The following is a 72,089-nucleotide window of genomic DNA, read 5'->3' on the forward strand; positions in this document are numbered from 1 at the left end:
CCATGTGTAACGTTTATACGAGCCAGTTTCCCTTAGTAAGTCCTCCATGAAGGCATCCTTTTCCTCAGGGAGACAGCCCTCGAGCCTTTGCCATAATCACACACACGATAAAAATGTTGCCTTAAAGGCACTTTAAATAAAAATATATCAAGTAAGATTCCCAGAAGAGAAGAAAAAAATTAACACATGTGAAAGATAGAACATCTCCTAGGGTTGAGAGATCGAACTAGACTCCCAATGAATTGGAATATGAGATTAAAGTCATAGTAGAGATAAAATTAGATACACATAGTACCAAAAAAAAAAAAAAAAAAAAAAAAAAAAAAAAAAAAAAAGAAAATAACTATGTACAATATATATAAATACAGGAGTGCATGAGTAGCGTTTACGTTTGAAAATTTAAATCCTTTAGGTTATGTACGGCACAAGGACGCAGTTTTTCATCCTCCATTAGTAGTTTAATAGCTGGTAAAAACTAAAAACGTGCACTCACAATAGCGAAATCACGCTTTGTCTAACCTTTTCGCTCCTACAGTTTAAATACTTTCGTTTACCTTAACTTGTTTACATCCTGGTGAGGAAACGTGAGGGGAATAAGAGAATTCAGGAAAAGCTCACAAGATAAAATAATTATTAGTAAAAATAAATAGAACCCAATAACATCTGTGACAGTTGCTTCTATTGACACATTTTTTGCTTTGATATGTTGCAAAATGCATGTTAACTGCAAGGAAGTATCTTCTGTCAAATGGAACACAATATATACTGACAGGTAAATTTCAAACTGTTTTTAAATGTATGTATGGAATACTTTTGCAACAAAATCTGCAATCTTCTAATTGTGATTTCTTTAATAATGTCATGAGAATGTTGAATACATTTGCAAATATTTATTTTAACAAAATTTCATAAGTTTTAGAAGTGGTATGGGTTCTTTTTCAGATGAACGAAAACTAAAATAATTTGAAAAGCATTAAGTATTTTTATTATATCAATTGTAAACTCCAGTTTTATTATTTTTCTTATAGTATTTGAAACTCCAAAGACTGCCATTGTTCCAAAGAGTAGATATAAGTATATATGTTATGGCAAGGAAGAGATATTAAGAAGCCACTAAAAATATGAATGTAAAGCTATGATTTTTGTTATTTTATATAAGTATAGTTTTATTTCCATTGCTTAACTTGATGTATGTTTGAAATAACAAAGAAAAATAATTAAAAAAATCTGTAACTTTGAGATCCTATATTATTTTCAAACGATAAAATGTTCTCTTTATATATTTGGTAAATGCATTTACAGACACATACACATTTCGAGAACATTTGGGCTAACGCCCCATTGTGCTAAATATATTTATAAAAATGCTTTATTCAGTACAGTGTTGCCACTGCTTTCTTTGAAACTGCCGAGTTTTTTAAATCAAAAATTCGTTAAAGTTTTACAAAATATGAAACGGACAATAAAAGAAATTCCGAATTCGGGTTAGGGAGGAGACTATATTGCTCAAAATTTGATGACCGCTGTTTTTTCACAGTGCAAGAAAGATACACGCATTCATGTAGATTCTTCATTATTTAGTTTCTTTAAATCTAATACAGGACGATAATATTTGGTGGACAACAATTTGAAAAGTGATTCAGCGCTTTGCATGATTCAACGCAAAATGCCGTTTTGAGACTAATTCTCCTTCTGGGTTATTTTTATTATATGATGCTTAACACAGAGCAGGTTTTAATGCATTTAGGGATTTATCGTATACATTATTCAAAGCTCAGCTCTTCTGTGCAGTATGAAAAAAAAGCTTATTGATTAAAGAAATTGTATGACATGATCATCGTAACTCTCCTAAAATGTAGAAATTAAACATAAGTATACCCTCGAAACAAGTGATGTTAAGAAATATCAGCAGTACTTCTAAATACTATAAACCATAATTATTGCATTTTCAAATGTATTACATTTCAACAACAGAAATAATTTTTTGTTAATTGCAAACGGCTGTTTTATTACTTTTCGTTTGGTATTGTGCTTCCAAAACCTGCAAAATTCATCTTTTTAAAAATTGCAATTATATATACTGTTTGTTAAAGTTTCAATAACCCGTATCACTAGGATCAATAGTTTGAATAATCTATTTTTTGATAACCCATATCAATATTGGGAGATATTTTTCTCTCGGTCACGTGTTATCTGTTTTTTTAATGTTATGTTTTATTTTTAAAACAGTGTATTTTTGGATAGCGATAATAGAATTCTTATTTTACTAACATTGCGTTGGCATGCTCGGTTATTTCACACATTCTTAGTGATTGGGATAATTCCTATTTGAACAGAACCTTTTCACTACCGTTGAGCGACAACGCAACTAAAGTGTCCTCGATTTAGAAAAACGATTAGTGGCTACAGCAAAAAAAGAACATGTTTTAGTACGTTTCTGTTATCTGGGAGCCACTTAGCTCCAAACATAAACGTTGGCTTGAAATCTAGCTAGATGGCGGTAACCGTAACGAAGCTTCATGAAAAGAATAGCTAGAAAATTATATGGTCACCTTCCAAAATTCAAAACACAACTACAATAAAATATTTAGCGTATAATGTGCTCAATGCGAAGGCTTTTGGAGATGCCGAATTTGAGGAATTCTTTAATTTTGTTGTTTAAAAAGTCAGAGAATGGCATACTGTGCACATTAAATATTATGTATATTATATTATATGAGATATTATTCTTATTGCGAGTTTACTGATCAAGAAAGTATCTAATTTACATCTTTTTTAACAACTACCGCCACATGAACTTCGATGAGGTAGGAAGATGTATATTTGTAATGGTATATTTGGCCATTTTACCTATGTCATCCCCTAGCAGGATCAATAAAGTTTTTTCGGGTGCTAACATTAAATATGCCTGTATTCAGCAGCTCCCAAAGGATCCACTTAAGTAATTGGAAATCTAACGGAAAAAATTCCTGGATTAATGCTGATTGTTCATTCTTCCCATTTATTTGTAACATAATTTCTGCTCAGCTGTTGATGACGAGATAAAAATAGACTACCACGTTTAGCAATTCGGCACATAAAATTTGGTGATTGGCGTTCCGTTAATAGAAAAGCAGCTATAATGATCAAACTCCCTGCATATCTACTTTAGCCCAACCAGCACGCACATGCCTCTTTGCCCTCTGCCACGCGACACCGAGTCAGAACACACATTACAAAAAAGGGATGTCATGAAGAAGGCTTATTATGTTACGCTGAAAGCCAGAAGAAGCATTACGCTATTGGCTTTACGGGAATTATATCTACTCACTTTGAAAATAAAGTCTTGTACATATGATTTATGGAACTGCCTACATCATATACTTGTTAATATGCGATATATAATGAAAGTCTTACAGCACATATTCTTTTAATTTTGTTCTTGATGTAGCTCGAATGTTAGATTTCAGATTATTTATTTGCAATGCTTCCAATTAATTCATTCCAAAACTACTCTGGTGGACAAAATTAAGAGATGGAAAACATTTTCCATATTCTTCCTAAAATACTATACAAAGCATTACACAGTGGGTTGCCATACAATATCACTGCGGGGCTGGTGTCGCTGAGATGAATTTAAACATTCCTGCGGCCTTCCCTAAATCAGCAGAATGCATTAAAATTAGAAACCAGCTCCTCAGCTCATTCAGCTCTGCAACAAAGTAGTGAGTTTCCTTGTCTCTCTTGAGTAGTCTTGTTTTTTTATGTTTTTAGGTGAGATCAGTACACATCTTCGCTTAGACGAAGGCATGAGATAGAGAATCGTAGGTAGACTTGAGGCAAGGCTGCCCTAAGTTCAGGTTGTAAGAGAACTGGATGTAACACCAAGTATTTTCTCTAATTTGTGGAATCAGTTTAAAAACAACGGGACAGTGTCTAGAAGACGAGGACAAAGTCTCTCGAGAGCCAGCGACCAATGACGGCCGGTATTTGGTACTTTCAGACAAGCGTAAGAAAACATATACAGCCAAACAACTGTCTCGTGACCTTGTTACTGCCATAGGAACATCAGTTTCACAGAAGACAGTTACAAGAAGGCTCCATGAGATAGGACTGTATGCCAGAAAATCCGCTATTTGCATCCCACACCGTCCTTGCCACAAAGAGATCAAGATAGCATTTACAATGGTAAATGTAACACCAGCACTTGAACACAACTTTAATTGGATAATGCGCTGTTTACGGATGACTTCATATTCAGTCTACAATTTGATTTTAAGCGATTATTGATATGGAGGGAACCTGGGACAAGATACCATCTCAGGAACATCATTGGAAAGTACCAATACTATAGCGGAGGAGTGATGGTCTCGGCAGGGATAGTGCAAGATACCTGCACACCGCTCTATGTGTTCGACATTGGTTTCGTGAATGCCCAGAGGTACAGGGAGGAGATTCTAGAGACCTACATGCACCTTTTCAGGGCTGCTGTTGGCCATGAGTTCACTTTTATGAACGATAATACACGACACATAGGGCCCCCTGGTTGATGACTATCTGGAAAGCGAGGATATTCTTTGAATGGATTAGCCAGTCAAATCTCCTGACCTTAATCCTATTGAACATGCTTGAGATGCTCTTGTGGTGCTGCTGCAATACTTCAATCCCACCCAAAACCATTCAGGAATTAAAAAGTACTCTGGTGAAGAAGTGGGGGCGACTTCCACAGGCACTCCTGAACGTTCTTTTCAACAGCATGGCTACTGGTTGGGCATGCTCTTTGCATGTCAGAGGTGACCACACAGTATACTAACTCCATTTTTACCGCCATCTTTCAACCTCAAGTTCGGACCACATTGGACTTTTAGCCATAGCTCAGACTAATGAGTGGCATTTTCATTGTCATTTTGTACACATTATTGCCATCCAATAAACTGAATTTACACCTAGTTTCATTTATTTCTATCGAGAACTTCTTGAGATATTTGGAAAAAAGTGTTCCATCTCTTAATTTTGTTCACCAGTTTAGATTGAGTATTGATTGAAACAGATTTTTCACTCAAGAACTTGATACACAGTTTAAATGCTGTCAATCTCATTAGAATTAGATTATAAAATTTGGAGATCACTGCACCATTATTAAGCTGTAATAATTGCCGAAAGTTAAAAATTTAGTTTTATTAGGGGCTATTAGTGTCAAAACGGGATCTTGCGTTGAAACACTAATGAGCTAATTCTCCTATGAAGGATCATTATTGTTTCGTTATCTTTTCAATTGTTCATTTTTAGGTAATTTTCTTTATATGGCTTTAAAATTTTTGCATCACAATTTTATGCATATCCACTACTATTAGTCATTGGTTGTACAACAATTTTTCCATTGCCGCTTTCTCGTTTACAAGTACTTTGAAAAAATGTTCTAAAACTTTATACACTTTCAAATTATTTAAAAAATTTTAATTTTTCTATTGCTTTTAAATATTACGACTTTGTAAACTGCAATTTATGTAACTTCAAATTTTAACTCTTAGTTTTCTTTTATGGCATTCTTAATTTTACTTTGAAATATAGGAATTATAATAGGAGTATTTCCATTTCATTCTTATGATTATGTTTAATTAAATCATTGCAGCCTAGGCGTAGGATTCTAAATAGTCCTTCCTTACATTTGCTTATTTGCCTTTATGTTGTTTATATACATAAAAATCTGAAAAATTGGCGTATTTTTCATTTACAGATACATACACATTTCGAGAGCATTTGAGCTAACGCCACTTTAGGCTGAAAATATTAAAAACAGCATATCTTTAGAATTTCCAATAGACAGTCTTGCTCGCGAGAGATAAAATTGTTTTTACTTCCTACAGTGTTGTCACCGCTCGTTTTGAAATTGTTGAGTTTTTAATAAAAAAATCGTTAAAGTTTACAAAGTATGAAATAGATAATAAAAAATTCGAAATTCAAGATTCGGGTTTCTAGCTTCCCACATTCGGACGAGGGCTACGTTATTCAAAACTGGATGGCTCTAGGTACCGTCGTTTCTTCACAATGCGAGAAACATACATGCATCCATGTCGATGCTTCGTTATTTAATTTCTTTAAATGTAATTCTGGGCGATAATATTTGTTGGCAATAATTTGAAAAAGTGGTTCAGACATTGTGATTCAACGCAAAATCCCGTTTTGAGATTAATTTCCCTTCTCGGTTAACGCCATTTGGGCTAATATTTTTAAGTAAAATGTGTATGTGTCTGTAAATAAAAAATATTAAAAAAATAAAACGTTTGAGGAATTTGAAAACTTTCAGATTTTATTTATCTTTTTCTTTTCTTTCTTTTTTTTTTTTTTTAAGCCTAAACGGGCGTTAGTTTTGTAGGACTATTAGTTTCAAAAAAGCATTTTGCACCCGTTTTGCTGTTCAAATTATTGCCACCAAATTTTACCGCCCTGTGTTATATTTAAAGATATTAAATAATGAAGAATCCGAAGGTATGTATACTTCTCGCATTGTGTGAAACAACAGTATCTTGACCCAAAAAATTTTGAGTAACGTAGTCCTGCATCCGAATACGGTCACCTGGAAGCCCGAATTCGGAATTTGTTTTATTGTCTACTCCATATTCTGTAATTTTAACAAATTTCTTATTTAAAAACTCAACGATTTCACGGCAACACTCTAAGAAGTAAAACATTTTTAACTCCAGCAAGCGAGACTGTCTATCAGAAATTCTAAAGATATCCTGTTTTTAAATATTTTGTGATTTTGCAATTGAATCGACTTTTGTGTGGTGTAAGCGCCAAGAATATGATATTTAATAAAGTAAGTACACAAACGTTAATAATAAAAAGGCAAAAGTTTTGTTAAACCGTCTTAGTAAAAAACTGACAAAAAAAAATGTATGACATCTTGAATTCTAAACTTAATACAGCTATGCTGCTTTTAAAATGTTCGTAATTTCGAAGTTGAATTTTATATGGCGTAAGTGCGAGACAATTATGCTTAATAACAAAGCTAAAAAGACAACAAAAAAAAGAGGACTGGATAGAGCAGTAACAGCAGACTGGTAAACTGAGAGAGTAAACCCTACTTAAAGTGGTTCGGAGCGCATAATGGCAAACCGCACATTGAGTTGATCAATGTTAACGAATTTCGCTTAGTGCGCATGCTCAGTGGCGTATGAGGAGGAAATCAGGAGGAAATAAATACTGTCGCATAAGCAACCCCGCACAAGTCTGTTCGTCCTGTAGATCTTATCGACTGTTTACAATTTTATGGAAATTTTTTTCTGTTTATTGCATTTGCTTCAGTTTCATTTCAGTTTGGTTTATTTTGTGCATAAACATTACATTTAATATCAGTTATTTATAATAATGTCTTTGACTTTAATTCAGTGATTTAAACTGGATTTATTCCTTAATTTGTTAAAATATGTACAAATGAAATACTCGACCGCTTTTATTCCTCAGAAGTATAATCAATAAATATTCAGCTAATATATTTTGCAATGTTTCCTGTTTTGCAATCCTTCTTAAACGAAAATTTGCTAATTTACAATCGGTATTTAGACTCTAATGAAAGAGCTTAAAAACTAACAAGTTTTAAAAACCCGAACTGTTGACGCCCAGATAACAGAAAATTAACAATATACCGTATTTATCCTCTTTTAAAACTGCGCCAAACTCCCCTCTGGGCATCCACAGAGTGCGGAATTCGTTTAACATTGTCAACTAAATGTGCAGTTTGCCCTTACGCGTATGGAGCTATTGGATATTATTATTGAAGAGATCATGGAGCTCCGGTGGAGGCTCCAAACCTTCTTGTGTGGAAATAGGTCTAAATTTACTATCCTGCCTTACATTATTGACAGTTATCCACCGACGATTAGTAGATATGTATTTTCTTTAAATTTACAAATCTAAATGTACTGTACCACAATAAATAAGATCTACGAGTTGACTAAATTATCATCAAGGTAAAATTAACAACTTCATAAATGTCTAATTGAAATGCGTGATGACCATGTACGTTTACATTAACCGCTGAAATCAGGGGTGGCCAACAAGTCGACCGCGAGTCTAATTTTGATCGATCGTCGACCGCTCGCAATGACTGGAGTGGAATTTCGTGTACAATGGATTTTGAAGCGACAGTTTGTAGAAGACAAAACCTTTAAGCAATAGTATAATGCAATCTGCGATTTTTCCGAGGTTATAAATTCCTAGAATTCTGACAGCCAGACACTGACCTCCGCCCATTCAGCACAATACATTTCGACTTATGTTTTAAACTTGTCACCGGACGCAATACCTGAACGGAAATGTTAGGGCTCGACTCATCGAACAACACAGTGAGTAAGCTCAAATGTTTGGTAGCGTCATACGGTAGCTTTTCTTTTGTATTAACAGCATTATTATTAATCGATATCATTTACCCTCAGTGACCACTTTGGGTTTCAATTTTTCTTTTGTTTAAAATGTAAGTACTTTGTTTTAAAGCAAATTGATTTTCTTACATATCTATTTGATAAGGGAGCATTCTCGGCAACAGATCTCTGAACTGCTATCATTACACCGAGAGAAAAATAAGGGGCAGTTTTACAAATATATTTAGGAATAACATTAATTCAATTTAAATTAAGATTTTAGTATTTAAACCGTAATAAATATATTGTAAATTTAACATACTTCTTGCAAATTTGAATGTATCTTTATTAGATTTTAATACACTTGTATTGCTGTGTCTGATCATGCAGTATTATCATTTCTCTCAAAATAACGGAGATAATAGCCGCAGTTCATGAGCTTTTAATTTTCTAGAAAAATATTTAATTCAATATTTATTCTTTAAATTGTCATATTTCTTTGCATTCTAGTATACCCATGATGACCATGAGAAGTAAACTGAAGAAATCGAAAACTTATCACTTCAATGAAGAATGGGAACTCGATTACTTTTTTACAATGTTGAATGATGAATGTTTAATATGCCTTACCTCAGTAGCCATTGCTAAAAAGGGAAATTTGTAGAGACATGTTTTTAGCTTAACATAACAAGTATCAAACATTGTTTTCTCGGTTCAGAATTTGGTGAATAAAGTTAGGGATCATTAAACTAAATTAACAAATCAATAAAGCGTTTCTAAAGTCTCAAGCAGTAACTGCTGCATCATTCAAAATAAGCTACCTGAAAAAAAAATGTAAGCCATTCTTAGACGGTGAATTTGTGAAGGCAATTTTCTTTAGAAATGTCAGATTCACATTTTAACGATTTTAAGAGCAAGAGTGAAATTGTTGCTGCAATTCAAGATCTACAATTGTCTCGATCCCAGTGAAATTGAAAGGATGAGTGGGAATGTAAAAGAGCAGTTACATAATTATATCAATAGGTGTTCTTATTTTCCCCTTCAGTATGATGAATCGACAGATATAAGGCACAATTGCTTGTTTTCGTTCGTATGTAAAATACTTATTTTACATCTAAAGAAGAGTTGTAAAGTCTACTGCCGAAAAGCTAACTGAGGGATTTAGAGCTGCGACGATGCTAGTAAAGTTTGCGGATGATGAAAATTAAGGATTATTTCTACGCATCTTAGGTATACTTTTTCATTATGATCACGGCTATCCATTATTTCACGTATGTTACTGGTTCATATGGATGTGAGATTTATGTAATTTGAGTTTTCACATGTTCGATTTTATCCTTCGGTTATTTTTTGGACATAATTCGAAACAACTTAGCCGTTTTACAAGGGGTAGGGTTCTCGTTAACCCAGGTACCCTGGTGCTACACCGTTCCACTGGAGGAGAGTTGTTGGGTATGATTTCTCTGAAGGAAAGGACTAGAGGTGTAGACACATTCAAAACCTTTTAAAAAGTTGCTCAACGATTTAAAAGTACCTTTTTTAAATTAGTTTCAATAACAAAGGATGGCGCAGCTGCAATGATAGGTAGCATAAATGGATTTATAGCCCTATGTCATAAGAAAGATGAATTCCCTGCCTTTATCACTTCATAATTCACCAGCAAGTGTCAGCAAGAGACTAAACACAAAAGTGGTAATGGACATAGCATTTAGGATTGTTAATTCCTTTCGAGGAAGTTCCCTCAAACGGCGTCTCGTCCAACTGCAGCTGAATAAAGGCCAACCTGAATTATTACTACATACCGATGTCAGATGGATAAGCAAAGGTAAATTTCTGCAACGATTTCTTGATTTATTGCCTGAAATTAGAGATTTTCTTCACGAACAAGATGGAAACTGAACATTTAAATGATGAAACTTGGCTTAGTGACTTAGCATTTCTGATTTAACTTAAACATTAAGTCATTTAAATTCAGAATTACAAGGTAAAAATAAAACTAATTGATGTGATCAGCTCCATAAAACAAAATTTATTTTGCTAATAGAAGACCTGCAACAAAATAGTCTGAATAATTTTCCAAATATGGCAGATAACCTACAAAAATATTAATTATAAGATCGACAAATGTGTCTCGGAAATCCAAAAAGTAATTCAAGATTCCGAGATAAGAATCAAGGATTTTGAAAAACTTAAAGAAATTGGGGAATTCATATCTTTTTCTTTTAAAAAGATTTAAGTGTGAAACGCATTAACCAAATAAAAGTCCGAAAATTTGAAGATTTTTAGAAATATGTCAACCGCGAAAAATATCCCAGTATCAGCAAACGTAGCGAATTTTTGTTTTGAATCTACATACCTATGGGAATCGGCATTTTCATACTTGAAACTAACGAAAGTTAAACAACGTTCTGTGCTGACCGATTCACATACTGAAGCCTCATCATTGTTATCTTTGTCAGAATATACACCTAATTACGATTCTTTGGTTTAGGAACATGCAAACACGGTGTTTCCATTGATGTTAAGGCAACAAAATAAATTCAAAATCTCTATCTGTAGCTATTTTGAGTTAATAAATACTGTTAATTATCCATGTTCTTTTTTCTTCCTTTGACATGAATTTTTGGAATCTTTAAATCATAGTTGTTTTTATGTAGAAACCTTACATCTATATTTCAATGCGATGTATGCTCAGCGAGCTATTGATAGATTAGCAAAAATTAAGCCATGCTAATCTCTATTGATAAATTCTCCTGTCCCCCCCCAAAAAAAATGCGAAAGTGAAATATTGAAATCAAATTATGTCATACTGTGAATTTTTAAAACTTTTTCATATGAACGAACAAATAGTACAACATACATGGCAGTAGATAGAAAAAGAAATTGCATTTTAAGTTAGTAAAAATCTATCTTGAAAAAAATGTAATATCGAATTTTTTTAGGTACCACATGTACGAAATGCTGCTATTAAAAGTTGGGCATGGAAATTAATTTTCTTCGTGAGCCTATATCTCGAAAACTTAAGTGATTTACAAAATATTTTTGAAAATATTTTACTTATCTACCCATACCTTGCTGGAATGTACCTTATACTGAAACACTGCATAAACATTGTATTTTACACCCTTCTCCCCCTTTAGACTACACCTATGACAAAAAGTCGATTGCGACATACTTTTAAGATAAAAGTAGACTTTATATACAAAATGTTGTCCACCCCTGTCGTACAAAATATAAATAGTACAAGACCATCGTCCTTTGTTTTCTAAATTTGTAAATGCTATGCACGCATTTGTTGATTTGTATTTGATTTATATTTGTTGATTTGTATTTGATTATATATATTTATGCACGCATTTGTTGATTTGTATTTGATTTATATCAAGTTACTTCTTGCAATTATTGTATACGTTTTTCATTATTGTAATGTTCATTATTTCATTGATGCTTTATTTGCAAGTACGCCTTCCTGTCCAGAGACTGTACTGCCCGGGACGTGCAGTTCATGGGAAGGGGCAGTATTACGAATTTTGTATTTCGTTAAGAAATGTTTTATTTCCCCGTACAATACAGCACCAGACACAATTAAGAGAGAGCTACGGCGGAAATTAAAAATACAGGAGCATGTCAATTTAGCATTGAATAAAAGATTCTTGTAATTTGTATTTAATTTGAATAAATGTAATTGACTACTATGTTAGCTATAACAGTAATTCTCTTTTGCTTTTCCGAAATTTCGAAAAGCAGAAATTTAAGAGAAATTTCTCGGGATAGATTCAAGTCTATAAAAAGCCAGAAAGAGAACATCTCAGCTCAGTTTAGTTAGCTGTTATTGTTGATCTGATTAGCTTTCTCTACGCTGTGTATTGCTTTCTACTTAACATTTCCGTATTTTGAAATAAAGCTACTGATTATATTGCTTGATAATGTACGAATATCTCTGAGGGAAAATTCAGCGTTCTGCTATATTTCTTTTGATAAGAATAAATTTTATTAACCTTTTATTGGACTTGTGAAATCAATCCATTACGAACCCGTACACATGCAACAATATAAATGTTGAAGTTTAGGTTTCTGTTACTAGATTTATGTAGATTTCGTTTCGGAAGTACTTTTGATGACATTTTTTAACTATTTATTGTCTTTCAACTACATATTGATGTAAAGGAAAGTTATAGTTTTTGCTATGAAAGCAAATAATTGAATATTGGAACACAGGGTAAAATAACTTATACTTAGAAACCTTTCTTAACTTTTCACAGCACAATTTTCAATCAGTGTTTAAATGATAAATTTTTAGTTATTAATTCAATAGTTCTGCAGCAATAAAAACACCTAATTTATTAAAAAAATTAAGACATTTTGCCAAAAATATAAACACGTGACATGGAAATTATAGTTTATTGCTTTAGATATTAGAAATTATGAAAAATATAAATCTTATTAGAAACATTTCATTAATTACATTTTGTACATGTCAACAAATTGAGAAAAAGGTCTTATGACTGGATTTTACGATTCCGATTTTTTAAAGATTTTTGAGATTCTGATTTTTCTGAAGATTAAGTTCCTGCTAATTCTTCCTCCCAAATTTGTTTTATTACAGAATAGTATAGCTCCTCGAATAGTTCATATACTGTGTTGAGTTTATACAGACGGTCCCGTGGACGCGAAAGGCCGATCGACGCTCTGAAAATTAAAATAATATCATTAGCAGACTTTAGAAATCAATTTACCAGTTAGTCGTATAACTACAAGGTCGATAGATTTAGATCTTCCAAAAGGGAATAACTAGATTCTTTAAAATTTAGGTTCATTATTGACCATTTTGCAAAATTATAAAAATTCTAATTTAAAAAGGCATTTTAAAGTTTGGAAAGGTTTGCTTCTATCCATTACCCATCATATAGGATAAACTTGGACGAAGAAGCCTTTTAATAACGTATAAGGCTGCGGTGGTAATTTTACAGGTACAGGTATTCAAACTTTCTGTATATTAACTGAAATGTGAAGATTAAGGGGATAAGTTCCGTAAATTTATGATTTATATAGGTTTAGATTAGCTTTAATCTAGAACACTACCTTGAAATATTAGCGAATCATTTACATTGTAACAAAGACTTAATTCACTATTCTACCAAGTTTAAACAAATGGCGGCTTCACTGCATTTAAATTGTTGATAATTCTACAATTATTACATGCCGATTGATTAAAGGCATGAAAGCTTTAACATAATTCAATCACTTAACGCAAAAAATGCACAATTTACCAGCATATAAGAATACAAAACTGAGCTCACCGAGGGAGGCAAAAGAGTGGGTATATAGTATATATATATTTCAGTGTGACCGATTGCAACCAAAAAGGGAGGTGCACGACTATGTCCCATATAACAAAATTTGAAACTTTCTGCGTTGAAAGTTTTTCTTAGCTACTCGTTTTGGAGCTATGCGAGATATACACACGTACGTAAAATATCTCTTCTGAATACATTTTAAAATCATTTTTGTGAGAAGTCGTTTATGCTGTCCGTATGTACAGATGTCGCGCAAGAAGTCTCAAATGGATTCGAGAACCGCCAAAATATGTATTTTCGTTACAAAGGTACCCGAAATTTTTCGCTATTACAATACTTCCTTCACTTCGCACAAGTAAAAAGGACACTGTGTGCGACTAATGTTTTATGAAATAGCTACAATTAAATCCATTGATCAAAAATAGTCTCGTGGAGTGACGGCAGGAAACGAAATGTTGAATCCATTAACTTAGGTGCTTTGATAACATCTTATATTTTGTATTGCTTGTTAATTGTTGTTAAATTAAAGGGATTCTGACTTTATGGAGAGCCGAAAATACTCTCATATGGTTTGGTGGAAAGGGAGTGGGAGACCCTCGGATCACTGCCGCTGTGAGGCTTTCGCCACCATTCTTCCACGAAACTAATAGACAAGACAACGCAAATTACCCAAAATTTAAATGGGATCTTATTAAGGCCCCATTATTCCAACGGCACTATAATTACCCGCAAGTTTTTAATTTAGTAAAATTAAGAACTTGCATAGCAAGCCTACTCGACTGTCGTTTTTCCTGCTTTATTATATACCGCAGGGCTGTTATAAATAGCAAAACGCTGATCGAAACATATTAGCTTTTAGAATAGGATTTTCTTTTGCTTTGCAAGTTGCACCTACAAATGCTTTCGTCTACATGTAGCTCCATTTTGTGGTTATTTTCGCGCATATTCAAATGCAAAGATGTATATTAACTACTCTCACCACTACCTGGCTGGTGGTACTAAAGTAACAGAACTTAAACATTTAAAGTATGGGATAAGTCTAGTGAAATTTTGTTTTGGGCGAGTATTGGCAGCGAAAAGGAAAAATTATAAAGGTAGCTTTCTTTAATACAAAAATCATAAAGCATACAGCATACATCGCCAGTTCTTCCATGAAGCGCATCGAAAGGGCAAACTAAATCGATTTTTCAAGACACCCCTTTGAAAAATGAGTTAGGGTTCATTTCTATGGCAACAGACATTTGTGGACATTCAATCTACACATTCTTGCAATATATTCAAAGGTCTCGCTTGGAAGAATGATACAGAATCCTTTTCATCGCCTATTAAAATTTACATAGCTTCGAAAAACGACTACGGTAGAAATGCAAAGATAAACATCGCCTATTCAGGGTTCTTATTGTAACGATTGGTTGGGGTTTTAGTAGAAAACCCATATGGGTCATATTGCGCCAAACAAAAGGCTTATTTACAGAACTTAAAATAATAAAGACAAGAAACGCATGTACCATTTAGTAAATAGGCACAAAACAAGTTTAAGACAAAGTTACATATAGGTATAAATCAGTAATAAAGTTTAATAAAACCTACAATAAAATCAAACAAAATTCTTTCACGAAACCTAGGATACGAAAGACCATGAAATACCGATGGAAAACTATTAGTCAAAGGATAAATTGAAAATATAAATATATCTAGCTTCCAGTTAGACCTTCAGCAACACAAATTGAAATCGGTTCATTCAAATAACGTGGTAAAAACTTTGCAGCTCTTAAAAAGTTTAAAATTTCAGGATGTGGTTTTCAAATAAATCTTTGGCTGAAATCTCAAATATTTAAATTTCGAAAGCAATTAAATGTTGGACAATCAATTTAAATGTGTTCAATGGTTAAAATTGTATTGAATTCAACACATACTGGTTCCGTTTCCTCCAACAATAGGCACCTGTGTGTTAGTCTCGTGTGACTAATTCCTAGTCGGGTCAGAAGGACCTGATCCTTTCAGTTTAAAGCACATTTCTAGTGTTCTAGTTTAGGTTTTAAATTTCGTAATTAGTTAACTGCGCATCCTAAAGCTTCTGCCATTTCAAATTTTACCTGCCAATCTGTGTTAATATCTGAATAGGGCACCGGCTGGCTGGATGTCCCACAGGCGTATTTTGCAGCGATATTGGGAATCACTACAGCATTTCGTCTAGCATTAGGGCAAAACTTTTTCCATATTCTATTATGTAGAATGAGAAGAGATTTTTAATGACTTATTGGACAAATACATGACATAAACAATGCCATCATGGCCAGGGCTCGTCATAGACGTTAGCGACAAAACTTTGTTCATCTCCACCATAGTGAAATCAGTGTTATATGCTTCTGTACTGAGATAGTTAAAACTGATGGATATATTCTCATAACAATGTTGGTAGATAATCAGTACCATTTGACACAGCACTAAATGTCTCACCTATGCTATTAGTAACATCTTTTCTGCTGCTAAAGTTAAGCCACCTTTTTCCAAAATGGGTAGTCGATCATCCTTATTAGTACCTGAGAATTTTTAATTTTTTTGCAAACACACTTGCTTGGAATGGAATATGTAATGGATGACTTAATTGATCCAAGCATTCCTCCATCTTTGGCGTCACAATCTTTGATCATTTGCTTTTGCCTTTTTATAGGATATAAGATTGCTAAGCGTGAGATTCCTGCGAAAAATTCCACAGGCTTTTCTTTGCCGTCCGACTCCTTGACAGTCACAGTTTCACCATGGTTTGAGATATTTAGGAAGGCTGCCTGATGATATGGGAATAGATTTTAGCTCCCCTCATAGAAGGGGAAGTGATCAATTGGCACCTTGTATGCCATGTTATTAGTGAGCATAGCCAAATTAGAAAACATTTCCCAGCCTGCTTGTTCGTAAATAAAACGTAGTGATCTGAAATTTGACCATGCTGTAATTTGATTAAAAGTTCCGTAGATAGGGAAATAATCACTATTAAAAGTGTCGTTCCCAACGCTAAATGAGCAAAACGGGAGAAATAATGTGAACAAATGACAAGATCGGTACTGTGAAATGTCCTCGTGGGTTGGTGGAAAAATGTTCTTAAGGAGTCACAAGCAGTGATCATTAACAAGGTCTTCGATTTGTTTTATCCGAAGAGATCACCACTATCACAGATGATTATGGCCATTGAAATCGACAAATACAATGAAAGGAGCAAGCAACTGTTTTACCAAATTATCCAATTCATTTTTATCTATAACTTCATTAGGGTAGACGGTAATGGTGTGGTGTTGGTGTATTTAATTATGGCAAAGCACACTAGGGCTATCTGCCTAAGGGGAGGGATGCCTTCATGGAGGACTTTCTAAGGGAAACTGGCTCGTATACACGTTACACATGGGGAAAACACCCATGCAGCCTGCCCGTTCGCGGGATTCGAACCACGGACCGAACTACCAGTGTTCAGCGACTTTACCGCTCGGCCGCTGGTGGGCTAGACGACGGTAATGACAGCGGCTAGCGTTCTGATATCGATTTGCACCACAACAGCTTGGAGACATATTCAAAGAAAAGACAGTCGAAGAGTAGACAGAGGTGAGAATAGCAACACCTCCGCTTACGCGCTAACCACAGGAAACGTCTTTTCTGACAGTTGAATACCTGCGCAACTTAGCTGTGCTATCTTGCTTGAGAAATGTCTCCTGCACTCCAAAACAGGCAGGGTGATAAGTATCTATCAGGCTCTATGTTCACTAGACCTTTATGAAATCCACGACAGTTCCAAGATTTTGAGGTAGCCATCATGAATGTTTATTTTGCCTACGCTGTTTTGTTAGGCGTAGTAAAAGATCTTTTGGCGGTGTTAAATCCTTTTCCGACAGCAAACTCTAATGAAGCATGAACAGAATTTAACGTTTTTGAGCTTACGTTATTTAAAGAGGACTTGGTTATTAATAATAATTACTCAAGTTTTTTTATGACATGGTACATCTTTAGTATTGGCAGAAAAATTGCTATTTGGTATTTTTTGTGTTACTTCTGTTTTAATCTTTGAAAGGTAAGTGATGTCTGAATAGCTATTGAGAGAATAGATTTTGTTGCAACGCCAAAACTCAGATTTGGACGAGGTTGAGTGCTTTCCAACAACCCCTTAGCTTCTGTACCAGATATCGTTTTGGTTGCCGTTTGGATTTCCTTTCCGATTTTCCATTTGAGACATGGACAAGAAAGATGGGCGACTTTCTTTACAATTAACACAAAGAGGCTACAGTGCAACCCTCACTTTCATGATCCACAATAAAGCAACGAGGGCATGTTACCGCGACATGCAGCCTCTGAGGGTCCAAACCGCTCGCATTAAAAACAAAACAGTGCTTGGCCCATAGCGCTGCATCGGGCGATGCTAACTGCCTGCTTTAATGTGATTTCGAAGTTGAGAAGTGTTTAAGGTCAAAATAATGCGTTTAGTATCAACTGACCATACTTTCTTATTTTAATAGGACGTGCATCAGAAAAATTCTACTCGGCAAGTTCGGCAATGTATTTTTCGTTCGATATTGTTAATAGCTAGACTGACTACACGCCATAACTGGAATTCAGCTTTGTGTGCAGAAACCGTAACAGCAAATTGCCCCATTTTTGACTAGTAAGAAGGGTCTTCTACTTATTAACAGTTTCCTTTAATAAGTCACCAGACCGTAAGTGTTTAATTGATCTTGATTCTTTAGCAAAGGCTTTTAAATTTTTAAACCAGGAAAGTGACATTTTATGCAATTCAGATTTGGTCATAGCACAAAATATGATCAACTTTAGTGTTTTTTGAAATTTTCGTAGTTCGAGGTCTTACTTGACGATTCCTTTGCAGTTTCACGAGATAAAAATGTGTGAAGCTATATTTGAAGGAAATAAAAATTCGGACCTGGCATCCCTACCCATCACGGAGTGCATAAAAGGAACTCGGATTCATGCGCCAGGAATAACCGAGTTTATACGCAAACAAGCCCCACAGTCTGCTTTCCAGAGAGCAGGTACTCCTGAGAGTTCCCCCCCAAGGACTAGTGGCCAGCCCATCGACAACCGCGAGGACGACAAGATGCCTCCCATTTAGCTGTAGCAGGGGCAAAAGATGTGTGTTGGGGACAGTACCTCGACCCTCATCTACCAGGTCCCTTTCTTTCAGCGACACGGGTTCTCACGCTGGCGAACACGTGGGGAGTTTTCTTGCCATCGGAAAACTACAGACAAAAGCTGTTCCAGTTTCTCATGACGAGCCCCAACCTTCAAAGAGGAGTACCACAAGGGAGAAAAGAAGGAAAAGTTTCAGCTAAGAGGAGATGAGACTGAAAAGAGGCTAGATCACCTGAAGGCTTAGGGTACCTCGGGATTGCCCCACCCGTACTCACCAAATGAGAGCCCGAGGGCCTTGTTGTGACAGAATATAATATGGCAAAAATTGCAGCCATTTCGAAACGGTTTGAGAAACGCATTGAGGTTTATCGATACCAGACGTCGTTAAAAACGAGAAACGTTACAAATACATTTAAATGTTATCACTATACATAGGATGTTAATATATTTTTAGAATCAAAAAATTAAAAAAGAATTAAAAACTAATGCTTTGGCATAATATCTGGCAGCAACTGATTTCGAGAGAAATATCGTCTGCTTATTCTAAATTTTTTCAAGAACTGCATTTAAACTAGCTATAGATTGAAGAGTTTGTACTTGCAGAAAACAAATATTACTATTTTGTAATACAAAAACGTTGTGAAATGTAGGGCATTAAAATATCCAAATGCAAAATAAAGCATCCTGTTAATCGGAATAATGAAGCATGCAAGTCATCACAAAACAGGCTGTAAAACCCTGTATAAAAACTAGTTAGCAAAAGAGAGAATATTTGTACAAATCTGGCTCCGTGATTACGAACATCGTTTCAGTAACAGGTTTACGATTGTCGCAGGATACTCCGTATTTGAATCTGAATAAAGTTAGAATCAATATACAACATGCTTCTGTATCTCGCATTTTCTCGAACAATATATAAGTAAAGGTAAAATTGTGATCTTTTAATTCAAGAAATATTAAAAATTACAATTTTATTTTCGAAGAAAATAATGAAACTTCATCATTGAAATTGTAATTTAATATATTCGAATATTTTTTACATAAACTAATGGTGGAAATGTACTCAAGATTATCTAAAAATCTTTCTATTAACCAATATTCTGAAATATATGTATTTTAAGAAAATTCCTTACTCTTAAAGCTAAAGTACCTTTAATATCTTCGAAAGACTAAAACGAATGGTATGTTTTTAAAGAATTTTTGAATTTAACAAAAGAACATTGAAGACATATCGCATCTTACCTTATCGAAAACATTAGTGATGAAATATATGCGAGGCAGGAGAAGCAGAAAAACATGATCTGCAACAGAAATTAAATTAAAAGTAACGAGAAGTGTGCGAATTTCATTTCAACACTTCTGTAAAAGCTTCAAAATGTTTTCAGGCTTTGGGAGAAGGCATGATAAATTGCAATGGAATTTAATTTTCCGAGTCTATAAATGACAGAATTAGCTTTTATAAATAATTTATGAGATATTACACCCCGGTTTCCATTGCCCCATTTTACGCTTAAGCCCCGTTCACATGCAAAGCTCCTTCGCACAGCTGCCTTTAGCAACGGGAGAAAAAGGAGACATGAAAGAGTTTCGTCTTTAGGACCCGTTCAGAAGACCACCGTCTTCCTTCCCCTTTACACTTAAGCCTCTGTGAACAATCACGTCTCCGAATTGGCAAACTTCTAATACTGTTTACACATTAGTAACTCTGTTTACTGTTGTTAATTTTGTAATCTGTACTTTCGCAACTGGTACCTGAAATTTCGTAATAGTTCCTGAAAAATATGCTTTTTATTATTATTTTATAAGCTGTTATTTAGATTACTCTTGGTGCTTGTCGCTATGGTTAAAAGATGGTCATGGATTTTTAAACCGCCCACGATAAGATATAGAACTCAAACTTAGTACATACACTGCTTGTGGATGTGGTGTCACGCTTTTGATTTTTAGACGATTAGAATTTTTTTCAAATTTAATGTGGAAACGACTTTCTACAAATATTAACAAATAAACTAAGAATCTCAGAATATTACAGTTTGCACCATAACACACTGTGGAGGGAAAAAATTAAATGAAATTTTTAGCGTAATTTTTTTAAAAAATATTTTGGGAGAATTTAAAATCCTTCATATTTTGAACTTTTTGACGCCCATTAGTTTTAAAATTTCATATCTAAAAATATATCGGTTACAAACTTCCGTCGTTTTCACAGCTTATAAAACAAACTTTTCGCATTTAAAAAAATGATAAAGGAAATTAATTGGATGATTTTTTTCTCTTTTTTGAAAGATATGCAATGAAGCAGAATGGGAAATACTGGTTCTTCTTGGGCATCAATTCGAAACATCGGTTTCAAAGTAAATCTCATTATACCACACTATTTTTATGACATTATGCTATACAAGTTGTTATTGTTGCCAGTTGTTAGTTAAGCGCGAGATTGGCGATATTTCTGAGTTAACTTTCTTAAGATGCGTTTTGCATTCCATTGTGTTTAACGTTCTTATTAGATTGAAGCATAACTACTGATTATACTTAGTGATATTCTAAACACTTGCAGAGTATTTCTGTGGAATCCGAGTATTCGAGTATTTTTTGCAAAATACTGAAAGGAAAAATTATTTGAAATGAAAATGTGACCGAAATCCTTTGTTTTAAAGATTTTAGATAAAATATTTTTTCCCTCAGAAACTAATTCATTAATTGCAAAATCATTCCTTGAAATTATTAAGAACACTAATAAATACAATAAAAAACTGGGGGTGACACTGAAAATTGTAGAAGAAAGACATTTTAATCGTAAAAGTTTTCTTCGAAAATTTAAATTAAAAAATACTAGCAAAAACTTTTTTCAGCTTAAAATTATTTTGTCTCACAAAACCATTTAATAATGTTCATAAAAAGTAGATGAAAATGCTTAAATTTAAAGAAAAAAAAATCATTCAAAATGTACCGAGTCCCTTGTTGCGTTGAAGCCGATATGCATTTTCTTAACTTTAGTTTTAATTTGAACGATATTTCTGGAATACCTAGCATCAGATAACCTTCTCTGTATTTCTCTATTAATTTCCGTATCTTGTACAGTTCTAATTTTGGGGGGCATGCTATCACATACACTAAAATTAAGTGAATCGCGCAGTATAGTACGGAAAATCTCCCCATTTGCCCTGCTCCCGAGAGGTAAGGAACATTCAACCAAGTTCTACCTCCAATTCGGCGAGGCAGTTAATGCCTCTCCCACGCTCTTAGTGATCAATTTGTGAAAATTCAAAATTTCACATTTTGTATCAAAGCAATTGTTACTTTTCAATAAGAATAATCAAAAACTGCAGATCAGGCAATGGGTACGATACGAACGATTAGTGGATAGAAGACAGATGCGAGAGTGGTGATCCATGCAGAGATAAATAATCCTTATAAGTCCTGTGATCCATGCCTCACTACGATTCAATACAGCTTACGTGGAGATTTCCATCGAATGGTCTCTCGCTCTCTGCTCATATTGCTTGGCTTGTGTTTAGCTATGACTTTGGTACATAATTTAGCGAAATGCAGATTTTCAGCATTTATAATTTTGAAAAAATAAAGGGTTTGAAGCTATATGTTGAGATATTTTCTTTCAATACCAGAAAAGCTATATGTTCGGAAATAAAACTGGAAGTGACACGTCGATTCGAAGGTGGCAGGGGGAAGTTAAAATCACAAATTCCTTAACGTCAAAATCTTCAACTATACGAATAATTCTGCAAAATTAAATCTACAACATTATCAGATATGTTAGCATAAAAGGGATGAAATGTCGGAACTTTGTTTTTGAAAAACCATTGCATTTAACCATTTGTATCCTTCACAAAAGGTTAAGTAATTTAATTACGGCACAGCCTGGAGGGCTGTCTGCTTAAAGGGAATGCCTTCGTAGAGGACTTTCTAAGGGAAACTAGCTCGTATACACGTTACACATTGGAAAAACCACTAAAACACCTATGCAGCCAGTCCTTTTGCGGGATTCGAAACTCTGACCGAACTACCAGTGTTCAGCGACTTTACCGTTCGGCCGCTGGTAGGCTTCCTTCACAACAGAGAAATTTTTCTTAAGTCAGAATAATGGCAAAATCTAAAAGCACTTAATTTTCTACAAGAAACGGGTAATACACTGAATGTTTCGGGGGCTAGTTGAGGACGGTTTTATAGATTCAAGAAATAAATCAGTATTCACAATTTGAGGATTACTGACAATAAAGCTAGGCAAGTATTTCCCCAAAGTTTAGAGAAAATTTTTACTGGTGGGAACCTTTCACAACAAGCAGTCTTCAATGATAAAAGTAATCTACTTTGGAAGAAGAGGCTATCACGTGCACACATTTATGACAAAAAACCTACTTCTGGATTTAAACACTCATCTTTTCTGGACACTTTTCTTGTTTTAAGGAGGTAACGTCAAAGTGATTTTGAATTCAAGTGCTTGTGTATCATTCTGAAATATTACTGCTATTGAATAGAAGAGACAAATCAACACATTTCGTGATTTAGCGATCAACCAGAAAAGCGGGGAGTCAACACAAGTTTTTGAAGATTGATTTATAAGCGAATTTTATTCATCAGTAAAGGCGCTATTGTAATGAGAACTTTTACTAAATTCGCTCTTCCGACAGATTAAGCAAGAGGGCACCAAAACATTTGCCGCCAAACAGAAGGTCAGTTATACAATCTATGGATCAGTGTGCAATACTCAACTTTTAAGCAAGTTATTTGAGACAAACGTTTTAATATTTGACAAAACTGACTAATGAAGCACACGAAGCGAGAATTTAAACATGCTTGGAACAAAATGACTTCAAACTATGCGTAGTTTCGAAAAACGTTTTTTCAAAGAAATTGGCGAAATTATTTTCGAAACTATAGAGAGCAATGAAATTAATGCTTAGATGTAGGAAAGAAGTTTAATGCATTAAGAATTTACTGATATATCATGAAAAAAGCCTATTCAATGAAGAAACATTTGACATAATAGAAATTGATCAGAAAGCAATTCACGTGTTGAAAATTGCTTCAGAAAACACCGATGAAGAAAAATCGAGAGATTTATAGTTTTCTCGAAAAACAGCATTGCAACTCGTAACGAAAATACACGAGTTTTTGGAGCATGATCCAAATTCAGATCAAGGGTAAGAAGAGGAATTTTAAATTAGTTAATAAAGGATTGAGGCAATAAACAAGCAAAACAAATCGCCTCCAATTTCTTTGCAAAAGAAAAAAAAAGAAAGTTTCTTATATTCGGTAACGAATTAAGAATCCCTTTTTTTGTTAAAGTTACATACGCGATTAGTCATCAATTGTGTACATATACAGAAAACTATTCATTTTTTTTAAAATTTTGAAACACTTATTTTTATTACTGTTTACTTGATTGCATTTGATTTTTTTGTTTCCAATACTTCCATATGGCAAAAAATTAATAGATTCCATTATTATTTATTCGATTCACTTTCTTTTCAGAGATTAGGAGAGTAAAAATCTGGGTATTGTTACATTTCCAAATTTTAGTTGAAAAGCTCTACCCTGAAATTATGCAAGTATCTGGGGTATAGACGGGCACTTATCTATCTAATAAATACACAGTCTCCGGTAAGTCTTTCTTAGGCAGGGAGATACACGTGTTCTTGAGGTTTCACTGCAATCCTACAGTCGGAACATGATTCCTATTTAATAAACAGTTTGAATGCAATTTTCATGTCTTGAATGAACCTGAGAAACAATTGTTTGAAGATAGTTACAATCTAACAAACGATTTCCAGAAAATTAAAATTTCTTCGCAAACATCATTTGAATTACAAGTGCAAGAATAATGTTTACTTACCCAGTGTCCTCCATTAGCTCGTTTGGGTAAGTCATGCCTGAAAACAATTTACAACTGAAGAGAAACGTCAAAAGCAAAACACCAAGCACGGTAGAAGTTTCCACGCATTTTATGCTGGAAATTATGGTTCAAAAGAAATTGTTTTAATCAAATACTTACCCGAAGAGGTACCAATCATATGCTACCGTGAAGTAAGTCATCTCTATAGGATTTAATGATTTGTGGATCAAGCCATCAGCCCAAAGTGACAAACGTAAAAGGGTTATGAAGAGTGGAGTCCTATCTATACCAGTAATGCAATGGACAAGGGCTCCCTTTTTGCCTGGGAAAATGACTTAATGTTAACTTATGCAGTTAGTAACAACTTTAACAGTTAGCTGATACATACAGATGCAATTAGCGAGATATTTAATTAGAAGTCAGCAATCATATATAGCACATCCTGATTCAATTATATTAATGAATTTCTCAAGAACTAAAACAATTTTAATACGAATATTTTAATAAATCTTAAATTACAATAAAAGATATTTAAGGTAACATTCGTTTCCTATTATATACATTCAACTGCAGTCTATCAAAACACTGCAGTCTTGATTGCATAAAATTTACTTCCAAATTTTTTAACATTAATTTATCTTCCACTTTCATGTAAATTCGTGATAGGGAAAAATACTGATGCGATACCAGAAATTCAGTTCAGGGTTTTGAAGCGTCTTAATGCATTCTCTAAAAAACTTCTAAATTCAGCAAGTTTCCAAACTTCCGCTATTTGATTCCAGGCCACTATTTTAATAGTCGAACCTCAATCCCGAACAAATTATATAAAAGAAAAGACTCAACTGACGACAAGCGTCTAGTTAGAAACATTAAAGTCTGTAAAAAATGTCTTTCCAAACAGTTCGAAGTAACTGGTAAACAGAATTAACGCTCGAGGACTTGTTGAAAGATTGATATTTTCTTTTGCTTAATTCCCATTTATAAAACCTGACAGCAAGTAACTTACAAAAATATGAATTCGGCCTGAAACCTGGAGAAAATGATCAGTTGGTATTGGAGGCAAACAACTCTGTTAATTTTAGACTTACTATACAAAATATTGCAACTATAAGCAAGACCGAGGGCTTTGAATTTACCAGTGAAGATAGGAAATTCCTAGAAGATCATAAACACAAGCTCAGCTAGTAACTGCAATAACTTTACAAATAGTAGCAAAAGACGACTGTATAGAAAATATTTCAGAGGAATGGAGAAAAATATTAGTTGTTCGACCTGAGTACGTTTTACAAAAAGTTGGTAGGATGCAAAGTTTCAGTTAACGATATCACCCACTTAAAGCAGTAACAAGCTACAATATATGAATCTTCAGTGACAATGTAATGTCACTTTAGGACATGACATTGAAACATTAGGAACATTTTAAACAAAGCTAACAAATCACATGGGACAAAAGTTTACTGAAAAGAAGCACAAGGAGTGTCAAGTAGGCAAATGGCCCTAAGATAAAAAAAATGCCCCAAGGACACAGTTATCAAATGCTTTCATAGAAAGGGACTTCCACACATATATTAGCGTCTCTTCTCTTCCTCAGTACTCCACGCTTATTCTGTTCACTTTTCTTAGTACAGATATTTCAAGATTACATTTTTGACCATCATCTCTGTAAACTAGAGAAAATAAAGGCTTAATATTGTGTTTATATTGTGGTGCAGTGGCCGAATCCACTACGTAGATCTAATGTAATCCAGGGTTGAAATAAACTTCTAACTCAAGTTCTAACAATAAAATGACTTTTCCAAAAATCGTTAAAAATTTCCATTCATGTCGTTGTGGAACTTGGATACATTCGGTTCCCCAATTTCAGAAATTTTTTAAATAGCGAATGTGCGCGATCAACAGCATGCACGAGGAATGTTAGTTCTAGCGGGTTAAAACACCTATAAATCTAGCAGAAAGGTTCTGAATTTTCTCAGAAACCACCTTCCTTTCTAACTGCCAAATTTTACTAACTCACGGGTGTCGTGACCTTCACTGAATTCCTGAGGGGGGGAGGAATTCCTCCACCCGTACATAACAAGGGTGTCCCCCCTCCCAATTCCTGTGAAAGACTATTTCCTCGGACCTTTGGAGTGACTTTTTAGGTTGAAACCATAGTAATTAACAAAGGGACCGCGTTGCAACATGATTTCTCCTCTGATGTGAAAGAAGTACCATTGTATCCGGAAATCGGACCCTCTGGACAACCAGGCAAAGAACATCTATGCAAACATGCCACAATATTTTTCTGTCTTAGAATAATGACTTCTTTTGCTTTTGTTTTAAGAGTTTTACGAAAAGTAATATAATTTAAGCAAGTAATATGTCGCCAAAGGACAAGCGACTACACCCATTACGAATCCATTACATCTATGAGAAAAAGTTTTCATGACGAACGACCTTCAGAAAGCAATTGTATTCATGAATTAAAGCTTCACCGTATCTAAAATATTATACAAGCAAAGTATGAAATCATTTTAAAGCACAAAACTAGGTTTATTCCCCGATTACAAATTACGGAATTATGAATTAAATTCCAAGTGCTTAAAATAGCATTAAGTAAATTATACTCACTTAAAGCTATATAGTGCAATAAGAGCAAAAGATAATTTTCAGTGAGAACAAGAACTTTCCACTCCTAGGAAATAAAAATACAATAAGATTAAATACATAAACTAATTATAATATAGATTAACATACCCAAATTGCAATAATATCTAATTCAAGATATGCAGGGAGTTGAAATCCGTTTCATATACTGGAGATAGATCTCAATGTGCAATGATCGAAGAGGAAATTTATACGAAGTCAAAATTATAAGAGCGATTTAACGAGGTTTATAACTTCGCAAGTTTTCTTGATGACTACGTATAATTTCAGCACATAAGTAGAATGCTTCATGAAGAAGCGTATTCGATAACTGTAGATATCTGCTTATATAAGCTGGATTACTGTGAAGGAATAAATAAATTTTCTGAAACTATTCTCTACAACGCTGCCATTCTTCATCTAAGACAGAAAAACCATCGAATGTGCTTTTATAATGTTTGCTAGTCAAGGCATTTTAAGCATTGAATTTAGCTATCAGATCTCATTCAAACTCGTAGTGTGAACAAATTTTTCTCGAGATGAAAATTCGCTTGAAATTTTCTTCAAAATTCATCCGACTGCACCTGCCTACACTACCACCACAACGGCGAATTAATATCTATCAATCAAGATGACAAAGACTTTCCTCAAGAGACAATGGCTTAATGGACAAATATTTCGGAAAATAGTTTACAATAGCTTCAATGGGCAATGTACATTGCAGCTATTGTAATTCCATCGTTTGGCTTTGAGAAAGGTATTGAATTTCTTATTAGATTGTTTTAAGGGAGCTTTACAGGCAGCTGCTAACGTTCTGACAGTTTAGCTAGTTCCACCTCTGACACCAATGTATATAGTTGCTCTGCTCAGATCGCTGTTTTGTATTTACAAAAATAGCGTGTATATTTTCCTACTTTGAAAATTTTGCATGTTAAGACTAGAGCATATGCTCTAAAGTCTGCCTTTAATATGCAGATTGGAATCTTTGTGAAATCATTTGACTCAAGCAACTTAGACGGGAAATGAATTATTTGGGCGAATGCAAAGGGAAGCAAGTTAGATTTCCACAGGTTTTAAGAATTTCATGATCGTTTCCATAAACCTGGAAAGCGACTACACCCGTTGCGAATGCATTTTTCTGCCAGAGATCCCGATATTGTCGACATGGAACAAGTAACGACTTACCAAGCTACTACGTCGCCTACACAACCCTTCTGCGGACAACTACAACCCTCGTGCGGACACTAAAACCCTTCTGCGGACACTTAAAATAAATTCAGAGTTCTCTGGGACAACTGAAGACTCAGAGCCGTCGAACTCTGGTAGTTAAACGCAGAATCCCCATCCAGTCAGGAAAGAAAAAAGACGTTCAAAATCAAACCAATGGACAATCGAAAGTAAAGGACCAAATCACTTCATGCTCAATATATACCGTTGCCTTATTATTCGGAAGATATGCTCGACCAAGAGATGGCACACGAGATTGCCAAGGAGCAATTTTAGTCCTCCGCAGGCATCGCAACCAATTAGGGACTGTTGGACACAGCAACCTTACCCTCAGCCAAAACAATTCCCAGTCTGGAAAATCTAGACACAGCCAAACACAAAGGGGCTTCCAGTAACCTGACTATAAAACGTTTCACATTACAATAGACTTTACCCTCATCTGGAAGCAAATGACGAAACTTCGAGGACGCTTACCAATACAAAGAAACATACTTTCCGACTACCAATTTGTCAAAGGTTTTCTCACCAGACTTTAAGCCCACGGAAGTAATCATTGAAAAGAACATCAAGTATTTCACACAGAGGCTATCTGATTAAAAGAAACCGAAGATAGTCCCCCGAAATTATACTCCGCGACTGAAGTTACAGATGTACTCGATTTCGGTTTATTTGCTAATAGCAAAAGCACGCTAGTGCTGTCTCCCTAAGGAAAGGTATGCCTTCGTGGAGAATATTCTAAGGGAATTAGCTATTTTCACATGAAGAGAACCACGACGACACTCATGCAGCCATTCCATTTGCTTGCAATCAAACCTAGATCGGAACAACCTATGTTCAGAGACTTCGTAACCCAAATCTTGCTAATAAGGAAGTGGAAGACAAGGAACACTAAATTGTAAAGCAATTAGTTTTGAAAAGCTGTATTCGTTTTGAAAAGCTGTATAACTCGGCCACGTATTCCTTCACGTGACATGAAACGTCAGCACATAATACGGAGGTATAACCTACGAAATTTTTCGGAAACTTTCCACTCCTCTCCATCTCATGATCGAGTCTTGCCCCCAAGAGAAATATCTACACAGCTATTATCCAGCTAATTTTCACTTACTCCTGACCTGTTTGGGACCTGCAAGAAAAATGACCTGAAGGAAATAAAAGGTCTCAAAAACAAGGTTTTGAGGATAAACACTGGTGCTTCGTAAAGATCTGAAAATTGAAGCTGTAGGATTACCTTAATTTTTGTTTCTTTCTACACCAAGGGTGCACTCAACAGCGCAGAAAATTTCATTCAAAGTTTGCTCTATGAAATTACCCCAGAAGACGTTTTTGTTTGTCTATATGCACCGCATCTTCTAACATAATTAGATTCATTTAAATATGCAGAACCCTTCAGTTTCATGCAAGTAATCTAAATTATGCAAATCATATTATTGTATATATTTCATTAAAGTCATACCATTTCTTTACGGTATTGTTTTGAAAGTACAGTATTGGCGCATTAGTGTCATGACAATCGTGTTTGATAACACAGCTTACCAGCTTGAGACATTGCACCAGTTTCCCCGCGAAGTTCACGTGAGCTGAGATCTCAACCATCTCATTTTCAGACTTGCACCATATCTCTGGGTTTCACACTGTGCCTAAAGTTTCTTTCCTTTCTAAATGTTCTGGGAATTATGTTCTAGAAAGTATTGTTATGCAACATTAAAATCTCGCACGTTACTTGGAAGTCTTAGGTTCTCTGAAACATCTTACAAAAGAAACAGAAATGAAGGTAACCTTTGCAGTACCTCAGATTTTTTACATAATTTTACAGATTTTCAGAAAGGCATTCCAAGTTAGAGATTTCTAAATTATTTCAGAAAGGCTTCTAAATTATTCGAAATTTATGCATTTAAAGAAATACATTAGTACGCTATTTCTCGAAGGAAAAAGTAATGACGATAGAATTTAAAATGGCTGCAAGGAAATTTTATAAAAATCACAATCAAAACAGAAAATATTAATCGTAAATTCGTAGTCATTATCAATTAAATAAAAATCAGATCACGTATGTTTATATTAAATTTAACTTGGTATTTTGAAGTCATTTCAGAAGTCAAACACATCCAAGATTTCTTTGTAGTAATAAGGTTATCTGGTATTAATATGAAAGCTTTTAAAATATTTCAATGCCTGGTTCGAGTAATTCATAAAGAACTTCCTAATTTTTAACCCAAAAATTCTTGCATTTCTATTCTTGCATTTCCCGGTAACAGCTTACTCCGGCTAACAAGTCAACTCAGTAATTTTTTTACGGTTAGTAAAGGCGTCACTTTAGTGAGGTATCCCTCCAACTATCCAAAAAAATTTTCCCGATAGTTCTCATTATGAGGTGGTATTGTGAGAAGCTTGTGGTTAAATAAATCTAGTAGCATAAACAAGAAACTGTGTGGCATAAAGAATTCATTAAAAGACAATCTCGTGTGGAAAATTTACGAGCTAAGATGTTAGATGTTTCATTAGAAGATAAGATTACAAGATTTCGCCTCATTTGGCTATTACGTAAGTTATTTTATCCACTTTGATATTAAAATGTAAAATACAAAGGGAAGCAGAACACTATCAAATTAAATATATCTACATTATAAATATATGTCAGTACAAATCATATTTACCTGGTAATAACTAAAGTCTATCCTTGGAGGTCTTATAAAATCATCGGCAGGCACATGAAATCTGAAGCGACGCCTTCTCTAAATATATATTGAAATTTTAGATTATACATTTTTGTTCAGAATAAAAATATTCAACATACCTAAATGAGAATTATAAAGGCTAGAAGAGTGAATTATAAATTGCTCTTTTATACAGTTTATCAAGTTTATCTTCATCCTTGCGTTAGTTTAGTAAATCGTCATGATCCATGGTACCTTTCAGTTGACGGAGTCATTCGTGAATATGCACAATGTGTAAATACAACTAGTTGATTTTACATCATAAAGTGTTAGCTGTGAAATGACGACGTACGAATAACAGGGAAGAATGAATATAAAGAAACTAAAGGCAAGAGACCAAAGTCACAATAGCACTTATGGTAAACGTTAGAAAAAATGGAGGTTTCTCTAAATACGGGAAATGAAACTTTTTATAGTGCGTTGAGTTGATTTTAACAATTTTCCACTGTATCCTTACACAGTTATAGACCCCTTTCTAAAATGTTTTTTTTTTAACTGATTGAATTAAGTTTGTATATTATTTTCTCTTCGTTTTTGATAAGAGTTTTTTTGTTCATCATTTAGTTAAAAGTTTCGTCAAGAGCCATTTTCTCCTACTAAATAGCTTTCATACAGGGTTGTACAAGTTGTTCTGCGTCGAGACACATACCTCGGAAAATGCTGGTGATAATTATATTTAGCTTTGTTGTTAGAATATATTTAAAGGCTTCGCAACAGACTTCTTCATAAGCGGATGGTTATCAACAATTTTACTTCAGAAAAATTAAATGCAGTTCGCACCTATTTCGAGTATTCGTTTGGATTGTCTATTCATGTACATGTAATGATGCAGTATTTTCCTTTATGATAAATATTGTTATTAATTTTGTGCTAGATATGTATAAGGTACTTCAGACTAAAAAGCAATCAGTGATAAATTAGAGATGTTTACGTACATTTAGAACAATTTTGAAAATAAAGAATTGAAAAAGAATATGATTGGTTTTAGAGTGTGAAGTTCCCTTAGTAATGTGGTGTTTGCTACTCCTTCGGCAGCAGTGTCCGCTCACTCATTATCCAATTCCTACACTAGCTGGAAGCAATGAATACAGCTTTGAGAGACCGCATTCATAGTAGGATAGTAAAAATGTTCTGCTATTGGATTCCTTGGACTGACCCCGGCTATTGCTGCTAGACTAGAGGAAGAGCGAGTGTAAACGTGCTTGGAAGCGTTTAGATAGTTTCTCATAAAATAGCAGTTTGCTCTAATAGCAGTTAATTGAGCTTGGAACACTGAATTTTCCAACTCCTAGTTTCAGTTTCCACACATGAGTCTACGTCACCCTATAAGAGAACACATAACTAACTCTTAGCGTCTTCTACAGTTTTGGAGCTATCCTTATATACATCTTCTAGGCATTGATTTGCAGTGTTCTGTTAAGGTGAATGATCTCGACAAGATTATGTTCAGCTGGATGGCAGGGGAGCTGAGGTTTTCGTTGCTCAGTCTGTATTACCTAGAATTGCCCTTAAAGATTCGTTTCGTAGCATGCTGGAAACATTTAATATAGTTGGCTTATTTTTCGACATAAACCTAGTAGTGGCATGCGTGACGTAATCTGCAAAGTTGCTGTAGTAGTACGGTACGGCTTGCATACAACAACCTGTTGATTCCATTTATGCTGTCAGTATTTTTCCAGATTACTGATGAGTATAAAACAAGTTGTACCATCCACTTGAAACTGAAGTATTGATGTTTATTGCTGTACCGATTGGCGTTGGCTTGAATCCCTGAGAAAGCATCAATGTTTATAAGCATAGTGTTCTGTGCGCCAAAAGAGTAAAAGATACAAGAGCCTAAAATCCTCTAGTGTAGTCGGCGGTAGGGGAAGGTGATAGGCGCCCCTTAGACTGTCTCACGAAGTCTTCAAACCTGAAGCGGAGATTAATAGCTAGGTCGGCAGAATTGCACCTATACTACCAGAGGTGAATAACTAGGGTCCCATCTCATTTATATTTGCACCTATGCAAATGTCGTTGCTGCTCTAACCGGTAAAAACTAGGAAGGCTAGCTGCTGCATTAGATGACATAGGTCGAATCCCAGTAAAAGCATGGGTGTTTATTGTTGCATAATGTCCAAGGAATAAGACATTTAAAATACTGGCTAGCCTAAAGTCCCATAGAAAGGCTTGACAGTAGGGTGGGGGGGGGGAACCCTCGAATAGGTGCACTGTGTTCTGCATCAAAACCGTCATCTGGACAGGTAGTGTGGTGGGACCATATTTGTAAATTTTCAACATCCTTTCACTACTCTCATAAAAGTGCTTCATTTACTGTATTGGAGGAGTTTGATGTATAAAATAGTGTTTGTTTTCATTCATTGCACATTTTGATAGGTAATTTTGATTTTCGTAAGCTTTTAAACAACCATTTTTGAAGAAAAATAAAATACATTTCTTTTCGACTTAATTAGTGGAATATTATTGCTACAAGAAAAATGCACCAGAATGTCTAAAAGAATTTTCTGATAGCATCGCAATTTAGTGTGTAGTGACTAATATATAGTATATTTTTAAGGTTTCTGGTATGTGTCTTGAATGGTTTAAAAATTAAAATAAAAATCTTTAGAACATTTTGTAAGATACAGGAAAGACCTTGTTGAACTCTACTACTATGAATAAAAACGTTTAAAAAGCACAAAAATATTTGACATTTGGCGCCGAATAAGGTACGAAAAGAATCCAGAATCATCGGTCCCGACCAAGTGGTGTCAGAAAAGTGAAATATTAGAATAACGTCTTAAGGTTAGATTGTTCTTACCTTTGCATAGAATTATAAAGTGTACAAAAAGTGCTAAAGGCAAGAAGTTTACATTCTTTATGTTAAAATGGATAAAATGAAAACGTATTAAAAGGCGCGGAGCTTTTAGAACATCAGTAACTAACATTGTAAACAAAGCGGATGATATAAAAAATAAAAGCGATACTGAAAATTTACTAGGTCTTTAGAATTTTTAATTGAAAAAATAAAATTTATAAGAAATTGTATCTTTGATAGAAGATGAAACGTAACTGAAATTTAAAGTTCTATGAATTATACGGATGGAATAATTTTATGTAAATCTAAATAAAATAAAAAGATAAATAGATATTAAAAACCTAGTTCTGAAAACAAAACAAACTCGGATATTAGGTCAACTGAATATAAGAGTGAAAACCATATTCGCCTTCCTAAATTAGAGATTTCTAAATTTTATGGTGATGTCAGTCAATAGACAAGTTTTGGGGAATCGTTCCAAATCGCGATAAACGATAATATTGCCCTTTCCAAAGTAGAAAAATTTAACTACTTAAAATCCTACTTCAGTGAAACCCTACCGCCAATATTACAGAAGATTTTTCATTATCTGAAGGAAATTACGATGCAGCAATACAAATTTTAAATACTAGATTTGGAAAACGATGTTATAATTCCCATATGCAAAACTCGAAATCTCGAGACTTTACCGATCAAGTGACGTTTTAAAATTAATAAAATTACATGATACTATAGACATTCAAGTCTTTCTTTAAATGTCAATCCCGAAACTTGTATGTTGATCCCAGCTTTATTTAGAGTAATTCTAGCAGTTTAAGATTGAAATGTAGTCATAGGAATGATGAGACAAGTTTTGATATAAATTTATTTCCTCCAAAAAGAATTACAAGCTTGAGAGAGAACAAACGCGTTTAATAAAGATATAATGGCTGTACAAAATCAAAAGTAAGTTTACCCCCAGAAAGGTCTTACGAACATATGTAGATAGTTATCAGCAGCATATAAACTGAATAACGAGAAGCCTTACACTGTATCGTTCGTGGATAAAAGTTTATTGTTTGATTCATTAACCCACGACACAGGAAATTGTTCAGAAATTGACATAGGCTCGAAAAGAAAAAATGAAAGACAGGGTCAGTATTGCAAATTTTTCGGCAAGAGGCATATGGTAAAAGATTACAGAATAAAAATTTCTGCTATTAATTACGCAGTAAACCTCATCATACGTCTTTGAAATTAAGAAAAGTAAAATTTCGAAATTTATAAACAATGCAGTAAAACCGAAAATCATGTACCAAATGATGATTTAATGAGTTTGGAAGATAGGTCTAACAAAATTAAGTCATTTTGGTTCTTTAATTACGGTACAAGTAGAATGTCATTATAAAGTGTTGAATGCTAAATTGATACTGCCACTCGGATCAGTATTATAAAGACTACACTTGTACAAGAGTATTGTAGAAAGCCACGTGGAAGTGCAATATTAAAATCTGCTTTTGGACAGAAGGTTAATGCACTTTTAATAAATGTAAATTTAGTGATGAGTTCACAACCATATACAGTATACGCACCTTTACAGTCGTAAGTGTTACAGCTGATAATCTAGTACATGATTTACTATTAAGTTTTAGTGCTAATAACGCACCGATTGCTTCTAAAGGTAAAATTTGGAAGTTGTGTTAATACTACTCTGAATGTTTGAAATTCAACGGTCTCATGATGATACTCCTGTTAGTTACGATGAAGAGGATGATCCAAGTGATGTACTGCAAGCTGGTCAAAAAACTGAGAAAGAGGCCGAATATTTAAATGACTGAAAGGCCAAGAAAAGACGTTCCAAATGATGTTAAGGAAATGCCATTTTTCAGAACGTTTTGGAATTATCCAAACCTACAGAAATATACCCGAGACTATTTTAGAGAAGTCTAAAGGAAAATATAAAAATGATGAGATCCCGACTTATGAAGAAACAGATATTGCAGTGCTGACTGATTATGAAAATGATGTGTAAAAGCAAAAAAAGTTTGAACATAACTATAATTTCTGATATGAAGATCCGGCTTCAAAATTCATTAAACGATATTTAAGGATGATTGGAAAATGTCTGAGAATTGTTTATAATAAAAGAAAGATCCCTGAAAAAATATATTGAAAGAAAAAAGGTTAGATTTTAGATCGGAAAAAAGGAAACGTTTGAAAGCTTTGAAAAGAAAATGACTGAAAACTTTTAAAGCTGAAAGAAATGCCTGAATAACATGAATTGAACCTTTATGAAAATGATACTGAAAGTGATTTTGCTCCTGAAAAACATAACCAGAAAACGAGAGATCTTTTTATTGATGATTCTTATGCTATTCAAGAAAGATATCCAAAATTTATATACGGTGAGGAATTCTATAATGAAGCCTGGGACCATTAGATTGGAAAAAGTAAATGTAATGAATGCGGTTAAGAACAGCTTGAAGTAAGCGTTTCTGAAAAATCATGTGTGGAAGTTACAAATTCTAAGTTATTCTAAATCTTGTTAAAGTAATTTCTAAACCAGTTTTGATCAAAATGGCAAAACGTTTGATGACTATTTGGATGAGTATTATAGATTAGATTTTGAAGATGTAATAAGTCAGCCATATTCAGATATAAGAAGGTAGTGCCAAAGGACAGACAGTTTACGAAATTCTTGTAGCTGATGACAGATTTAAATCGTATGTTTTAAGTACCTATGTTTGTATTAATATATTCTTTTTTAGATATTGTTCATTTAGTCGATTTCAAGTATTAGTTTTAATTGCACTGTTTGAGCACCCACTTGAATAGGGAGGTGGGAGACACTGGCATCCTCCATGAAGAATGAGGACGCCAATGCCATCGAAATGGAGAAAAAGCAGTAAAACGGACCACGTGAAACAATTACGATTATTATGTAGTACTTCAAAAGGGGTCACTCAGAACACTGAATGGTTTAAAACATTACAAAAATCTTGAGAGAAGAGATTTGTAAAATACATGAAAAACATAGTTGTACTGTATTACTCTGAATAAAAACGTTTAAAAAGCATAGGTGTATTTGATGTTAGAGGCTAAATAAGGTATAAAAAACAGACAATTATCGGTCACGACACATATATAGAGTGGGCAAAAAGTATTCGGAATTGTTTACAATTGATCCTATTAACTAATAAAAGTAATGCTTGACAATTTTCGCTGGATATAACAAACATAGGAAGTAATAAGTACACAAATGTAATGAAACTCATTTTAACGAGTCTTCTATACAAAATATGCAATAAAATCGTAAATTTGCATGTCAAAAGTATTGGCAAAGTTCTAACTACTATGCAAGTTTTATTATGTTGAGGTCACATGTTTAGACTGATAAGAAACCCTGTTAGCATAATGTCTGCAGTACTTTTTTAAAACGTTATTTTGTTAATACTGTGATAAAATGGCTTCGAAGTCGAAAGGTTTGGGAGTTAACGTTAAAAACGTGATTATTCAGCTCAGAAATGAGGGTCTAACTTATCGTGCTATAGGACTACAACTGAACTGAATAGTTTATTTACTGTTCGAAGAGTTGAAAAACGTTCAACGAGACAGGATCGACAGAAAATAAGATTAGAAGTGTACGGCTTCTAGCATTTTCTGCAAGGGAAAACACGTGGCGTTTTCAAAGAGATAAAGAGAAATCCTAAAATAAGTGCACCCCGGTTAGGCAAAGATATTGCTAATACTTCGCATAAAACTTTTAGTGCACAGACTATAATAAATGTTTTTACATGAAGGAATTTATTATGGAAGGCCAGCTAGAAAGAAACGTTTTAATTTCAGAGATAAACAGGAGAAAAAGATTTTCTGTTCTAAAACTCGTCTGCTAAATCAATAACATTTTGCAAAATCTCATTAATTTAACAGATGAGTTGTAGAATAGAGTTATTTTCTCCAAAGTATCGAAGTTCAACATTTTCGGAAAAGATGGACGACAGTATATGTGGAGAAATCCAAGCTCCGAAATGAAAAAAAAATCACTTAACACCGACTGTGAAATATGGTGGAGAGATCGCCGTAGTTTGGGGCTGTATGGCCGCACACCATACAAGCAGAGTTGGTAATCTGCTTTATTGATGGTATTATGACAGCACGTACGTACGTTGACGTATTGCGCCATAATTCAAATTCAGTGCCTCAAACCTTGGCTTAGGAACATCATTTGCATTTCGGCAATGCAATGACCCTAAGCATACAGCGAACCTCACCTGGGAGTAGTTTCTCTAACCCCTCATCCGCATTTCCAGTTAAAGACACCGCCTCAATCATCCGATTAAACATTTATGAAAATTGAACGTAGAAGTCAGGAAACAAAATTTCGTGTATAGATTATATTAAGCTTATACACCTGCAAGAATGGCACAAAATTCCCCAATAGTACAACCAAGACTTTTCCCAATAGTACAATGGTTTTCTTTGTGAAATAGATTAAAAAAGCTGTTTAAATGCAACTGGTATGAATACAAAGCATTAAATTTTGTTCCCACATTTTTACTGTATGATCTTGCCCAATACGTTTTGACAAGCAAATTTACGTTTGTTGTACATTTTGTGTTAAAAATATTAAAATGAAAGTGTCGTTAGATTTGTACGTTTACCTCCTGCGTTCTTTGTGTCCAGCATTTCCTTTATTAGCTAATATGATAAATTAGACAATTGCCAATACATTTTTTACCCACTGTATAATATCTTTTTAATGTTTCTATTATATATGTGCTCAGTAGCTGAATACTTCTCAAAAGTAGCAAACCGAAAAGATTGTGAGACAGTCCAATTCAAAATCAAATGAATCAACATCGTTTTGAAGTTTCTCGTCTCTTACGAAATCGAGTCCGCCACATTAAAGGAAGATATTTAGAGAACGGTCAAAATTTTCCATGTTTAGTGTGTTTCTTATGCACGCAGGCTGAAGAGTTTTGACACCGATCTCCTTCGAAATCAGATGCCTCTACGCTCCGCATTTTCCCAATGAATTACATTTTCCAGAGTCTAACGTATTTAAAAAAGGGCATCCTACTTAACACTGCTGGCGTTGACTTTCATTTTCTGATACGAATGAAACCTCATCCTGCGCAACTGTCTTTTCAATTCTCAGCAAGCCTATCAATCACGAGTTTTAAAATTTTGATTAGAAGACATCTAGGTTTGACAGATCGACTTCAGATGGTGCGTGCAAATGCCATAGTAAGCAGTCGAGCATTGTCCTGGTACAAAACCAACATTTCTTTAACAAGTCCGGTAATACCTTTCTCATCCCCAGGCAGATGATTTCAAGACGCTTTCGTAATAGTTATTCCTTATAGTCTGCCCAAGAGTGTGTAATATGGACAATGTAGTGGATTACCTGCCAAAATGTATTTGCGTGTAAGCATCCTGAAGGACCTGTACCCCTGAAACACTAAACCATAGTCTGAATACGATGAAACACGCAACTATAATTTCAAGTTATATCCCTATCGTATATAACAGAAATCTTTACTCGCCTTATGAAAACTTAAGTTACTTTCACTCCCTGTGACCGAATACTAGAAGGAAAGTCTGTCCAAATGCAAGTTTATACAATCTTCCCACAACTTAAATGCATTTCCAATGTCGGAACCAGAAATGGAAGCTATTGCAAATCTTTTCAAACAGTCTTAGTATAATACTTTTTATTTTTAGAATAGGATTGCTCTTGCACTAAGCGTATTTGCTTGAGAAGCATCGAAGAAAAGTAATGAGATGTTTCATTTACTTCAAGAATCATATGCCAGTTAAATATTCAACGATAGCGTTAGATGAAAGCATAAGAGAATCTTAAATTCAATAATATTCTTAATTAAAATGAACAACAATAGATTTCATATTAAACACGAGTTGGTTTATATGTCATCTATTTGTTTAGGAAATTCAAATTTGAAACATACCGAAGTCCAATCGTAATATAGCTCTTCAATCTCTGGATTGAGGAAGAAGTCTCTAAACGAAGCGACCTCTGAAAAGATAATTAAAGAAAATTAGTTTTAAGCATTTAGAAATATTTCACGCTGAAAGATTTCTTCAACAGTTAAATTATTAACATATTTCGATAATTGTAGAAGATTAAGTTGTGAAATACCTAGATTGTGCCCTAAGTACTTTATTTGCATTGAATTTTTAAAGGAACTTTCCTTCAGTTTTAAATCAGATTTGTAGGAGAATATATATTTCAATAAAGCACCGCAATGGATATTTGTGCAAATCTAATTACAGAACAATAAATCTCAGCATCCTTTTACGTTCGTAAGATGGGACGGAGACTTTCAGTTTACTGTTGAAAAGCATCCGATGGTTACTTACCTTAAAGACATCCTGTCACGAAACTTTCTTAAAGAAAACGAGGCTTATTTACATCACAGGTATATCTTTGAATTGTCATCAGTAGAACTGAGTGCAAAGCTTTAAAACTTAATTTGTAGACACATGGCCATTAGACGATTAGAGGAGAATAAAATGATCTCTTCGTCAAAGAGCTTATTTTTGCATTTATTTTGCAAATAACTTTCTTCGGAATTAAGTTATCTAAATTTATAAATTTAGATTTTTCTAAAAGATCAGTTTCTTACAAGTGGATTCGAGCAATGCTAATGATTTGTAATTTAGTGAGAATAATTTTATAGGCTTAGTATTTGTTAGTTCAGGTTTTTTGTAATCGTGCTGTTTTCTGCAGCTGGTACGGTTTTAAGGAGTTCCTTAAAAATACTACAAATTTAAAGCAGCAATAGTACACTTTTTTCAAATTTATAAGACTTAAAAATTTAAATTTATTTAACAGATTTAACAAAATCATGTAAGGTGTGCTTATTTAAAGTTTAAACACTCATGCTTATCGGATTTTAAGTTTCATCTTCCTGAAATATTACGCACCTTCTATAATTAAAGCTTACCGATCAAAGAACAAAGGGAATTGATAAAGAGTTTTCTATGACTAGTTTGAATATATGTTAACGAAAAGCATGCGAGCTTTTTTCAAAGAATTTTGACGGCGAAACCAGAAACATTTCTCGGATTACAGAAATAGCAATTTTCCGTTAATGCATATAATATGGTCTTTTAGAGTTTTAGAATTGTTTGCACATATTTTATTTTGATTCATTCGGAACAGCAAAATGATTAGTTGAGAGAATTACAAGATTGTGCAAGGTAAGACTTAGATTCCCACGTAAAGGATAACTGGCGTATTCTCTACCATGTTACAGAAATAATCTGCTTATAAGGCAAAAGGAGATTGGCTTTGGGGTAGACGTACAAGAGAAACTGCGTCGCATTTATATTCCACATGGTAAATATGAAATATCAAATACAGCCATCGAGTTAGCCAGTATTTAGAACCAAACAATTATTTCCAATTTTCAGCGGTTTCAACCACTTTCTGAGCCACCAGCGGCGAAAGGTAAAGATAATTCAGCTTTTCCCAATCTATTCTGCAAACAGCCATTAAGCGTTTCGTGATTAGATGTGAAACCGGTGTTGGGTAACATCGAAACATTGTTTTTAGATGTTTAACACAGCTTAAAACAACTTTTAAAAGAAAATGAAAACTAATTTTTCGATAACAGCCTTTGCAAGCAGTCTTCGGCAGCCGAATTTTTACGTTGAACGAAAAATCCAAACATAAACTCATAACGTTTGACGCTATATCTGATATAAAAATCCAGGCTTCTAGAATTGTGTTAGACATTAAAAAAGTTTTAATTCGAAGACTAGAACCCATCAGAGACATTGCAATTAAAAATGCTTAACCGTATATATTTGCTTAATATAATTGGATTTATTATCTCATTTTATATAAAATTAAAAATTCAGATATTATAATGCACGATATAAAAATTGGAATAAATGCTTATTTTGTTTAGTTTAATTATAATTTCTCATAGCTGAAACCCCAAATTTAGAGTTTCTTAAAAATTTTGCAATTTGAACAATGTTCCGCAGTGAGGAAGATTTGGGAAACTGATACTTAAGTACTAGTAAATAGACTTGGGTTCGAATATCGATGAGCGGACTGGCTTAATGTGTTTCTAGTGATGTTCTTGTGATACGAGCCATTTTCGTTTGAAAAGGTCTACACTAAGACATGCCTTCTGTCTCAAGGAGATAACATCGCGTCGTTCATTAAAATCATTAAATCAAAGCAACCCATCCGCTTAGTCGCCTTTCTGGGTGGAGAAATTACAATCCGCCTTAGGACGTCTCCAAGCGAATCCTGTATGCTTAATATGGCCAACTTTTGGAAAAGGGAAACAGCATTATTTTGGAAAGAAAAATTTGCACTGCACAACTTACGAAGTTTAGAACTGATTGATAAATTTAGGTATACGAAAACTTACCTGGGTAAGGTACGGAAATTTTTTTGAATTCTGTATAATACTGCAAGTAAACACCTTCTGAAGCATTCACCCTAAAAAAACAAACAAACAAACAAACAAAAAAGGAGTTAATTTTAGATAGGGAATTCTTTAATAATTGTTTTCTTATTCTACTTTAAATATACATAGGAAATGTTGGGGTCACTTACGTTGGAGAACGCCTTTGCATTGAGTTTTCCATTCTCAAGTCAAAAATGTAACGTATGTTACAGTACCTCATGACATCAACATCCTTTATGATTTGTCTTCGGAATTTAACATTCCTAGAAAAAAAGGAATCGGATCTGGGAGTAATAAATCATTGATTGCAAATCGGATAAAATAATATGAAGGTATGTAAGTAGATGTTATACTCAGGCAAATATTCTTTCGGATTGCTGAAAGGTGTAACAATGATCAGCAGTGCTGTAAATACTAATTTGATTTTACAGGTAATGAAAGCATCTTAAATCGAAAGATCTTCATAACAAGCTCTTAAATTATGTGCTATGGATAAAGCTTTAAATTCGTAATTAATATAGTCATTTAAATAAAAATAATGAATTTTAATATGAACCGTGAAATGTTTTCAAACAAAAATATGCATTCAGGAGAATAAATATTTCAGGTAAACAAATCACCTAGAGTCAGACGAGTCGTAAATCTATAAAAGTGCTGTATCTCTTTCATGGCATCAAGTATATTTGTACAACAAGGAAATGAAAAGTTTTACAGTGTCGGGAATTTATCCAAATTTTCACTGAAGAATTTATAAAAGATCTATAAGATCCTTTCGTACGAGCAGAGGATTAACACAGACAGCAAATTAGTGAGCTTAAACCCTAGTAATAAATCAAGATTCGTCTGTTTATTATTAACATAGATTAAATTTACCGCGAGGAAAGGGCAGTAAGTGTTATAATTTCTCATATATATTTTTAAAGTTTCAAAGCGCAAAACAAAGTTACTAGCCACAGTTAAAGTATTCTTTGGTTGAAGAGTTAAAAAAATTTAATCTGAAAACAGAAGTGAAACACCAGATGAAAACAAAATTAGTGATGCAACAACCTTGAGTTTGGTGTAATTTAGTAGAGATCTCAATCGATTTCGAGAGCAAACAGATAACTCCTCTTTGTCAAGAGCAAAAACGAGAATTTTTGTCGCTCCTGGAGAAGAGGGAACCTGCTTGCTCTCGAAAGATCTCGACAGCAAATTTAAGGTTGTTGCGTTACTAATTTTATTTAAAGTTTTGTGGGTTTCATTAATTTCCCCCCGGGGGGTTGACTCAGGCAACCGCTTGAGAAGTATTGGTTAGGATCTGTACCTAGGCAGTCTCAACCACGGGGGTATAATAACACGTTGAGCGCGGCGCCGGTCCTTCAGGACCGGCAGTGAACTTTCCGTGCAGCCGGCGTCGGTCCCTCGGGAGCGGCACTGGAATTTTCGTTTGGCTGGCGTCGGTCCGCGGAACCGACAGTATTAAAGTTAAAAATAAATCAACGAAATCAAATAGTCTCAACGAAATGTGATCAAATTTAGTTTTAATGAAATGTAATGAAACATTCTAAACAAAAATACGGCTTAGATTTACGGCTTAGCTCGCTGCCGGCTGAACGAAAAAGACAGCAAATTCGGCGCCGCGCTCAAAGTGATAACAGACTTCACAGAAGGCCTGAGGGTTCTCAGAACAGAGCAAGGCTCGGCAGGGACCGTACTGGTAATGCCTTGCCTGCCCTTGCTCTGTGGGGTCGCAACATTGTGGATTGATCAAGGGCGGGGCGGCACTTAATTCCGATAGGCGCTCTATTAGGTCGCATTAGGGCGGAAGCCGTCTCTTTCCATCAGCGTTGTTTCAGTAATTTAAATGTATTACAGAACAGTTTTAAAGAAATCTCGGAAGGAAAGATTATGTTAGTTATATGCCAGATATAGTTTCTCCTTTTCAAATCGCTTGACTAAGACATGTTTACATCAGCAAAGACATTTGTTACAATTATTTCATATGCTTTAGTGCAAGTTCTATATTCAGCACTTTGACTAAGATACTGACAATGTAATTGGACTACATTATTGAACAAATTATTTCCGTTTTACATTTAGCGACAGTAAACATATTCAAAACCAGGTGGGAACATTTCCAGCGAATAAATTCGGCGCAACCGTAAAGCGGAATTTATTCCATTTTATTTAACGAAGTTTTATACAGATTGTATAACGTCCGAATAATGCTCTGAATTCATTTTTAATTACTTTGTATTCCGTTTTTTAGGAAAATTTATTTCAATAAAATTTAGTATTTTTACAAAAAAGACTTACATTTTCATTATATTGCCAGAATTGTGTTACTTCTACCAGCAGATAAAATTTCTTTAAAAGAGGCTTTAAAATATTCATTCACGAAAAACACAGCCATTTACAGGGAGTTAAAAGTAGGTAAATGTTTAATACCTCGCATATTTACATTAGAACAAGAATACGATCTTGCATATTATTTAAATTAACTGGGAACACAGCCCATTAGAAAACCGAAATGCAATCATTTGTGTAGTCTCTGTAACCCAAGTTCTAGAACTCAACTGAGAATGCTTTTTGGGTTATTGCGCTTAATTTCAAATACACAAAAGGAAATAATTCTATTTCTGTAAAAGAAATTTCTGTACAAAATGAAAGGAATTCTCCAAAAACGTTATTTCTGTTTTAAATAAGTCGAGAAAATTTACTTGCTTACGCTTTGAAGCTGAAATTTATGCAAATTCAATCCAATTTCACTTTTCTTAAGATGCATAATCTATGCATTTCCAGAAAAACAAGAAAAGGAAGACCTTTTACACGTTCACATTATGGTTAAACCACAGGGATTCTTCATGGCCTCTCCTTAGCACTTTCCAAGAGCATTCGAACCATTTTATCAAAAATAACCTAAATTTTAGACGAAATTTCGGTGCGATGGTACTTGCACTACATAATATCCGCTTAAATTTTTTAATTATTGAAGCATCTAATTTAAATTTCCAAATATTTGATTTTAAACTCAATGTACACAGTATCAACAAATTCTCACACGGTGTGTTTTTCTCAAGGGTTAGTTATACACACATACCTCAAATGACAAATATGTTTTAAATGACCCAGTTATTCATTTGTCGGCATGTTATTAAAAATCAGTTTTATAAAAATATAAGAACTCCTCCCCATATTTAAATTTAAGAAATTTCTACTCAAAAAAGTTCAACTTTACTCCAAAAATTAACAGATACTTAATTTCAAAATTTTGGATATTTAACATCATTTTCGACTTGTTTTGAGGATTCGTTTAATAAACTAATAATTATAGTTTACCCCCTTTAAATATCATCCATGCGATTCCAAACGTGTAATTTTCTTTAATATTGTTTTAACTGCTATACCGAAAGATGCCCATACAAGTAATTTATGAATTTTCACACGCTAAAAATTGTGTAACATTTTCATGAAGTTTTATTACATTAGAATCAGTCTAATACAAAATATCCTTAACTAAATATTTTAGATTTTTTGATTTCCCAAAATATTAAGAATTGGCTATATACCAGTACTTATGTATAAAACCAGCGGAATGAGACTATGCGCCGCTTCGCCGTCAAGACAATTTTTCTTTCAATGCTTATGAAATAATATAGATATATGTATCTAGCCATAACATTTAGTTCTATAATTTGGTTTAACTATTTTAAAGTCGAGACATTTTTTTAATTTTTTCTTCTTTACATGCCTATGTTATATTTTGCTCTATTATATTATTCGGCTATTAATTTCGTTTTGGAATTTCGCATCGAAAACTATCGTCTTGTATTACACTTAAAGAAATTAAATAATGAAGAATCTGCATAAATGTACGTTTCTCGCACTGGGATAAAACGGTACCTAGAGCGATTCAATTTCGAATAACGTACGTAGCTGCCCGAATTTGGAATTTGCTTTATCTACATATTTTGTAAAGCATTTATGAGTTTTTGATTAACTCAACGATTTCAAAGTGAGCAATGGCAACACTGTATGGAAAAAACATATTTATCTCCAGAGCGTGAGACTATTTCAGAAATTAGAGATTCTCTTTTCATATCTTGGCATATTACTGTTGAATTTTATGGTTTAAGTGTGAAGAATATATTTAATGGATAAAGGTAACGTACAAAATGTAAAAAAGCTCCCCGTTTGGGCGTAATATAAAAAAGCTTTCAGATTTTTGTTCGATAACCTAGTTTGCGTATTGTATACATCAGATTTCAAATTGAAAGAAAAAGCTTTTGCAGTTGAATGCATCTAGAATTACTAAAATATTTCCCAGAACTGATTATTTTGGGTAATGTGAAGAGTATTTTTGGAGGATTTTGGTAAACGTGATAATTAGGTGTATTGTGTATATTTAATTGGGTATAGTGAAAATATTATGTCATTAGGTATTAAGTAAATTTTTATTACGTATTTCATTTCTACTTGACGACGAAATAGCCCAAAGCAAATCAGCTGCCGGCGGACTGGCCTGTCTGCGAAAGGGCCAAGCTGAAAAGTCCTAGACCCCTATACAGTAGGTATGGGCTTATATGGAACACAAATTCTTTCACATGATCTGGTCCAGGTTTAACGTTTAGATAAAATCCTTGTAGCAGTTTGTGACGTAGCAAGTTCTGTTTGTCTAGCAACCAGCAATAAAGTTTGCCTTATGCCCCTCGTATACGAAATAAAATGTTAATACAATATTGAGATGCAGACAGGAATTAGATCTAAAATAATTCACTTACTGTAATAAATAGATTGCACTATCAATAGTCATCCCGTATTCGAAATATTTGCTTTCGAAAGATCTGCAAAGATAAACATTTATGTTCGTACAGAGCTTTAATTTACAAAATTTATACAAACAATTCACGAAAATAGGTTGAAGAAAGGAGGAAACTTTATAGAGTACCTAACAGGTATTTTCTTGAAACTAAATATTTTCATTATAACTCGTGCAAAGACGGTTTTTCGGATCATTCACATGGCAAATACAAAATCTGAACCATCTATTGTTCACTAGTATTGCGATTGGTAATTTAACTGAGAGCATATTGAATTGTCAGTTACCTACAGGAAGCTTTATGAGATCATATAAAATGTTATCCTAGTTCAAATTATAACACCAAATCCTAATTATTTCGGTTGAAGATTAGTGATACAAGATTTTTTGAATGCCTATGAACCAATGCTTAGTTAAAAATCAGATACCAGATTTTTTTTGGATGCAAAACTATCTAGTTTACGCAGATAACACAGCACTTTGATTCAAATAAATAATGTCCAACTTTCTTGTAACATGAAAATGCTGTATAGTTTAATCAGAAATATTTTATTGTTACGTAGAATAAGCACAGTTTAGTAATAATTTAGTCAACTAATGGCGAAACTGGGAGCATGGGGAAAAGGAATTATTTGCAATTTTAGCAGGATTAGTTCAGAGTGAAGTGAGCTTTATCATTTCACTCTGGACTAATCTTGATAAAATGCACTCAAAATAAAGATACAACATGTATCATGGTTATGATTAAGGTAATCTTACAGCAAAGATTTCAAATATAAACACCGGTTTCATGATGGCGTAAGCGTTTAGGCAACAGAATAAAGTCTAGATTACACCATTGCGGTGGCGTATATGTCGTCAAGTTCTTAAGAGTTCATTGAAGGCAGTACGTATCAAGTTCTACAGCCACTGGACGTATTTTTTGAGAAACATTTGAGCATCGTCTGTTAAAGCAGCAACCCCATAACAGTATTTGAAATTTATAAGTTATAGGTTTGCTCTTTTGCTGACACTAGGTTTTCCATTAATGGTTAATTTGGAACCACCGTGGGCACCATTTGTCATCCGTCAGCGCTGCAGGTCATGGACTATACTCTTTCACCCATGAGTAACTTGTGCTATGTTGCGCACAGATAAAAGACATCCGCGCAAACTTAACTCTCAATAAAAGACAACAGAATAACTTAACCCGCAATAAATGACATTAAAAAGCAAAAAGCCATTCCGTAGCGTTAAATATAACAAAAAGAAAAAAATCGGATGTTAGGTTGGTTTGGTTAGTTATGATAAAGCACTCAAGGGGCCTCCGTGGGGGACTAAGGAAAAATGGCTGGTATTCACATTATGCATAGGAAAAACCATGAAAACGCCTAACACCCAAACCCTTTCGCTGGGATTAGAGTTCCGAACTACCATTGTTAACAGACTTTACTGTTCGGCCGTTGATGGTTTCTTTCAGATGCAAGTAAATATTGACAAGTAACAGACAGAAGCAGCTTTGGACTTCACAGAACTAATACGGCAATTTTTAAATATTTTCTTTCTAAAGCTAAAAGATTTACGCATTTACTATGCCAGAAGTTTATATAATGAAGAAAGCAATCAACTGATTTATTGAAAATAATTTCACCATTACTATTAGTCGCTCGCATACAGTGATCTAAAAATTCAATAACGCGTTAGGATTTAAGTCTGCAGTTCGTGTTTTATTTCAAATTGTACCAAATATGGTGCGGTATCAAGGACTCGCGAGTTATGTAAAATGCTATTTTTTAGAACTTCTGAATGCTCTATTTTACCTTCATTAGAGGTTAAAAGTTGTATATTATTTATAAGTGAATTTTAGTTCCAATGTGAATCTTATGAATTTTTCCACACTTGGCGCAATGCCAGTTTATAAAATTTTTATAGGAAACTAAATTTTTAAATGACGGCCTATTTGAATTTTACAAAAAATTTTTAAACTTGTGGAGCATCCATGTTTGCATTCCTAGCGCTGAAGGGAAGCTAACAAATATATTTTGGGGTCACGAGTTCGGTATGTAAAGGTTTGGTCTACTACCTTCCAGCCTCCCTCCATAGCAGTTTCTGCGGTTTTCCTACTCATTTTTGTTCCCGCTACTATACAATAAAAAGTTATTTTAATTGTTTGCTTTTTTTTGCAATGAGAAATTAAAATTTTCTTGCAAGTATTTAATTCTGAAATAACAGAAGTTTAAGATACTTTATCTACAAATTTACTTGCATAAATATACATACACACAGACATATATACAGAATTATTTAAGGCTGTTCTGTTTCAAACGCGAATAAGCGATTTTTAAATCACGGCGAACACACTGGTGAATCTACAACACAATTAACTTTTAAATGGCAAGTTACAAAAACAAGCTAAGTCAGAAGTTCCGACGGAGTATTTCTTTTTGCTTAAATGTTCCAGAAATGGCCGATTAATTGAAGCTATACCTTAATTTTACATCATGCATAAAATGTAACGCCGGTATTTAGTAAAGAAATATAAAAGAATTTGTAAAAGAATGTTACAGGGTTTACGAAATGTTAGCTTCAATATCACAATCTTTTTTCAAGGAACTAAGGTTGTTTTCAAAAATACACTTTTCTGTATTTTTCTTACATCTTAAAAAATACTACTTGCAATCCATGCAAGCGGTAAGGATCCAGAATTCAAAGCTGATCGTATAACGTTAGCATGGAAATTCTGGATAGACAGATTACTTTATGAATCAAGAATTTCCGCAACGCGTACAAATGCACTCCCGTATCGCTGTGTCGCTTTAGGTTGCATTTGCTACCTGCGTCTGAATTTGCTCGTTACGTAACGTATGGCTTACATTAACGCGAACACAAATAGATCCAAGGAAGCCGACGTCAAAATTCCACAGCATTTGTAGTTTCTTTTAGTCGCATTCGTTTTGTTTAATATCACGTCAGTAATTCAACGCGTAACTTCCGAGAAAGTCATTCTTCCCAGGAAATACATAAGCAATGCGAAAAGTCGAATAATGACTACTTTGATTACTATAAGTAAAGAAATTGGTGAAAGGTAGTGTGAAAGATGTCATAAGCTGCCTTCTATAATCATCCACGAAACAACTTTCTATTTCCAATATTAGTAAACTGGATTTTCCATTCTACCCACTATTCCAACCTTTTTTAACATCAGAAATTTGCTATTATGCATTACTGATGTTTTTAATTTCACGATCATGTAACCATGGTACGTATTCTTTTTTTTTTATGTATCACAAGAACAAATCATACTGTAAAATACATCACTCCGTATAATTTCAATTCACCTTTCTAGGAGAGGGAAGTAAAAGTTGAAGCAAATGATATGGAAATGTTTATGCTTACTTGTGTCTTCCATCCTCCTCGGACCATTGTGACGCCACGTTACTATAGATTGAGGCAGAACGGCAAATATACTAAAATTGAAGAAACATTGGTTAATTATTTGTGGAAAACAGCTGAACCTTAAGAGAAAAACTTTCGTTAAGAACTTAAAAAGAAACCAGCTTAAACACTCGCAGGAACCATAAAAATCTATACCGTCAGTATTTTTAAAGGAAATCTTAACCTGGGATGAATTATTAGTGCACAGTTATGGAACCTAAGCCTCTCAATGTACGATAGGTAAACGGTGTACGGTTAATTACAGCACAAGACATGTTAAGATAATTTGCGCCAAACGTAGGATCAAATTTAGTTTATTACGATAGTATGTTTTGAAAAACTAATGAAAAGATCAGGCAAAATGAATTATGAAGTACCGTAATACCCCGAATTCCGGTGCCTTATTTCCCCCCCCTCCCCAGTTCCCAAGCTACTCAGCATTTCCGCAAGACTGAAAATCTTGAAATGACATTTCGCGAAAAACTTCAGAAGTAACGGGAAGGTGATTTATCTCTTCAATAAACAAGGCGAAAACATGACCGTGAACCGACCAAGAAATTCGTGCAACAGAAGTTATCATTGGAAAAAAAAAGAGTTGTTCGCAGACATAATCGAAACAACTTTTGCATTGAGGGCACAATGCATGAAAGCACTGAAGTGTACACATATTAAATAAAATAATCTAAATTATCCATGTGTGTAAAGACTGATTTGGGAAAGATAAACATATTTAAAATAAAAATACTTCATATTAAATACCGAGCGTCTTGAAAACCAAAATATACTTTTAGTTTACTTATGAAGTAGAGAGACACAGGATATATTTCAAATAATTTTCACAGAAATAATTTAAATTGGAAAATTCAAATTTATAAAAATATTTTAAAGAAAGGACAAATATTCAAAGCTGTATGTGGGAATTAAGTGTCTTGCAATATGATCTAGTTAAATTAATATACTAACAATGGCTTTCTTTGCATATGGTAATCTTTCAGGACGTTTCATCAGTAACGGCAAAGCATATGATTGATACCTAACGCAAAGGTATGCTTTCTTGGAAGGCGTCTCGAATCATTTAAGTTACACTTGAAAATAGCAAAAACATTAATGCAGCGAACCTGCTCGACGAGGTTAAAAAGTAGGTCTGACTGCTAGTGTTCAGCTACTTTACCCATTCGGACCCTCCTCGCATATTAAAATAAATGAAACAGTCACATTTAAAAATAGAACTATTTTGAGTATGAAGGAATTTAATTTAGTTATTACTGAATAATTATTAATAAGCGTACCGTTAATACTAATTGTAGGAAAAGAGACGGCTGGGGACACGTATGGGGCCTCTTATTAGCGACTAGAATAGTTTTGGAATGAAGTAGCTCCAAAATGTGTACTCTCATCTTGTTCAGGGAATTTGAAAAACTACATACGCAGTCGTAACATACGCGAGATCAAATTCATAGTGATTGTTTTATAAGTGATATCCAGCCTCATACTACGGCAAGGTATCAGCAGAAATGTAGATACTGGATAAATACTTCGCGCGGTTACTAAGCTCTACGTTAGTTATCAGCCGCGATATGTTGAAATCAGTATAGTAGTTTGAAAAATTAGAGTTTTGACTATTTTTTCAAGACGGTATCAATGAGTAACATGAGGGGGAAAACCGCCAGTTTAAGACAATGTTTCTAAGTTATAGTCAATTAAAATACAACGCTGAATGGAAAGCTCAGTCTGCTTAATGTTTATCTTTAGCTTCTCTAGGTTAAACAAAGGATGCGAAACCATGATATAATAAAGGACATCTAGTTTATTATTTTGGTTCGCATTTTCTTGGTGTCAAGAATTTTCCTACAGATAAACTTTGTAATGGTATTTTCCTAACCGTCACTTAATCTCCCCTCCCCACACACACAGTGGCGGTCTCAAACCGTTCAGAGACGTTGACCACTACCAAGGCCAGAAGCGGTGGTCACTTTATTATGGAGGCATCTGATAGGTAAGTCACCTTTATTCCTATGAGGGGACGGACAAAGCCACATATTTTCTCTGGGATTCGAACCCGTATCCTTTGGTATCGCAGTCGTCTCCCCTAAACATTATACTCTTTCCAACGTCTCCTTTATAATGTTACGCCGTATATTCCGTAAAACAATCTGTAAATATTGATCCATATTCTCCAATTACCTCTATTCAAAAAAACAATCTCGTTAAATGCCACCGACAATCATTTGCTCCGATAACTACTCCCCCTAGAAAAATATAGGAATTTTTTCACATCCTTTCCTTTATTACAGAATGCAATTCTTTTGAAGTAAATTGCAATATTTTGAGCTTATTCATTTTAATTTTAGGACTTGCTCTTGATGTTTCTTGGCGAAAAACATTGCCGTCAAGGAAACTTTAGATTATAATAGATAATTACCATTTCAACTTCTGAAACAATTTCTTTTATCATTTACCTAATAGAATATTTTTCTTTTTTCACATCACATACGCGAATAAGATCCACTTTGAGTGGATAATCCACACAGTTTTTAAATCGGTCGGAAAAATTGTATTCTATTTTGGGCAATTTTCAATGAAACAAAATTTAAATATATTACTTAAAATTTAAATTTCATAGATTTAACGAATATCGGTTTCCTAAAAATGCATATTTTAGCATTTGCAAAGCATAACTTATTTTGCCATATTCTTCAGAAAGAATTATAGTTATAATCAATTTACTTTACAGATCAGAAACTCCAGGTTCCCTTTAACAGGTTCTTGTTTTTGTGAGCGACAGAAGGTAATACACTCAGATTACCTTTAGCATAGTATTTTTAATTTTCAAGCCAGTTACTGATCCTACTTGATATTTCCTTCCACGAAACTTGGTCATAAGTCATGACATTAGAAACTAATATCAACCGATGTTTTTGCCCTAAATTGCTCAGCTTCTGATAAATTGCTTCTGCAAACTATCTGATACAATTAGCTTTTGCATTAGGTATTTGTTATAACTATGAAATGGGTACAAATTTCACTAATTTGGAGAGGAGATATTCAGACTTAAGATATAACAGCTGAACGAAAGTACTTTTATTCGTGATTTATTAAAAAATTTCAAGACATGGAACTCGAGATTTTTAAAAATCTCCAGACGGTTCTGAAGACTTTTATACAAATTTCACATTCACTATTCGAATAATTTGGAGGATTTCTGATGCTGATGTTTCCTGATTTTGAATGCTACAAATCACCAAATTTATAAATTTAATGCTTGTAATTTTATCTTACTTTCCACATTAAATGTTAATTTATGTTGACTTGAAAAAGGCCTTTTTTAAATGCATTTGTAAATTCCCATTTTTAGAACTTTAATAATAGTTTCTACCAAAAGATTCCTATTTATTATAGGAGCATCATGGCTCTTCTATGAAGTATTCAGTGGTGAGCATCAATAACGTGAATAAATGAAATTTCAAATAGTTGATTCAGATTAAATAGTCAAAGCATTAGGAATTAAAGTTTAATGCACACATTACCAGGAATATACAGCGGAAATGTCAATGAGAGTTCAATGAAAGTTAAATTACGGAAGTTCTATCTGGCAACCAAAATTAGTATATAATCACGCATCAAAAATGATAATGTAGATCTTACCTTCCCTTCAAATAAGATAACAGGTACAGGAAACCTGTGTTTGCGTCTACAAAGGTGCGATTGCTCAACCAGTGGAATGAATTCATCAACATCGAAGCTAGAAATTGCAATATAAAATTTGAAAGAGTTCCAATCACTTTAAAGGAATTTCAGCTTTACAATCTGATAACTAAAAACATTGAACATATCAATTCAATTCATTATTTTCTTGTATATTACACTTTCTTGCATGTATGTAAGAAATACACAAAATCAGAAGTAGATACACACATTAAATTTAATATCCCATGATATCCTAAAGTTTTCCACTTCAGAATTTTAGTTCTGAAGTGCTGTCTGGTAAACTACCGACGAATTTCTTGATAATTTTAATTCGAATATTACATTTCCTTCGTTTGTTGAAATTTGTTTCAGCAGTTTACTTGCTCTTAGGGAAAGGGAACGTGATCACAGGTTTACAGATAATTCTTCAATATACATTGAATTCCTCGCCTTTTTTAATCATACTTCTGTTTTATTTCTACTTACAGTATACATTGACGTCTCTTGCTCATGTCCCTGAAGAGCGAAATAATTAGTTAAAAGGAACACTCTTTACAACGTGTATGTTAAGTTAGGCTATTTGGACATAGCAAAGCCACGTGGACTATCCGTCTACGAGGAGGGATACATTCTTGGAGGACTTTCCAAGGAAGAGTAGCTCATTCCTGTTTACTCGCGGGAAAAAACAAAACCAATCATGCAGAAACGTTAGGCATGCAATCACGTTAGGCAGCCCGCACGTTTGGTTTTGTACTCAAACCAGATCGAGCTACCAGAATTCAGGGATCTTAACCACTCGGCCACTGGTGGGCCACTTATTTTAAAAGTTTGAATTGTCGAAATCGTTCAATTTTCACAAATTTTTCAGCCGAATTTTGGACATGTTCCATTAAGATGCACTGTAAATATAAAAAAGGCAAAATCGCAGCCACAATGCTTAGGTTTTCATTTTATGAATAATTCGCGAAGATAGAAAATTAATATATCTCAAATAAATCTTGACTTAGCATTTAAAAAACAGATTCATCTGAAAATATGACTATTTCGATTCGAAAGAAAAATATTTTCCTTACTGCAAACCTTAAAAATTATGGACCTTTTAGCATTTAATACAAACATTTTAATAAAAATTTGAATAATGAATTTCAATTTAACGTAATTTCTTGTTACACAATTGCTGACCAACTAAATAACGAATTTTTTACCTTCGATACCAATTCCAAATTTACCAATACCAGTTAATTCAAATACTCTCCAAAATATCAATGGTTAAAAAGCGAAAGATTAGTTCGATGAAAAACTATGTACATTTATTGTTTGCACAACTATTGTTTACACACTTTTAACATTAGTTAAAAATGGATTTTTTTTCAAACTATCTTTAATACCGATCGATTTTGTGTTTCATCGGATAACTGAGGCTAAATTTTGCGGTCTAGGTTACGGCAAAGGAAATAAATGTTATCTGCTGAAGTCTTCATTGGCGAATTCTTACAGCTCGGTAGTTGGCAAAAGTTAAGTTTTAGAATGTCGTAAGTTTCTTATTATGGCAAATCACAGAGTTAACAGGTTGTGAGTAAAGATGCCTACAAGACAAAAGAGAATAGACTCGCAATTATGCTACATTTGAGAAAACTTCCAGAAACTTGTTCAGCCTTTGCTCTCGTGGCCTTTTTCCCGGCGGCGCATGAGCAACTCGAGGCGTTTCGCTGCCTTTTTGACGCATTTCTTAAAAGAAACTTGAAATCATTAGACACAAATGTATAAAATTTTGATATTTTAACGTTTTATACATCTTTATACCTTTATAAACGTAATTTCTTAAATATTAATCTAATTTTTCTGTGTTATGTTTCTTGTAACAATTACCAAGATGCATGCCCGAATTGTCGGACCAAGTATTACAATAATGTATGGCTCATTTCTCCGAAAACAAATTTTGTGATAGATAAGAAAAAAGATTTCAGATAAGAAAATCTGGTTAATTATTGGATTATGGTAACTTGGTGAATTTTTGGCGAAAATTTTGCGACCAACCCTGCTACAGCAACCTGCTAGTTTTTGTTTGGACGCCATTTTGTTTTCACGAAGAAAAGGCATGTTTCTTTTTTGCTCAACATTTTTTTCCAACAATCTGCTAGCCGAATTACGCTTATGCTAGAATTTTTAGGGAACAAAAGAGCTTAATCATGACGAAGATTAGGTGCGAAATTGGGAGAAAGGGCAGAATCGCAAACTGCTTTACGCGTTTTTAAGAATTGCACATACACAGTATCCATGTACACATCGATCTATTTTCACTTAAAAAAACATCCCAGAATTGCACAAAAATTGGCATTGCGCACACTCTTGACTTTATCCATGTACACTGCTAAAGTCCTAGCTAGTAACGTTTATCGCCTTACCAAAATGTCACCAAACTACTTGTTACCATATTCCAAAGTATTAGCTGAAAATCTTATCTCCATTTAAAGGGATATCATTTTACATTTAAGATTATACAGAAAGAGTGTAGGAACCCGCTTCGATGAAACTAAACGTAAACGGTTATTGCGGCCCATCGAGTTTCCGCATCAAACAAAGTGGTGAGTGGCCTCTTCAGTTGCGGCATCGAATATGGTGAGTGAGTCACCTTCTAGTGAAAAGTGTTAACAACCAAGAACAAATGTGGAATGAGTCGCAGGTAAACTTAGAGTTACTTATTTGGATTATTTGATTACGGAAGACCATGGCTAGAACCCTCTGCCTAGTCCTTGGCGGAGGGCTTTCTAAGGAAAACAAGCTCATATCTATGTTTGAAAGAAAATCACGAAAAATGCCCATGCAGCTAGTCTGAAATCTGACCTAGATCAAATTGCAGCGTTCACAGCGATTTTTACTGCTCGGCCATTAGAGGATAGTAAAATAAGAATTCCTGGAAGTTGAACCCATTTCTTACAGCAAAGCGAGGGAGAAACTAATCAGCTCTTTTTATTGAAAAGAAGCTCCAGCTTCCTTTTCAAATAGTATTTTCAATCATTAAAGGTAGATTACTGAAATATCGAACAACAAAACTCTACCAACATTAAGAACAAAACAGCAGTAATTTGAATACTTTTCAGAATTATTGAAAAATGCTTGCGTGATTAAAACGATTTCTAGATGACGACCGACAGTACACTAGGAAGGATGCGGTTCCTAGACCTAGGCTTAAAATGCCCTTAAACGGTAATTAATGCCCCAAACACTAGAGGCTATCTAAGGAGGCATAATTCTCTCAAATTCATTCAGGAATACAATTTTAGAAGCAGTTTTGGAAAAAGCAGCAGAAGTTAATGGCGACTGGCAAGAAGTTACCAACAAAGAGAATATAGGTATGTCGTAGGCTATCCCTCGGTACTGACCAAAGGGAGCCAAGTATCCTCCGTTTGGTTCATGTTCGTGGTCTGAAGCCATCATACCGGTGCACTCACTCTACAAAAACAGATTTCATAAGACCACAAGATTTCTTCACAGCAAAAAAGAAATATTTTTTGTATGCGGCAACGTAATGCATTCATAGCATAAGACATTAAATAGTAAATCAGGTAATTATTACTAAAATTCTGCATCACGTTACTTCTTCGATCGCGCTTGCACACAAGCTCAACCTTTTCGTCCCTGAACCTGATTCACCTAATCTTTCAGCTTTAGCTTCTAGTTGTTTTTGCATCAATGGGCGAGCCAAATTAAAGCTAAAATAAAAATTTTGATTACAAACCTAAACACACATTTGTACCGGTAATTATACCATTTGGTATATATACGCGAAATAAAAAAAAGATAAATAATTTTAAGTAATTCATACAGACCGGATATTCTATTTCTTTTCTAAACATTTTATAAGCATTACAGTAAAATTACGTATAAAATCAAGTTTATTCTTGCACAAATTTACAGTAAAATGTATAATGCAGGCACTCACTGGTTTATTAACAAACATAACCTTACATTTAGTGAAATCCGCATGTTAAACACTGAGGGGGCTGCTGTGGTACTTAAAATACCGTAGTGGTACACTTTTCGATTAGTTATAATCTTAAATACGTCCTGCAGATATTTTTAAACATCAGTGGTACACATGTGTACCGTTCGGGAAGAAAAGGTTAAGACATAGAATCAAAGTTTCGTCATTGGGGAAATTAAAAGTACACTGCAAAAAATAAATATAAAACCGATTTGTTTCATTATAAGGAATAGTTTTTTAAAATAATTACCTAGTGTTCGGAAACTGCGCTTCAGCAACGTCTGCTCTCTCTTTTACAGGAATAATTATGTTCATTGGATAAGTCGGGCAGAATTTCCCACGCTGATTATCTAGATGCTGTGATAGAGATTTTACATTTAACGAAACACTTGAAAACTTTTAGGGTATGTTAAAAGTTTTAAACAACTTTGTTACAAAACTCACCTGACATTCATAGTCTCTTTCAAAGAGCATTGTACACATGTTCATAATGGATACACTCTCCTGAAATTTAAGAATTCTTTAATAAGGAAATTATGCCCTTTGCTAATTAAAATAGTCATTATGATTAGTACTTAAAATAGCACTTAATAGTTAACTTCGTAAAACTGCCAAAGGTCAATTAGATGGCTGTATAATTAACTGTTAAAATTACAACTACTTTTACATACACATAATTAAAGTTCTGAAATTAAAATATTATGCATTAATTAATCAGTATTTGACAAAACACTCAAAATGAAGTAACTTCATATTACATCTGCACTATCTGAAACTTCATAGTTTAATATCTAAATGTTTTGCATTTAAGTTGCTTTGCTTTCAGACATTACATATCACTTTAGAATGTTACACTAGAAAAGATTAATTTTGTTGCATTTCAAAAACATTTACATCAAAATTAAACGATTTGAAACAGGAAAACAGAAAATACATAGGAATTAATGCATATTTAAGATTTTAACAAATATGAAATAAACTTACACTAATATTTTTGGCGTAACACAAAACTGAATTTAAATGTTGGTTCACGTTTTAGCTTTTATATAGATTTATACAGCTTGAGAAAATATATAACAAGATGGGTTAAAAAGAGTTATAAAATACCGAATCATTATCCGATTTGTAATAGCGGTGGCGTGCTACTTTGTCCATCAACATTCTGACGTCAGTTTCGTTGACTAACCAGTTATTCCCTTCACCCGCAATGTCCCGTTGTTCCACTCCTCCTTCTGCCATCACTTAAAAAAATGTATCATGCTACGACGAACTCAGTAGATTCTTTCACAAAATAAATCGTTAAAAGTATTATGCGAGATATTTATAAATTCGTATTCTAAGCTCTATCTTGGGAATAACCAATAAGCTTCAATATGCAAATCTTTTTTCCGAAAATGTGTAATTTAAAATACATTTCCTACGTAAATCTCTTACGTCGAATTGTTCGCAATAAAATTAATTTATAGCTGCTTGAAGTATTTAAAGGTTATTTATTAAATGTTCTTTTTATTTGTAATGCGAATAAAAAGCAAAATAAAGAAACAAGTAAACATCTACACGATTTGTTTTGTTAATCAAGTACCAGAGAGAAGAAAAAATAGGATTTTAACAGTGTACAAAATTTTATTGACGAAAAATATAAACTATATAAATAAATATATCTCATATTGCTAAAATAGCATTGTTTAGAAATATCCTTAGAATAAAATCTTAGACACAAAACATGAGAGAACAATAAGCCTCCTGCCTTACGAATATGAATTTTGTATTTAGTTAGATATTTTGAGTAGAAATATAATTACAATAGTTTTATTTCGCCTTCCAATGCAGAACGTGAAATGCAGTAAAAATGAAGGAGCACCTGCATTTAATATTGAATAAAAGTTGATCTCGTAATTTATATTTCATTTGAATGTATGTAATTGACTACTATTTTAACTATGATCGTAATTCCACTGTTTTGCTTTCCAGAAATCTCGAGAAGCAGAAATTTAATAGAAATTGCTCGCGACCGATTTAAAGCTAAAAAACGCCATCTGCTGTAATTATTGTTGATATGATTAGCTTTCTCTGAGCTGTAGATTGTGTTTTATTTAACGTTTTAGTAGAGTTTAAAATATAGCTACTGATTATATTGCGTAATATTATGATATTGTGCGTATATATATGAGGAAAAAATTCAGCGCTCTGTTATATTTCTTTTGATAAGAATAAATTTTATTAACCCTTTATTGGACTTGTGCATTCAATTTATTAAGAACCCATGTGCACGAAACGCTTTTTTTGGGGTCAGTAGCGGGACTGAATGCCAATAACAAGAGTGATAGAGGAACAGTTAAGGCAGTTGGTGGCAGTATTTTCTGCATTTAAAGGAGTAATGAAAGCTGCCCAAAAAAGAGATAAAAGCGGACCAATACATCAAAGAAAGATGGATGCTGGTCAAAAATCACGGAAGAAGAGATGGAAGCTTTTAAAGATGATATGAAAGCGGCCCAAGCAGAAATGAAAAGAGAAATCACCTGCATAATAGAAAACAAAGTTGAAGCTATGGAAGGCAGAACTGACATGGTTGAAAGAGATTTGGAGAAACTGAAGAAAGAGTTTCTGGCATTCAACAACATATTGATGACAGGATTTCTGCGGTCGCCAAAGAAGTTGATATCTTGAAGGAATTCGTAGAGGCGGTAGGGAGGAATAGTAATGGTTTTACCCATCGCTGCTTAACCCTCTCTAAATATATACACTTACGATGGGAAGACCACCTGGAAAGTAAATAAGACACAATTTTATATAGTGGCGGATGCGAATGGATGGGTCTGTTACTTCCCAGAAATCTCGAGAAGCAAAAATTTACTAGAAATTTCTCGAGATCGATTGAAAGCTATAAAAATCCGGACAGAAAATGTCTCAACTCAATTCTTTAATTAGCTGCAGGTATTAATGTTGATCGGATTAGCTTTCTACTGATTATATTGATATTGTACGAATATCTCTGATGAAAAATCCAATGTTCTGTTATATTTCTGTTGATAGGAATAAATTTTATTAACCTTTTATTGGACTTGTGCGGTCAATTTATTACGAACCCGTAGGTACGCAACAATATTCTTTTCAGCTGCAATGCGAATAAAAATAAATAATTTGGAAACTAAAATTGTATTGATTAACAAAATATTTTAATTCAAAAGGAAACGTTTCGTTACATAATAAAAATATTCAAGTAAAGAAATGTCCAATAAATGTAGAACTAAAACGTTTTTCGATCATTCAATTTTCATAATAATTTAGCTCTTTTTCTGGAAGAAAATCAATTACGGAAGAGAGAAATGAAGAAAAGAAAACAGTATTAAAATCTTAACAACAACAAAAAAGGGGGGGGGGTTCCAAAAGCTAAATAGAATTTTAAAAATATTTCTCTTTGGAATGAGGGAAAAAAGGTAGTAAATTAAGAAATATAGTTATAATTATAGAAAATATAGTTATTATAAATACTGCAAGCCAAAGAGGTTGTTTGTGTGAAATATTTGTATTCTGAAAGAGAGAAAAAAGATGTTATATTAAGAAATATAGTTAAAGTTTTAATGAGCTGTAATAAGAACTCAGATTTTGAATACAATTTAGAAATTTCGGGAAAATATGAAGCGTCCAAATATTAGATTTTAAAGAATGAAAGCAAAATTATATACCTTCTGGACAAGTAATACTTAAAAGTATTTGCAATAAAATACCCTTCAAAACGACCCATATGATCACTTTTACATCATACGTTACGCATACTACGTTTTGCATTTTCTGTACAATATGGTTCATGCATATATGTAATAAACATAAATGGATTAGTTACATACGTTTAACAGGGTGAGATACAACCTTAGCACGATGAAAAAATTTCAAATGATTATGCTGAATAGTTTCAATAATCGAAAAATTTCGAATATACGGAAATGTTTTAATACCTAGAAGAGTATAATTCCTTACAGGGACACTAAAACATTGTTGCAGTTATCTGTTCACTAAAATAGGAGTACATCACGCTTATCATTTAGAAAGTAATTCTCTGGTGCGTGACATGCATTTGCATCTTTACTGACATTACATTCATGGCACTTTATTATGTTACATTCATGGCGCTCTATAGGGTTATCTTAAAATCGCAACGTGTCGTTGCATGAATGTCGCAGCGTGATTACTCATCAACTCAGAGCGATTTCCCACCAACGTCCTTATGAGGCGTCACAAAAAGCGAACATTAAGCCATACTTCCAACGTCACTGCAAAATTGAGATCATCACATTGTGACAAGTTTGCAATGTCACAGCGACGTCGCCCTGCTGTTCGGGTAGCTGGTCTAAGGTGTATCCCACCAAACCTAAGTCTAATGTGTACCGCATCCTCATAATCTTCAAGAACTGCAACATACTATTTCGGAGGAGCTTTCAGCAATTCCTGCAGTCCAGCTTCGATCTGCCTTCGACAACTTCCTGACCAGGGACCAAAAGTGCCAAGAGGTGAAAGGTGGCCAATTTCAACCTCTGCTATAGTCAGGTTAATACTATATTAAATTTCCCACCAAACCAAAATTAAATTTCCTTTGCTGTGTTTCTTTGTAACTTAAAACTCCGTTCTTCTGGCCACTTTTATTTGCCCCACCCTGTACGTCTAGAATCGCTTGTCAGACAATTGCATTTCTTCCATAAACAGCACTCGATCTCACTCGTGTGTCCAGTTCTGGTGTTCCCGTCACAAAAGAAACCGGAGTCTCCGACGTGCAGGCGTTAACCCGTATACATGGTATTGGTAGTCTTTCATGAACTACTTGTTCTCAATCATTTCTGGACCACAGCTTCTTTTACAAGAAAACAATTATCACTCCCCCTCTTCCATAATAATTTTGCCAAAAATTAACATATTGTATATTAGCTAAACTTATTTTTCTGTCTAGAAGCTATTAAGAGACAAGAATAAATTAATTAACACGACCATCAAATGTAGTAAACAACTATTAAAAATTTAATAAACAAAATTATTAAGAAATGGAAAACTTATTCAGATGACTGAAGCTGGAGGAGTTTCAGTAACTTATAATATCGGGTTCCAGCTTCGTTAGCAACAGTCGAAAATTGCATTGTTCAGCGATGTGCTATCTGCTTTTCTTAGCCAGTCAGTTACTGTACTGAACCCACGCTCGAATCTATAAATGGCAGGGAATAACTTGATTTTGTATGCAAATACAATGAAGGAAAAGAAATTCAAAATATCTGTACTGTTACCCACACTTCACGGTAGACAGGTGGTACTGATTTTTGGAGCCAGAGATCTTGGTATCCATTTCCGAATTTCTTTTAATATGTTTTCAGGTTGTAAGTTCTAAGAGTTCGTCTTCTATATTTGATGATTCTGTTGTATCCGCTTTCGCGAAAGGATCTAAAACCCATTTCGATATATTTATGTTTCAAATATTCTAGAATGGTTCCATAAAATCAGTATGAATAACGTACAAATATTGGCTGTAAGTAACTATTCCCATTTTGTACAAACTACCGATAATGTGGAAATCTGGCTGTACTTACTTCTACCTATAAGTACATTTGTCTACCTGTGAGTGATTGCGAACTACTTCGCTACATTTCTCAACGTTCGGCCTTCTTCTAAGGACACGACTTAGGGTTAAGTCATCCTGATAATGTCTTGATGACTCCTGGACCGTTTACCTATCACATAATAATTGCAATTCGACGTCGTTGAAATTACTGTACATCGTGCAGTAGTTTTCACAGAATTGCTGAGCGTACAATGCTCTCATACTTTATACACATCCAAACACTCCTTTTAAGTCAAGTGCCATATAACCGTATACCCAACTATAAGTTCCAAAGTCGGTCACCTGATTAGTCTTTTCTTCCATTTTGTTGCTTTGTTCCGATTTAATGCTAATTTCTCCGCCTCTTTCCTAAATTTTGCACCAGTGCAGATGCTCTACCACTTTAAGGAGGGCAGGACGTCCTCGTTCAAACTCCTAGATGAGTTTGTTTCAAGTAGGGGGTAGCATTATGTTAGATTTGTGAAAGTAAGGACGTGGCTATGCATTAAAAGAGATTTTTTTAATGTGTATTTAAAAAATAGTCTCTTGGGTATTCAGTGGCATATCTGAAGACAGATATTGCTGAACTTCTTTCAAATAGCTTCTAGTCTGTTTACCATGCCACAAAACATTATCGAATGAAGCAATGAAACCAAGTCGATTCCGAGAACATCTTGCCACGAAGCATTCAAACGAGAAGAACAAACACACTGAATATTTTCAAGAAATCTAAAAAATTTTTAAATCATCCAACATATCTGCATTATTCAAGAAAGAAAATGCATCAACAAAAATGAATTAACGGCCTCTTATCACAAATCACAATTGCCAAAAGTAGTAAAAGCTGCAATACTGGATAAATTTTTATAATACTCTGTATAAAAGAATTTAAGAGAGTTCAGAGTTCTAAAAAAGTATGATATAAGCTGTATTTAGAAAACTTGTACCATAAGAGCCAGTTACGTCATTCGGTTTTGTTGTGTGAATGGTTGATTGTGGATTATATTTCTGATGACGGTGATATTGATGACAACGGGATCGATTTAGCCTTAGATGATGACGGCAATAATGACAACACGATAAAAAACGCTAAAGAGAAAGTCAGTCTATTGCGTCTATCACAGCAATTTTATTTTATTGTAAAAAGTAAACTTTCATGTTTATTGTTTTATGTTATTGGAAAGACTAGGTGTGAATAACGAAAAGGTATCGTCTTAAATCCAAGAAGTCTCATAGATCTAACTTATACCGCCACATACACACTTACATACATTGACATATGATCGAAAGAGGTGGTGTTAAAATACGTAAATCGCAAATATTAGTAACACGTCAGAATTACTACTAATTATTGTAATAGATAATCATTGCATTTTATCTAAATATTAAATTCTTTATTAACAACATATTTAATTAATTTTTTTGGTATTTGTAGTTCAAAACACTATTTATCCAATCTTTTTCAGTTATGCAGCTATATACCTTTCTTACGTTATGCCACAAATATTGTTACGAATTTTGTACTTAGTTAGGTATTTTTTAGTAGAATTATAATTAAAATTGTTTTATTTCCCCGTGCAATGCAGAACGAGACATATTTTAAGAGAGAGCTGCGCCGAAAAAGTAAAAATATCAGAACATGTGCATTTAGCAGTTAATAACTTATATTTCATTTGAATAAATGTAATTGACTATGTAAACTATAGCAGAAATTCCTCTCTTTTGCTTTCCCAGAAATCTCGAGAAGCAGAAATTAACTAGAAATTTCTCACGACCTAATAAAAGCTATAAAAAGATAGATAGAGAACGTTTCAGCTCAGTTGTTTACTTAGGTGCTGGTATTATTGTTGATCGGATTAGCTTTCTCTGCTGTGGATTTCGTTCTATTTAACATTTTAGTAGTTTAAAGTAACGCTACTGATTATATTGCGTGATATTGTGTAAATATCTAAGAGGAAAAAATTCAGCGTTCTGTTATATTTCTTTTGATAAGAATAAATTTTATTAACCTTTTATTGGACTTGTGCATTCAATCTATTAGGAACACGTATACGCACGTAACACTTTTTGATAGTAGAAATGGAATTGAATGTCAATAACAAGAGCGATGGAGGAAAAGGTAGTTGGTAGCAGCCTTTGCTGCATATAAAAGAGACATGAAATCGGGCCAAGAATACGTTAAAGAAAAAAATGGACGCTGATCAAGAATCACTTAAAGAGAAAATGAAAGCGCGCCAAGAGAAATGGAAAGAGAAATCACCTGAATAATAGGAAACAAATTTAAAGCTATAGAAAACAGAATTCAAACGTTTGAAAACAGAGTTGGAGAAATTTAAGAAAGAGTTTCTGCCGTTCAACAACAAATCGAACAAAAAATTGAAGAAAGGGTTTCTGCGGTGTCCAAAGAAGTTCATACCTTGAAGAAATTTGTAGCGATGGTAGGGAGCAATAGTGATGATTTAAAATTTTTACCCATGCCTGCTCAATCCTCTCTGAACATATCTACGTACTATAGGAAGACCTACTGGAAAGATATAAGACACAATTTTCTATAGTGGCGGATTCGGATGGACGGATCTCTTACTTTCCAGAAATCTCGAGAAGCAGAAATTTAGCAGAAATTTGTCACGACGATTGAAAGCTATAAATATCCAGGCAGAGTAAGTCTCAGCTCAGTTTTTTAGTTAGCTGCTGGTATTACTGTTGATAGGATTAGCATTCTCTGCGCTGTGGATTACGTTTTATTTAACGCTTTAGTAGTTTAAAGTATAGCTACTTATTATATTGCGTGATAATGTGATATTGTACGAATACATTTGAGGAAAAATCCAGCGTTCTCTCATACTTCTTCTTATAAGAATAAATACTATTAACCTTTTATTGGACTTGGGCATTCAATCTATTACGAACCCGTACGCACGCAACACGTTTTTGGTGTCAGTAATGGGATTGAATGCCAGTAACAAGAGAGATGGGGGAACAGTTAAGGCAGTTGGTGCAGTCTTTGCTGCATTTAAAAGAATAATGAAAGCTGGCCAAGATTACTTTAAAGAAAAGGTGGACGATGGTCAAGATTCTGTAAAGTAGAAATGAAAGCTGTTAAAGCAGAAATTGAAGCCGTTCAAGAAGAAATGAAATGAGAAATAACCTGCATAATAGAAAACAAATTTGAAGGTATGGAAAACAGAATTGACATGGTTAAAACAAATTTGGAGAAACTGAAGAAAGAGTTTCTGCCATTCAACAACATATTGATGACAGGGTTACTGCGGTCGCCAAAGAAGGTGATACCTTGAAGGGATTCGTAGCGAAGGCAGGGAGCAATAGCGATGGTTTTAAACTTTTACCCATGTCTGCTCGTCCGTCACTGAATCTATCACCACGTATGATGGGAAGGCCTCCTGGCTAGTGTATAAGACACTATTTTCAATAGTGGCGGAAGCGAACGGCTGGCATTCCCAAGCTAAGGCTTAATCCACTTCTCTGAGAGCAGACGCTGCGCATATTCTTCAAACTCTTTCAAAAACCTAAAGAATAGACTTCGAAGCTTTATCCGGTGCATTGGAGCAGCGCTTTGGCGAGAAGTGTTAAAGAGATTACAGGTGGCTTCAATTAAAATCCCGTCTACAAAAACTCAGGGAAAAACTCAAGGAACTTGCGACGGATGTCGAAAGGCTGTCTCATCTCGTCTTTTCGAAGCCCGAAAGAAGAGAAACCCTGTCCTTGCAGTACTTCATCGACAGCATCCGGGATCGTGAATTGCAGAAAGCTCTACTAATGGTAGATGGCAAGGACCTAAATAGTGCTCTATTCTACGCTGTGCAATTCGAGGCAGCCCAGCAGGCAACTCGTAGAGACCGCTACCCAATCTGAGCTGCTCATGTTCAGAAGCTAGTGGATCAAGTAATGGTTCGTTTAGATGATTTATCCAGACAAATCAACGCTTTGATACAGAATAGGAGTGAGGAAAAAACTTACTCTAAAGTGCTGAAAATGTTCCACTGAAGGCCATGTTCGAAGTAACTACAGAACACCCCAGAGCACGGAAACTAAAATACTATTTAAACAGACAAGTCATTGCCTTGAGACGAAATAGAAGCCAAACTGCTGGAAGTGCAGTGCTAAAAGCCACATACGAAGGAAATGCAGAACAATCCTGCGCACGGGAAATAAGACTATGTTCCAGCAACGACGCAGGAAACAAATTAATGACCATCTCGTAGAGCGGAGTTTTTACGATGATGAAAAATCCCATTTTAAAGCGCTTCAGATTTCTGAAGTGAGTGGAAACAGCAATAGGCATAACGATAGAGTTTCTTGCAATATGATCGTCGACAGAGGAGTCAATGTTACCGTCATTCGGAAAGATTTAGCTCAACAGTTTAAAGATAAACTCACTTGGACGCCATCTTGCGTTACCCTTCAGACTGTGTCTGGTGATAGAACCGCAATTGATGGGAAGTTAAACGTAAACATCACATTTGGAAGTACCGCCTACCATCATACGGTATATGTGGCGGATATTACAGATCCTTCCATAGTTTGATTGGACTTTCTAAAGAAATACAGTTTTCATTGGACTTCAAAAACAACAAACTGCTTTCAGCATCTGAGGACATATCTATTCATCATCACAAGGGATCCTCACCTGGAAACGCCGATGCATTGTCTGAAAGACCCTGCTCAGAAAGCTGCCGATTTCATACTAGGGTCGAAGAGAAACACGAGCTGCTGAGTCCGGTCGCTCGGCAAATTATAACAGCAACATCAGATGATCAAGACTCATGGAGTCACAAAGAAGTCAGGAAAGAGCAGCTGGAAGACTGCGACATAAAATCCACAATTGACCTAATGAAGTCTTCAAGCAAATCCTACCTGGCAGGCGGGCGCCAAATTAGCTATTCAATAAAAAATTCAGAAATTTATTTTTAAAACATATGATTTTTAACTTTTAATTTCGGAATACATCAGTGAATATTAAAATAATTTTGTAATACAAAAAAATTGAGCTAAAAAAACAAAAATTAATAGCATTAATTCATTCTCAAAAGACATGAGCTTTCACAGTAGTGTCTACAATTTTTTCTAACATTAAAATTTGTTATTGAAGGTAGCTTTAAGGAACTAACTACACTTTGTGTAACGAATCGCTTAGACTAACCTTTCATAGAAAATATTATACTGCCGACATTAGTTGTTCTTTTCTGTTTCTCATTAGTTTGACTTTTTACTTAGTCAAAACAAACTTGCCAAAGTCCATTAACTGAACATAGACGGTGACATAGCTCCTGAGTTTTGCAATTTCATAAACATCTTCTGGGATAGCATCCGAAGAATAAACAAGGGTGATTGAAAATTGAAATGAACCATATTATTAGTTATTGCACTTTTTTTCCTTTTTATTTTTGTATAGAATTTTCTAACAAACAAGGGGCTTGAATCGAAGTTTTTGGCTTGTATTCACACTCATGTTGTGCGGGAACTGTATGGATTGTTTCATTTAAAGTTATTTCTGAAGCAGACGCTGAAGGATTAAACAAATTGGTTCATTCTTTGTCTACTGCTATGCAAAGATATAAGGTAAGATAAATTTTTTAAAATAATTCTATTGTTTATAATGAAGCAATAAAATAATTTTTTCAGTTTTAGAGAGCTAAAAAAGGAGGCTTAAAACTTTGAGTACCTTGTGGAAGATTTAAGACAAACTGTTCTGGCTAATTCTTATGTAATTAATTGATTTTGACGTAGCAAATATCTTTTAAAAAATTTAGTTTTGTTCCGTTGACTCTAACGGGATCGTTATAAGAATATATTAAAAAAATATGCTAAAATAATTTAAGAAATACTCGTTGCTGTGAATAAAAATTAATGATAAACATCTATCATAGTCGCGAAATTTAACCCATAGAAGTTTCTTGAGTTAATTGATAAGGCACGATAAAATATGAAGTATCGTTAAATCTTGTTAATTTTAAAATTATGCTTTTATTGTCGAAATATCATGGGATTGTTAGGAAATAACAATCCCATGATATTTCGAGCATAATTTTAAATCTAGTATCTGACAGCCAAAGTATTAGCATATTTAAATTAGATGGCATATAAATTTCTGCTCAAGCTCAAATAAACGTTTCGTCGGGGTTGGATAGTTTAACTGATGAAAGATCTTGTGAATATTAAAGACTGATTTCATTTATTAATCTATTATAATGATGCTCGCGACACTGCACGCTTTAGAAGGGTTGCTTTCGTGGAAGATGTTCAAAAACAACAAACTGCTGTTATAATTTGCCGAACGACCGGACTCAGCAGCTCGTGTTTCTCTTCGACCCTAGTATGAAATCGGCAGCTTTCTGAGCAGGGTCTTTCAGACAATGCATCGGCGTTTCCAGGTGAGGATCCCTTGTGATGATGAATAGACAAAAACTGATAGAACTGTCTGATATTCAAGGTACAGAAGACTAAATACAGTCAATCCGATTACTACAATAAACTGTTAGAGCAAGTTGCCTACGTTACCCTTCGGCCACTTCTGTACGTGAACATTAATGGAAAGACCAGATATGTAGAAATTATTACCGAGTAGTTGGTAAGAAGAATTTACGCGATCAAAAATATCTCTTTAAGTGCTTAAAATGAAAATCGCAATTTAACATACTGAAGAGGATTATTTTTGGAACTGTTAAAGGTGTTAAAAGTAAAAAAAAAGAAAAGGAAAAAACTATAAAATTCATTGCACATAACAGAATGACGGAAACATGTCCACATAATTTTAGAAATGCGGAATGGTTTCAGTATAATAACCATACTCAGGTTTCATTAATATTGCAATGCACAGAGGATTAGTAATTTAAATTAAGAATTGTAATGGATTTTGATGCATTAATAACATAACCGTTGTAAAACAACATTGCAAACTTTGTGTAACGAAACCATAACTTGTATTAAAGTATGTGATATTTTTCGTTAATAAGAACCCGAACTTCACAATTTCTAGAAGGCTAGCGTTGCCTAGTAAATTCTTATCTCGTATGACTATATTGTTGTTTTTAAAGTAAGTATTGTGAATAATTTTTTAAAGTATGGCAATACGTTGTTCTCCATTTACTGAGACCATTAACCGTAAAGACAAATTTTACTGCGGTCGAAAGGAACTGATTAATGAAAGTATGTTTTTCTCACTGAAAATATCAAGTTGGTAAATATAACTTGCTGGAGGAAACTGTTTGGCACATCTCTTATAACGTAAAAGATCCAAAATCTGCGATGAAGCAAATTAGAACACTATAATTAGCTAAATAAAGCGTTTATAAACGCGTTTCAAAAGATAACCGTATTCATAGTCAAACAAAAATATTAAATGCTACGTCGAAAGAAGTTTATGGCGCGATAATATTTTAAAAATATTTTCTTAATACATTTTGTTTAAAATTTTTTAAATTTTAACATTATGTAAATTTCATTCAGCAAGAAATTTTTATTAACTTTTTTATGACAAAAAGTGAAATTTAGTAATTTTTGAATCAAAATCATTTAAAACATTTAAAAATCAAATTTTGCCCAGACGGCATCGAAAAAAACCCAGTTGTGCCTGTGGTATTTTTAAGAAGTGTCTTAATGGGAAAGTAATACATAGCAACTGGCTTATTTATTCAAAAACATCTTTGTCGCTATTCTGTTTTTCCATGCAGTCTTTTTACTAAAAGTAAGACAGATTCTGCTATTTCTAATCTTAAAAGAGGTTTCAAAGATTGGAAAAACTTAAACCGAATTTCCGATCACAAAAACTTCATTGTGATTTTCAATGGAAATGCTTTGGAAAAAAATTAAAGGAGGTGGTTTCATAGGTGATTCCCTGCATAAAGCAGTAGAATCAGAAAAAGAAAAGTGGCCACATATCTTACGCGTTACATTAGACATAATTTTGTTTTGTGTAAAACACAATTTACCTCTTAGAGGTACGCATGAAATCATTGGCAGTTAGAGAGCAAGAATGTTCCTAAATTTAATTGAATTAATAAATCATTGTGTTATAAATATTGCCTTTCACATAGCTAATTACAAAAAGGTATCAGTTTATTATCTGTCTAATAAAGTACAAGATATATTTATATTATTCTTAGGTAATCATGTTCGATTTGAAATTCGTTCTAGGATCAAAAAAACGAAATATTTTTTTTTAATATTTGATTGCACACCAGATGCTTCT

The 72,089-nt window shown here is 34.0% G+C and overlaps 1 protein-coding gene across 4 annotated transcripts; it reads right to left on the bottom strand.

The window, feature by feature from the left end:
- Positions 1 to 12,724: 12,724 nt before the first annotated feature.
- On the bottom strand, positions 12,725 to 59,586 carry LOC118200564 (phosphatidylinositol-3,5-bisphosphate 3-phosphatase MTMR14-like). Of its 4 annotated transcripts, none has more exons than XM_085827710.1 (15): positions 59,407 to 59,586; positions 58,744 to 58,803; positions 58,550 to 58,656; positions 54,273 to 54,369; positions 50,589 to 50,659; positions 47,176 to 47,238; positions 42,565 to 42,678; positions 42,377 to 42,447; positions 39,935 to 40,002; positions 31,130 to 31,207; positions 27,231 to 27,294; positions 24,780 to 24,942; positions 24,621 to 24,657; positions 20,009 to 20,067; positions 12,725 to 13,031 (listed from the first exon to the last, which is right to left on the bottom strand). In XM_085827710.1, exons 1-15 carry the CDS (start codon positions 59,536 to 59,538, stop codon positions 12,905 to 12,907), a joined length of 1,311 nt encoding a protein of 436 aa, XP_085683836.1. In that variant the 5' UTR covers positions 59,539 to 59,586; the 3' UTR covers positions 12,725 to 12,904. The 4 variants fall into 4 exon arrangements, with proteins under 4 accessions (XP_085683836.1, XP_085683838.1, XP_085683837.1 ...); XM_085827712.1 differs by having other exon boundaries at positions 59,284 to 59,422; XM_085827711.1 differs by lacking the exon at positions 20,009 to 20,067.
- Between the last annotated feature and the right edge of the window lie 12,503 nt (positions 59,587 to 72,089).

Source organism: Stegodyphus dumicola, chromosome 12 (assembly GCF_044657685.1).
Source record: "Stegodyphus dumicola isolate Sdum_Otavi_A_Nest chromosome 12, ASM4465768v1".
Classification (NCBI taxonomy): domain Eukaryota; kingdom Metazoa; phylum Arthropoda; class Arachnida; order Araneae; family Eresidae; genus Stegodyphus; species Stegodyphus dumicola.

What these genes read in the sequence shown, in the direction of transcription:
- LOC118200564 (XM_085827710.1), bottom strand. Translation starts at nt 59,538, where the DNA reads ATGGCAGAAGGAGGAGTGGAACAACGGGACATTGCGGGTGAAGGGAAT. An exon ending in AAAGAGACTATGAATGTCAG is followed by an intron (nt 58,657 to 58,743) that starts GTGAGTTTTGTA and finishes TCTCTATCACAG; the next exon opens with CATCTAGATAATCAGCGTGG. An exon ending in AGTGCAATCTATTTATTACA is followed by an intron (nt 42,679 to 47,175) that starts GTAAGTGAATTA and finishes CTTTTTTTCTAG; the next exon opens with GAATGTTAAATTCCGAAGAC.